This window comes from Onychostoma macrolepis, chromosome 18 (genome assembly GCF_012432095.1).
Source record: "Onychostoma macrolepis isolate SWU-2019 chromosome 18, ASM1243209v1, whole genome shotgun sequence".
Classification (NCBI taxonomy): Eukaryota; Metazoa; Chordata; class Actinopteri; order Cypriniformes; family Cyprinidae; genus Onychostoma; species Onychostoma macrolepis.
In genome coordinates this window covers 27521101-27593189 of record NC_081172.1, presented here as the reverse complement: position 1 = coordinate 27593189, position 72089 = coordinate 27521101, and the positions used below count along the sequence as shown (strand labels likewise).

General features: G+C 37.3%; 2 protein-coding genes across 3 annotated transcripts; one reads left to right on the top strand and one right to left on the bottom strand.

Moving 5' to 3' along the window:
• Positions 1-56123: 56123 nt before the first annotated feature.
• On the top strand, positions 56124-58735 carry ttc36 (tetratricopeptide repeat domain 36). The gene is made up of 3 exons (XM_058751892.1): positions 56124-56277; positions 56449-56637; positions 57607-58735. The coding sequence occupies exons 1-3, from the start codon at positions 56172-56174 to the stop codon at positions 57873-57875; spliced, it is 564 nt and encodes a 187-aa protein (XP_058607875.1). The 5' UTR covers positions 56124-56171; the 3' UTR covers positions 57876-58735.
• A 154-nt stretch (positions 58736-58889) lies between these two features.
• Positions 58890-62692, bottom strand: LOC131524559 (F-box only protein 40). Of its 2 annotated transcripts, none has more exons than XM_058751750.1 (4): positions 62557-62657; positions 62176-62213; positions 60189-62036; positions 58890-59169 (listed from the first exon to the last, which is right to left on the bottom strand). In XM_058751750.1, exons 2-4 carry the CDS (start codon positions 62176-62178, stop codon positions 58969-58971), a joined length of 2052 nt encoding a protein of 683 aa, XP_058607733.1. In that variant the 5' UTR covers positions 62179-62213; positions 62557-62657; the 3' UTR covers positions 58890-58968. The 2 variants fall into 2 exon arrangements, with proteins under 2 accessions (XP_058607733.1, XP_058607732.1); XM_058751749.1 differs by having other exon boundaries at positions 58891-59169; positions 62176-62212; positions 62642-62692.
• Between the last annotated feature and the right edge of the window lie 9397 nt (positions 62693-72089).

Genomic DNA, 72089 nt, shown 5'->3' with positions numbered 1-72089 from the left:
GCAGACAGTCTACTAATACTCTAATGACTGCTAGTTGACTTGTAGTTGCAAAGCTACTTACTGTTAGTAGAATGTCTATATTGGACTATTGAAATAAAGTGTTACCAAAAGTCTTAAAAGAATTAATAATAAAATAGTACAATTACATACTGTATGAATTTTAACAGATACTGTAGGTGGCATTGTTGCCAAACTACTCAAGCACCTTTACTGCAAGTGAGGTGCAAATTTCTTTTCAATAGACCAAAGTAATATAAAAATAGAGCCTCTCTTCCTTCTTGTCAATGCAACTTGTTCCTATCGCCCTGCAGCGAAAACCAGCGACAGCCGGCATGGGGGGTGTGCATGCTAACAAGGACGCTAAAGACTGCAGCCTGTAGTGTCAATTACCAATGCGCCTCTTGGGGTCAGAAAGGTGAGGTTTACTGAACAGCCCTTACCAGCTGGCCTCTTTTGCACTTATTTTCATAAATCTCATTCCCATCTAGGGCTGTCACGATATCAGATTTTTCACTACACGATTATCGTGGCCACAAAAATTCACGATAATGATATATCGTGATTTTCTTCATGGTTCATCAAATAAAACATTTATTTCTGCATTTTACTCATCTACAGGGAACGTCATAAGTTCTATTACTCCTATGAGTCTTGCTTGTGGACTTTCTGTGCAAGGGCGCCCTCCAGCATAAATTATTTGTGAGCGTTAAGCGCTCCATAAAGGCGCTGGCACTGGATTATTATGTGCCATATTGTCCTACATGTACTATTCATTTTTAAATATCGCCAATACGAATATATTGCGACACCCCTATTTAACACGATAACAATATTTCATTTTAAATATCACAATTATCATCAATACTGATATATCGTGACATCCCAACTCCCATCCGGGTCACGGCACTAGTGCAACTGGTTCCGCTCAGCCCACTGTAAAATCCTAGCTTTAGAAAGTAGCTCCAGCTATGAGTGGCATGAAGCTGAAATTTTTATGTTACAACAAGCAACAAAAATTACCATGGTCTCTTCAAAACTATCCACTGTGAAAACTGTTTGAAATCCCTGTATGGGTATTTTCACAAACAAATCATGATTAACGAATAATTTTCGTACTAAAATTTATTATAAATTTATGAAAAATGTAAGAGCGATCCACACAACAATTTTCTCTGGCCCAGCTCCGGCCCACACAATCAGCTTTTGCTTGGCCCACATACCGCAATGACTTACGGTCCTAGTGTGTACCAGGTCTGGATTCCAGACAAGGGCCACACATGGGCCATAACTGGCCCTGAATTGGGCCAGTTATGGCCCATGTGTGGCCCTTGTCTGGAATCCAGACCTGGTCCACACTAGAACCGTAATGTGGTAATCGGTATGTGGGCCAAGCAAAAAGCTGATTGTGTGGGCCAGAGCTGGGCCAGAGAAATATTGCTATGTGGGCCGGAGCTGGGCCAGAGAGAAATTGCTATGTGGGATCTGAGGTCCTGTATGACCATACCTGTATGACCATAGCTGGCCCTATTCTGGTCCTATACGCTGGACCAGATGGGTTCCACATGTCAGCCTCAACAAAACCATAACCAAGCCACTTGATACACACCCCTCCCAGATGAATAGTCACAAGAACGACAATATTCTGAACAAATATTTAATCATGTTTAATCAGCAAACCAAGTTGAATGAATCTCACACCTAACATACAGCATTATGGTCAGTTCACACTTTCACAAAAACTATGTATGGCAGTGTGAATTGGCTTTTAGGTGCTTTGGAAAACAAAACAGTAAAATAAATATATATTTGTTTAATGTTCACGCAATTAACACACAATTCTTAAATAAGGTAGTTTCTCTATTTTTGTAATATTCAAGTGTTCATGTCCCTGAATAATATCTGCATGAACCCAAGTCTGAAGAGTACACATAATATCTAGTAGACAGCAATCCTTGTGAGTGAGAAGTCTGGTGTGGAGGCTGGATCTTGAACTGACTTCTGTCCAGGTTATCCGTCTTCACGAACTGCCCTGAAATACAATTCAAACAAACAATGTAGTGTGAGGCTCTTACATTTTGGCCTCGGTGGTGAAGTGTGCAGAAAATTCTGCTGGACTAAAATTTAGTCTTTGGTGAACAGTCTTCAAGAGTGCAAATAATATTTTAAGTTTTAAGTATCTTTCAGGCTCGCGTGAGGTTTCCACAAGCAACAAAGTCTGCTTGAACAAAAACTTCACTACATTTAAAGTTTAGAAAATAATATACATACAGACCGTTACAGTTTGAAGTGAGGTGCGTTCACAGTACTCTGGTTCCATCTTACCGTTATTCATTTTAACTTTTTTATTATCATCTGTGTCTTTTTTTTAAATTATGATTGACCCCTCTGTAGGTTGTTGTGTATCAAGTGTCCTCAGAGCAGAGTTAAACAAGATGGCCTTGTAGGACATTCAGGAATATCTGATATGTATTTGATATATTTTTTTGAATATTTGATAAACTTTTGAATGTTTGAGGTTTTACTTACTAGTCAGATGGTTCATGGCGCTTTGGAGAAGTTCTTCGACAGGAGATCTGCTCCGCTCCAGCTCTGCAGCACAGCCATCAGCATGGAAGAATAATGTCACATAGCCAACAAAATGTAGTATACAATGTCAGGATAACATTGGGATTTTAGTCAAAAATATTTGAAATGGATTTCAAACCCGGGCCATGTTTGGCCCACATGCTGCATGCCAGTGCCAGATGAATGCCAGCTGTGCCAGATGCATGCCAAATCTGGGCCAAATTTGTTTGCTGACTGGGACTCAAAACCACACATCCAAAAAAAAAAAAAAAAAACAATCACTCTAGGTGAGCTGGTTTTAAGGATGGCACACTTTGCATTGCTCAAGGACCTTGCCACATATGTTCTCATCTTTAGAAAGTGACATATTTGTTTGCTGAGTGATAGTTGATATTCTCTTATATTGAGATAGTATGGGCAAATATTATGGAAATAACTAACCTCGGGCAAGCATTCACTCACTTAGAATATTCCAGATTCATTAACTTTAGAATGAGGTTAATAAATTTGGTTTCAACAGTTGGACAACAAGTTGTCTGGTCTAGCTGTGTCACCATTGGTGACCCTTATAAATCACATCACCTGTTTCTCACTCATAAAGTATTTCTGGTCCCTCTATTCTATAGTAGTCCTCACAAGAGAGTATTTCAATTACAGCATCTAAAGCAGTAGTATTCTCTCTCCTGTTGGAGAGCTGTGTGAACACACCATGCAATGCACTGATGAAAATCAATAGGAAGGTAATTCCACATTTGCACAATTGATTATTTGAGCTTTAAACTCCTTTTGACATTTTATGGGTCTTTTCTTTCTTGTAGGGTAGACACAACGATTTTCAATAAAGTCAAATGTTCAGCACACTGAAAGACCTATTTTCTTTTAGAAAAAGAGATGAAGAACTATTAAATTATATAGTAGTGTAGGAGCAGTGGGTGTGTTTTAGTCATAAAATATTGTTTGCCTAGGTACAATGTCAATGTTATGTGACACAACTACTCATTCAATGAACCTGCACAATTCATACTTGGTTGTGTTAAGTTGTTTTGTGTACACAGGAAGCAACAATCACAAATGAGATCCCTTTAATATCGCAACTGTTTCTCAAAGACAGAAGAAAAATTGAAATATGGCACACTGATTAGGCTTCAGAAAATGTTTTCTGGGGGTCCTTGTCCTTCACTAAATCTGGGTCAAATCATGCTGGTCAAAAGTTATTAAAGCAAAACTATGTAACTTTATGTAGCCTACTTCCAAAACAAACGTTCGACTGGGTTCGAGTCCGTCTTTTGCCAAACTCGCTTTTCTTCCTTTTCTCATCACACATCACATCGGAAAAGTGGAAATCAATTGCTTAATGAGTGTTTAATAATAATGTATTGATTAGGTAGCTTTAGTGTTACTACAGTAAATACTACAGTACTACAGTGTTCCTTCTGTTTTCAGTGTCAGTGTTGTTGAGAATGGCAGCGCGGTTTCATCTGTCTTTAAACTAGTTTAAATCATGTGACATCTGTGGTTTGTATAAGAGAGCTCTGCTCCAAACTTGGAACGCTTCTCACAGCGCTGTTTAGTGGTCGCCTGATCACAGGGCCGTAACCACCATAGACATTGAGGGGATAATAAGTAGAAATTGCCAAAGAGAGAGAGAGAGAGATGAAATGTGCATGTGTTAATTATCTGCATCTGTTTGTCTGTCCCCCTACAAACAATGAAACTGTGAATTTAGTCCTACTTCAAAAACACGTTGTTGCTGAGAAATATAGCCTAATGTAGCGATTCAGTATGGAAACTACAATAAAAGTCGCGGGGTACAATAAAAGTTTCTGTGTGCGAGTAATGTGTGTGCGTGCATCAATTATAGCATATTTATATTTATATCGAGACTTGCGAGTAAACGCATTTGTTCTGAACTGGCGCTGTGCTGTCTTTAGGCAGAGCTAATAACGGTTTGTGCAGCGCACTTCACACGAGTAGCACTCTTCTGCTTTCATTGCGCTAAAGAAATAACCGAACATATGAGTTATCAAATTGTTGTCACTGTCACTCACATTTTACTGATACATCTGGCCTAAAATTTAGTGCTGTCACCTTGTGTTGACATTGTGAAACTGTATGATTTGTAAATTATGATTGGTGGGCCACATATAGGCTAATAGCCTACATTTCAATAGACAAGCTGTGGGCCGTTTGAAACAGGGGTGTCCAAAGCGGCCGGACTTTGGACACCCCTGCCATAGATGCTATTTACAGTGAAAATAGTACACTGTACAAAATGACCAGAAAATGCTACAGTAAAAACTTGTTAAATGGTATGTTCCCCTAAAAACTGTAATAGACATTTCAGACAATTTTACGGTGAAATATCGTTTTTGGAAGTGAAAAAGAATGTAAAATTTACAGGGAAAAAAACTTAAATTGACGTTCCCAGAATCCCCTGCGTTGCATTTCAAATTTAGTTTGAATTTGATGTTTTTTCTTTGAAATAACTTTCTTCTTAGTTTTTTATTTTTTATTTTTTTATTATCGGTCATGTTTATTAGGGTTGTATGTTACATCTAATGTTGTTAAATTAATGTTTACTGTATATTTCAGTTTAATGAGTCTCACCATGATGGTGTTTAGTGTTTATGTGAATGACACTGTGCACCATCTATATACAGTATGTTATTATTTAAAAGCTGCTTGTGATGTGCTTTGTTACATCATGTGACTTTCTCATCACCACCTGCATTTGGTCGTTATCAGTGTATTTCAAAGGTATAAAACAGATTTCAGTACTTCAATAGGTTGGTAAATTAACATTATATCAGTTAATGAAATCACGGTATCTAACTGTAAATTTAAGTTAAAATCGTAATACCTACAATGTTGCTACCATATTTTTTACTGTATAATTCTGGCAACCACAGCTGTCAGTTTTTTACCGTAAATTTTACAGAATTATTTTTTTTTTACAGTGTACTGTTTACACTAAGTGACAACAGCAGCGTTTTATATATGTGCGATTTACACTAAGTGAAAATGGAAATTCTATTTACGTTATGTAAAAGCAGCAGATCTTTGCAATAAAATAAATAAATAGTAGCTAATTAGATGGTAATATAAATATTGGCAGATAGGCCTACTATTTGCACCTCAGTATTGTTGTACATTAACAGGATGCAATAATAACATTGATTTCTACCAATTGATTTCCACTTTTCCGATGTGATGTCTGATAAGAAAAGGAAGAAAAGTGAGTTTGGCAAAAGACGGACTCGAACCCAGTCGATCGTATCATACGCTAATCCCCAGTGCATTACCAACCCACTGCAGATGCTGAATATCATTGTCCAACGAGATGAAATGAACATTCTTATTCTCAACTTTTTTCTCGAAATTTAAGGACTTATTTTTCTCGTAATTTAATGCATTTATTCTCAACATTTTATCTCAACTTTTTTTTCTCGCAATTTAACAATTTATTTTTTCTCTCGAAATATAACAACTTTATTCTCGAAATTTAATGAGTTTAGTCTCAAAATTTTATCTTGACTTTTTTCTTGAAATTTAATGACTTTAACCTTGAGATGGTTTTATTTTTTTATGATTGCTTGACCCTAATCCTCTTCCGTACATTGACTAATAATTTCATAGATTATTTCAGATTTGTACACACAGGAGAACTTCTCATGGAAACATTTCCGATTTACAACACATGCATATGCACACAAATTTGTTCTCAAGTAAACTTACAAGTCAAATTAAATCAAATACTATGTGGGTGGCTACTCTCAAAATGCACTGCACAGCTGAATAATATAATGATTAGAACACAACACATACCTTATCTGTTTACTTCCGTGATATTTCTCCAGTCCAGATGGCATATTTTTTGTGCTTTCTGAAACATCTGGGGTTTGTCATATAGTCATATACTGTCTTTTTTTTTTGTTTTGTTTTGTTTTTTCAACATCCAAGTGAATCTTCATTCAAGTCTGATGTTTAATAAACATGAGAAGTAAGATTTTGGTCCAATGTGCTTTCAGTGTGGACGGGGCTATTTTTTTAAGCTAAACACTTTGTTTTGTCCCAGTTTAGTACACAGAGACAAATATGTGTCAGACATTTGAGCTGATTATCTGTAAGAAAAAACAAACAAACAAACAAAACAAAAAAAACACTTTAGATTACAACCCGCAAAGAACTATGTAAGTATAATTAATTCATGGTGTATGTTTCTGTAATTATAGTGTACCTATAAGGAACGTACGTGTAGGTATAAGGGGACAATGTGTTTGGTAATAAGGGGGTAACAACCAGATATGCAACCTGCAAAGAACTGAACTGAAGTTACAGCATAACTTTTTTTGTAATTATAGTGTACCTATTCAGTACCTCCGTGAAAGTATAGAGGAATACTATGCGACGTTTGGGGAATAAAGGGATAACAACCTGTAAAATTACAAATCATTTATACTGTAAGTATTTTGACCTATTCTAATATTACATGGCATGTATGGCCTAAACAACAAACTTATGTTTGGGAGTGATTTAGAAAAACGATATACTTTTTATAATTTTATTTTGGTATTTTATTATAGGCCTGGGAATTTTTTAACCATAGGGTACATATTCTATTATTAAAGGATACATGATGTAGATTACTAAACAACACAACGGGACATCTAATGAAATGCATTAATGAGTTTCTGCTATGATTTATAATTCATGAGTCCTTATGAAAGCTTATCGGTCGATCTCAGCTGAGTCACACCAGAAACTTCCCAACACCACTATCACCAAACTTTGCATGATATACCATCAAGGTTCAATGCAGCTTAAAACAATCGTACCTCTTTCCAGCTGTTCGCAGAAAAAAATTACATGATAAAACATTTGTATTTCATTGGATGTATACTGTTATGTTTTTATAGCAAAAAAAAAAAAAAAAAAACGTAGAGAGTTTAATTTGGCCATCAAACAATTAAATTAAAACTAGTGCAATATTTTTTCTGTGTAATCACTGTGCAAATATACACTTGTTCTGTGTTTAAGTCCAACTTGTTCCTCCCTTGTTCCATGTAGTTACAGGGTAAATACAACATTTGCAGGCTGTAAATTAAAGTGGTGCTTGTTACCTTCTTGTTCCGTGTAGTTACTGTCACGGATCGGTCAGGCCTCACGCCCCACCAATCACAACGATCCACATCACCCGAAAACTAATCACGATCACCTGCACCTCATCACCTCAGCCATCTCACCCAGTATAAAAGCCCTCACTTCAGCCACACATACTGTCCGATCTCGTACTCACAACATAGACTCAATACCCTGAGAGTTATTCTCCAAAGATATCCTTTGAATAATAATACTTACCGTTTGTACCTTACCTCCTGTCTCTGCATCCTCATGTTCTCCTCTCCTCCCAGATCTCCTGTCCTTAGACTCGGTGTACCGCTGTGGATTCCCTCGTCTCGTCACCCCAGCAGCCCTGTGAAAGAGAAAGCAGTTACGATCTATCTCACCCTCTCAGTGACTTTCCAAGGATTCCATACTCACCTCCGGTCATCTGTTCATTTCTCTGTCTGCCTCATCTTGTTGAATAAACTAAAACTGGTTATCACTTACCTCAGCGTCCGGCCTATAGTGTTACAGTTACAGGATAAATACAAAATTTGCGGGCTGTAAATTAAAGTGGTGCTTGTTCCTGCCTTGTTCCATGTAGTAAGTGGCTACAACAAATTGCTCTGAAACAATTGTTTATACAGTAGGTCATACAGACATACATTATATATCCGGTGATATATCAATAAACATGGTGGACTGTTTTATTTAATTGAAATTTACTATAGGCCTACTGCTGTGTTAAATGAACTCAAAATGGGGTCTTAAATTAAAATGACACACAATATGACAACAGTAACAACACAGGCAACAGATAATGAAAGATTACAATTTACTACACCAGTTCAGAAAAAAAGCAAATCAACTCCATACTTATACAGCTTATACAGTTAAACCAAATTATTTCGAAATAAAGCTTGTTTAAGAACAAATTTAAGATTTTGTTGAATTTGTTCATGTTTTTCACTCACTGGTGAAGTTAAACTATTATGGCCAATGGTGTTATGTATTATGGTGTGTGGTGGTGTTTTAAAAGAGGAGGCAGTTATATATATATATATATATATATATATATATATATATATTAGTGTTGTCACGGTACCAAAATTTCAGTATTCGGTACCGATACCAGTGAAAATCCACGGTTCTCGGTACCAATTTCGGTACCACATGCTAACTAAAAAACACAATATTTTTAATAATAAAGTCAAACAAAAATAAAATGTACAAAAATCAATGCCATTCTTTATACTTATTTATATTGTTTCAAGTTTTTCCACAAGTAATAAAAGTATGAAAAACAGTAAACAGTAAAGTTTCACCCAAATTTAATTTGTCTTTTAATTAATGAAATTTAAACATTTTATTTATTTTTTGGTAAATAAAGGGGATTTACTATTAAAATTAAAATATGGAAGAAATATTGTGTGATTATTTCTTTAAAAATAAATAAAAAAAATTTTCAACAGTAGTAATAGTATCACATACATTCTACTAAATAATAGTAATATATTTCTGGCACAATGTCTTTAAGATAAACTTTTATTTTAACGGGTTGCTGTGAATACCTTTAAATTTCTGTGTGTAGCTATATGATATGACACTGGTTTTACTCAAATTAAACGGTAAAATGCTTGTGAAGTGACTCTCAGAGCAGTTCTGTAGATGTTGTTTATGTTTTTATGTCCTCATTGAGACGGCAGATGATGCAATCACCGCAAGCATCACGCGCGCTTCAGTGTGTGTAGTAAAAAAAAACGTGCGTCTCTGCCATTCATTCATTCACACAGAGACTCGCAGAACATGCGGGATTCATATCTGAATCGACTTTTGCGGCTTAATATTTACAGATACTAGTCAGTGTCGCGATTTGATTTAAGTGTAATGACCTACTTTTGATTAATTCATCCAAACTTTGACAAATTCCGTGTTAAACTGTAAATTCCGTTTTTATAACTGGATTCCGAGGTTCCGTCCGCGTTTTCTGCATCGTGGAAATCATAGGGCCGTACGCGTCAAGAAGCAGGTTGACTCGGTACCACCGGTACTTAAAAAAATCTGGTACCGTGACGTTTTCATTTTTTTAGTACCGACTTGGTACCGAAGTACCGGGTCTTTTGACAACACTAATATATATATATATATATATATATATATATATATATCAACACGCACGTCACCATCTGCGACACTGGAGCTGTAATTGGACTGTGGTCTTTTGTATTACTTAATCACAAGTTGCTGGGCAGAGTTAGTGTAAATAACCTCTGCCAACAATAGACACTCCGTTTTAAATTTTTTTATTATTTGTTTTAAACTGTTCAGCTGTTCTTTTTAATAATCAACTTATTTTCGGGTCATCGTCATAAAAGCCCTTCCACAAACATTGTCACAGGCACGAAGAAACATCTTTAATTTCATCATGCTGAATGCTCACTAATGTCACGAATCCGGTTCATGGTCTTCCGTCCACTCACCATCAGAGGTCGCCCTTCCACCACATTGACTCTTGCACTACACTACTATTACAAGTTACCCACGGACTACAATACCCATCATCCATTGCACTGACGACACACACACACTCACAGCTGATTGCTAGGGGTGTGCGATACTGCAAATTTTGGTATCGATCCGATACCGAGTAAATACAGGGCCAGTATCGCTGATACCGATTCCGATACTTGTCATTTAAAAAAAAACAAGTATTTAAATGACCAACAACAATTAAAAAAATTAACAATACTAATGTTGATGTGACTAATATTATATTCGCCTTAAAGCTATGTGGATATTATTTGCCTTTCTAAAAGGACTTTGCAGGCAGAGGAGCCCAGAACATTTAAGCAATGCACAGTTTCATGTTAAGTATGTTCCTCCCATAGAAAAGAGTTATAAAAATAATTAACGTGGCTTAATAAATTAAGAAAGTAATATTAAAAGACAAAACTCAGTATACACCTTATTAATGTTGCAAACTAGATACAGGCCTACAAGTTGGCATATGTTGCAACTCTCAAAGTTTTCACATTATGCAATTTCCTCCCATAGAAAACCATTATAAAGACAAATTTAACGTAAGTGGCTTATTGAATGAAGACAGTGATATGAAAAAGAACTAGGCCTATTAAACTATAGCTTGTTTAGTATTGAAAGGATTTTCATATGTTATGTAGATACTGAACTTTTTTCGTTCTTGAATGTCAGTGTAGTTGTCAGTAGTTGTGTGAATCGTAAATGTTATGTCAGTAGATTGCTATAATTGTCAATAAAGTCCTTTGTTCGGAAGTTCCATGTCTCCACGTTTCCCTGGCTCCAATGACACCTGACAGAAGACCGAACCAACACCGAAAAGATGGAAGTCGCCGCTCCGATCCTCACCCTTACACGCCAGGATCTCCCCTTCTATGAATTCGCGGGGGAGTTCTGCAAATTGGCCGCGGGGGTCGCGTTGGACGACGCGACCATCCTCCACCTGTTCCGGCTCAGGGTCTCTTACCACCGCCCCGTGGACCTCCCAGACACCACAGGATTGTGTTGGATGGAAGGGGTCTACAGGTGTCTGGGAAGTGTCCGGTCCCGAGTCGGAACCAGCCCGCCGCCCACAACTCTCCCTCACACGCCGCCGTCTGCGGCTCTCCCTAGCCCGCCGCCAGAGTATGGCAAGCCCGCCGCCAGAGAATATGGCAAGCCTGCCGGAGAGTCTCAAGTGCCCGCCAGTGCCTGCCCCTCGCAAGTGCCCGCCAGTGCCTGCTCCTTGCAAGAGCCCTCCTGCATCTCCGATGGTCCCGTCCAGCCCTCCTGTGTCTCCGCTGGTCCCGTCCAGCTCCGCGCTTCCAGAGCGCCCCCCAGTGCCAGCACCACGAAGGCGTCCCCCTAGCTCTGCGCTTCCAGAGAGCCCCCAAGAGACCGCGCTTCCAGAGTGCCACGAAGGCGCCTCCCTATCTCCGCGCTGCCAGAGCGCCCCCAAGAGTCCGCGCTGCCAGAGCGCCCCCCAAGATTCCGAGCCTCCAGAGCACCCCCAAGAGCCAGCTCCCCCTGAACGCCAGCCCAAAAATACCTCTAATTAGGTAGTAGGTAGTAGGTCTCCTGCCATAGAGACCGAGGCGGGGGCGGGGGCGGGGGCCGGGGCCGAGGTCTCGGAGGCGGACCCGCCATGGCCCCCCCGAGTTCCCGGATCCGCCCTGGAGGCCGTCCGTCCCTGTACTCTGCCCCTTGAGGCCTCCAGAGCGCCCACCTGAGACTTTGTCTCAGCGTCTTGTGTTTCCCCTCCTCTCGTGTCCTTATTTGGAGTTCCTGTTCCTGTCCTTGTCCTTGTTTGTCGTGTTCATTAGTTAATTAGTCCCCAGCCCAATGTCGTTAATTATCTAGTCTCCCCAGTGTTCTTAAGCCCTGTGTTTCCTTGTCTCGGTATTCGGTCTTGAATGTCAGTGTAGTTGTCAGTAGTTGTGTGAATTGTAAATGTTATGTCAGTAGATTGTTATAATTGTCAATAAAGTCCTTTGTTCGGAAGTTCCACATCTCCACGTTTCCCTGGCTCCAACGACACGTGACACAAACTCAGTATACACCTTACAGTGATACTGCATAAAAAGGACAAATTCGGTATACAGTTATATACAATATGCACTATGTGAAGGATTTCCTTCCTCCCCTTTTCATTTCTTCTGTAGCTCGGAGTTCTATCGTTCCATCTCTCGCTGGGTCACGTGATGTCATGACAACAAAACAGCGCAGCGATGTTTGCATACGAGATGTGAAAAGAGCGGAATATACACACACAGACACATCTACACTTTGTTGAACGTATTAAACAATGTATTAAATGTATAGGAGAAAAAAATAACCTAAAATATCGATCTTATTAGGCTAGTATAGATCCGATACTAATACCAACACTGGTATCAATACTATCGATATTAGGATCGATACGCCCACCCCTACTGATTGCACTGATCTCTCAGCTTACATAAACCATGGACTTTCTCAGTCACATTGCCGTGTATTGATCTGTGTATAGCTCTCTTCAAGCGCTAGCTGCCTTACCGTGCCATTCCGTTTCTTGTTCAGTTCCAGTATTGTCCTGCGTTTATCACTCCCCTAGTGTTAGCTGCGATATGGAACCAGTTTCTTGTTTTCTAGTCTGTGTTCCCTGTATTTACCCCTGTCTCACCGTTCGGACTCTGTTTATACCTCGCCTGGACTATTGCTCTTGTACCTGGATTATCTTTCTGCCTTACCCTGTTGGATATTGTTCGCCGATCGTCGACCCACGCTTGTCCTAGGATTACTCTGTGTCTTGCCCATGCCATACCTGTTTGCCGTTGTTTGACCCTGCCTGTGTTTTGACCACATCACTGTTTAAATAAAGCTTTGCACATGGATCCGCACATCTCACATCTCACAATCACATCCAATTATAACTGATCATATCCAATTATAGCGCGATGGAGGCATTGCCTCCTCTCACGTGATTTTCCCCCATTCATCTCAATGAGCCTCGAGAAAAGTCACCGTACGCTTTGGGGTATCTGTTTTAAGTCTATGGACCGAAGGGAAGCAAGTAGTGATGGGAAGTTCGGATCATTTTACTGACTCGTACCTTTGAGTCTCGTTCAGCAAAATGAACGAATCTTTTTTCAAACCATTTCGTTCATTTTAGTAAAATGTAATTAAAATGTCACATGCTACTTCCCTAACACAGTTACTACGTATGCAAACGTTGATCACACTACAAACAATACAAAACTATAATGGTATAAGAAACAGAAAAGATTAATTCATTGTTTATGAATAGCTTTATGAATAGCTCACCTCACCTCTTATCTGACAAGTCTTTCGGTTTGAGTCGTTCGTTCATCACGTGACAGCCTCATAAGCTAAACCTATGCAGTCAGAGCCGGAAAGAGAATTGATTAGTTCATCTCTTGATTCTTTCGAGTCATTCGTTCTTTTGTCACATGATGTGACAGCATTGGATAGATAAATTAATTAATTTACAACCTTCTTACAAACGGGTGCATAGTTATTATTATTATTATTAATTACTCTTACAGTTACGTGATACGTTTCTGGTCTCAAATTGTAGCTTTTTATTTATTACAGTTTATAAATTTGTGAATTTCTGTCATGATGGTTCTTTCCCATAACACTGAATGTGGTAACACATGTAATAAACTAAAGAGATGGTTATTATTATTATTATTATTATTAAGTCTTTTTCCCTCAGACTGCATAGGTTTAGCTTATGAGGCTGTCACGTGATGAACGAACGACTCAAACTCGAAGACTCAAGAGATGAACTTATCAATTCACTTTCTGGCTCAGACTGCATAGGTTATGCGTATGGGGCTGTCACGTGATGAACGAATGAGTCGCAAAATCTGAAGACTCGAAAAAGGTGAACTAATTCAGTGCAGAACCTATAGGATGTTGTGCATGCGCGACTGAACGAATCATTCCCCGAGGCGACTCGTTCTTCCCGAGTCACATTAAGGATTCGTTCAAAATGAACGAATCGTTCAAAATGACCCATCACTAGAAGCAAGCCTCCGCTGTGACTTTACCTGCGGGTATCGCTGTTGGACAGTGTTACTTTATAAAAACGAGTGACTTTTAATATCATATTTAGTCATGTTTGCGCTGTTTTATTTTTGTACTATTGATTATTTTCTCATCCAATTTTGAGGAGAGGAAACACTACCTCCCTTGCCTCCTCGGAGGAAACGCCCCTGGGCCAAATGTCTCTAGGTTACATATGTAACCCTATTTCGCCGAGGGAATGAGATGCTGCATCGAAACACTTTGGGAACACCTACAGCATGACCATGCTCTGAATCACGTGTGTGATCAGTCCAATGGATGGGCGAGACGTCACATGCGGGGTGACGTAGAGACCAGGGAGCTTAAAAGCACATGCGGTGGATACAGCGGAAGCTTCTGGTAGAATGAAGGAAGCGCTCGCAGGGATGCTGGAAGTATGGCAATGTGACGCAGCATCTCGTTACATATGGCTCTTTTCCACTGCATGGTACGGCACGGTACGGTTCACTTTTGGGGGGTTTTCCACAGTGTACAGTACCTGGTACCCGGTACCTTTTTCAGTACCACCTCGGTTGAGGTTCCAAGCAAACCGTACCGTTACCAAAACATGATGTGTAAACTCTGCTGATCACTGATTTGCCGGAGAAAATCGTCACTGCCTGAGTCATTGAACTTGGGACACGAGACAGACCCACTAGATTTAAATCAGGACAGCCAGCGAAGGATTGAACGTTTTGAATGAGCGCACCTTTTTTTAACAACCAAAAAATGGCTGTTTCGTTGTCTGTTGAGGAAGTACAGACATTCCTTTCGTTGATAGCCGAGGAGCGGATCCAGCGAGAGCTTGATGGAGCGACGCAGAATTAAAGCGTTTTTCAGGAGTCACAGCAGTAGAGGCGGCGCAACTATAACGACATGCGAATAATCCCACCCACTCTAAAGTGGTACTAAACTGCAGTGGAAATGCAAACCGAGCCGTGCCAAGCCGAATTGTACCACGCAGTGTAAAACGCCAATACGTAACCTAGACACGTTCCCCTTCAGGAACTCGAGCTGTGTCGAAACGCTTTGGGAACGAGTATGCCCACGCTGCCAGGCTTTCAAATCCCTGCCTAGTGTGGAAAAGCACTGCTAAGGTGAGAGAAAAGGAGCCAGAAGTGGCGCAAAATGCAGGCATAGAATCTGACAAGTAATAGGAGTGGACATCTCACAGCGTGAAGGCCAACTTCTGGAGGAGTGAGCCTTGACCCCAAGGGAGAGGGGAGATCAGAGGACTCAAGGCTATGGATAGCATCCCGATCCACCACTTAGCATAAGCTTCTCCTGGCTGGAGGCCTAAGCCTCAGCGTATCATGGAGGAAACATGTAACTAGTGGGTCTCTCCTGAAAGACCAACCACCGAGAGGGGCGTGGTAAGCAGCTAGGGCTGCCACGGAAACCCTCCGGTCGAGCTGGCGGTTGCTGCATCAAAAAGTGAAGGTTCACTTCAAGGAGTACAGTTTCCTCGTGGAGGGAGCTCTGGACTGGAGTATGGTCTCAGCAACCTCAGTTGAGACCAGAACTTATGAGCTGTGCCCCCTGAGGGGCCACATCCACAGTTCCAAACTCCAGGTAGGGGGAAGGCCCCGCCTGAGAGAGGAGATCCCTCCTGATGGAATTCTCTGTAGCGAGTGGAGACCTAACAACGCTTGCAGTGACCGAAAGGAGGGCCCATACATGGATCTGGTGCACCAGCCTGTAAAGGGGGCGTGAACACAGACCTCCTGGTGGTTGATGTAAGAAACCACCGCTGTATTGTCGGTGCACCCAACACACGGTGGCCTCTTAGGTGCGGGAGGAGTGTTTCAATGCTAGAAACACAACCAGCATCTCTAGGCAGTAGATGTGCCACATGAGATGGCGGCTGCTCCACAGACCGAAGGCTCATGACCGCACCCAACCGGTGAAGGAGGCATCCGTCGTTAGCATGCATGATGACTAGGAGTCCCCAACACCGCTGTGCCCTGAAGCACCGGAGGTGGCATGGTTGACAGACCGATCTCCTGAGGGCACTGAGGAGAGACGGGCACCGTATGATGAGATGCGCACCACTCTTCCCCGGAGGGGCCTGCCTGGGCCATAGGCGTGAGGACGTTTTAGTCAAAGACTATCCAGCAAAAATGACGGTCTGCAGATCCGCCTTCTGTTTAAAAGCCTTCGGCCTGGGAGCACCACACTGACTCTCAATATACTGGGGGAGTATGGACTCGATATCCCTGCTGACCTTATCAACCTCCTCGGAGGAAGAGAGGTGTGCTCTCACTTGAGAATTTTTATTTTTTTCCCAAGAGCTCACTGCATTTAGAGAGTGAGGGAGGAGAAAGGGTGAAGCATGGCGGAGGGATTGCCCATTGGTGTGAGTAAATAGAGAAATTCACATTCGATTCACTCAGGCAGAAGAGCTCTCCACAGTCAACCATACTGAATGATTTAAGATTCTCTGCAATACCTCCTCAGTAATGGACCAATTTCTGAGATTTCATAATCCCACTCCTTGCACATAAAACTGACAGACAAAGGAAATACATTCTCCATTCCCGTTATTTATATTCTCTTGCAGCTCCACTCTTGCAGAATTTATGTTTGATAATGAGAAATTTATTGCCTGCGAAAGGTCATTGCACATTTTTTTTACTGAGCCAGACTAAGCAAGTAAAAAGTTTTATTTGGATATGTACTGAAATTTAAAATGATTTCATCTAAATTTACTGCATGAATCATATTTGCTATTTTCCTCTATTGATTTACATATGTGAAATACATATTTGGGGATGAAGGTGTTCGTGTTTTATTTTTTTGTTGTAAATAAACTACACAATTGTTTGTAATTTACTGTATTGCAGAATTAGAAAGTTAATATCAGTTAATATAAAGATTTTTAAAAAGTATTCTTTTTAAATTATTTTTTAATTGTATTTCCACTGAAACCTTCATGAAGTCTCATAATGCTGATGAAGGGTCTATTCTGGAAGCCTTAGAAGGACTGGTCTAGGACATACAGTATATAGCCTCAAGATTCAGTCTTTAATTGTGACCCTTGCTGACAAAACGAGTTGGAATGTGCACAGTCTAATTCTGAGCTATATGCAGGCAAAATAATTGAAAAAAGTCAGTTTTGGTGGAATTCCTTTTTCTCTGCTCACTTCTGGATGACTGCTGCTGCTTCTCACCACAAGTTGTAGGTCTGTTGTTGCAAAGCGCTGCATTCTAGCTTTGTGAATATTTATATCGAATTATCGATGACATGACTCAATGACAAAACAATCGCACTGACTGACATTTGCAAAGTGCTTGCTATGGCGAGATTCACACACAAATAATCTGTTAAGTTTTACATGAACGTTTAGTTAATGGTTGGGGAAAATCTGATGTGCAACATTATATTTGATCGATGCATTACAGTATGTCTTAATATAGATCTGTTTCAATGTTAATCAAACATTAAAAGAAAAGACAGAATCACTAGCCGCTCTTGATTTACGGTTTATTTGCATCTCTGTTCTTATTTTTAATAACAAAGATAACATTAAAAAAAAATATCTATATTGAGATTAATAATATAGTAATTATTATTAAGAAAAAAACTGGAGGAAAATATGCAAAGTAGCATGGTGATTTTGCTTTGGAATCTTCAGAAAACTTTAACTCGATTTTTCTCTAAATCAGATCTGCTGAAACAGCTGTAGCTGTAACTGAAAATAAAAATAACTCATTTTTGAAAATTTGCTCATTCCTACTCATTTTGCCAGCACAGGTCACATGACAGTGACATAACTGAGTTGTTCTCTCAACCGTTTTGTTCATAATTCATTCAAGAACAAACAAGTACTCCATGAGTGAGTGAATGAGTGAGTGAGTCAGTCACTCATACATTCATTCAAAAACACAGGTTTATTAAGGAAAGCAACTACTTCTGTGTTTCTCAGAGACAACTGTTCATTCTGCTATGATTTAGTTTGAAAAGCATTTGTGTTGATGGTGCAACAATAGAAACAGTAATTGTAATTCACTCAGCTTCTTGTCTGGAACTGGTATATAAAAGCAGTATCACACTCCTCCAGTTATGAGGCTGCAGGTAATTTGAATCAGATTTTTGTAAGAATATTTTCATGTGATATTTCTTAAATGTTGAATGTTTTAAATGCAACATATTTATTTCACAATATTTACCCATCTGCATGCGTAATGGTTGGTGAAATTAATCATTGCCTTTAGGGGTGATGTGTTTAATTCTCAGCATTGATTCTTCTGTCCATAGTCATTGCACCCTAGAGAACTGCAGTTAATCTCATGACCTGAGGCTTTGCAAGTACAGCTGAACCTCTTGTTTACATTTTTAATAAATCTGTGTAGTTTTGTACTGCAGTATTTTACCCCAAAGCTGAATCAATACATTATTGCAACAATGATTATTATTTTGACAGGTTGTGGTGCCTAAAACAAAATGAACTATGTCTAAATTTAAAATCTAAAACTGGTCTTTATAAATTGCATCTGCAAGCTTGACAGGCTTTATGCTTTTGCATAGCAAACATTTCCAGTAACTGGATTTGGTAACACTTTAGAATAGGGAACACTTATTCACTATTAACTACGAATTTTCCCTCAGTAAATTCCTAATCTGCTGCTTATTAATAGTTAGTAAGGTAGTTGTTAAAGTTTAGGTATTGGGTAGAATTAGGGATGTACAATAAGGTCATGTAGAATAAGGCATTAATATGTGCTTAATTACTACTAAACGGCTAATATTCTAGTAGTATGCATGCTAATAAGCAACTAGTTAAGAAACCCTAAAATAAAGTGTTACCCTGGATTTTTAAAACATATCATGTTATATTTGCATATGTGTTCTTACAGTTCTGTGGTTTAGCTGCACTGGTTTCACTTACAAAAAAAGTATCATGGTAATACTATACTATTCTTTGAAGTTTTTTGGAGCACCATGTAAATATTGTTTTACAGTTCAATTAATATCTTAATCATTCAGTACTGTACCATGGTATTGCCACTAGATTCAAATGAGCAACATGGCATTGATCCCCCGCACACATTTAAAGCTCATTGGTCATAAATCTTGCTCCACATGGGTGTATATTTACAATCAAAATAACATTGATTGCCTATGATTGTGTGATATTGTGCCACATTTTCTAGTTCAGTGTGGGCACACAAATTACTTGCTGGAAACTTGTCGCATTGTTCAGTGTTTGTGTTAAAGGAGGAAGCTAGTCATTAGCTGATGAGCATGTTTCTCTTTTGTCATGCATAATTCAATCAGTGAATTATCATTCGTAATTATTATCACTTTGTTGTTGCTGTTACTATTTGGCATGGCAAACAAATAAGCATTTCTAACCAAATGTTAATGAAAGCGAAACGCAAGCAATGAATGGCCTAGATTCATTAGCAAATCGTTGATCTGTGTCAGTGATATCATGCCCTAACGGGTTGCCAATCAAAATTGTACATCTTTGATAACTGACATCACATGAAAATGTATTGAAACCCATTAATAAAAACCCAAGGTTGATCTTCTGATTGCGCATAAAGGGAGAAATACAAAAAAATAAAAAATAAAAAAATTAATTAAACAATGTTCTTATTATCAGTGTCAGTATTTTTGTATTGAGAAGCAAAATTGCATCAGATAATAAGACTTAGCCCATGGATACAGCTTTATTAGATTTATGTTTAAGCAAGTAAAATAAAAAATACAAAAATAAATAAAAAACAGTTTATCTAGTTTATCGTATTAATAATATTTTACAGGGAAACAAGAAAGATTTCTGCAATGACTTCATATTTCAGTCCTAAACAACAAAAGTTATAATTCCAAACTATAAAATAATGGGACTTTACCATTTCCTGTAGTTTGGACGAGTGCCAGCTGTTTATCCGCTGTGTCAAGACATAACCCAAATGCATAAATGGCACCTGACATGCTGTTTAAGAACTTTTAAAAACGAAGTGTTAGCTGACAGGGAAGTCATTTGCTTTCAGTCTCATAGACTGCCTATTTAATCAGGCCTCAATCCCTTAGAGACATAATAAATGATGCTGCCAAGTTCCATAAATGAAGGATCAATTGCAATTGATTTCATAGTCCAATACATTTATTAAAGTGACACCCATTTATGCATTTACTTACTTGTTTTCTCAATCAGGCCCCAGTTGCAGTTCTCCAGAGATGAGGCCCCAAGTGCTGACTAACCACACACTCCATTAACAAAGTCAGACAAAGAATTTCATTACAATAAAATAATTGTAGCAAACTGACAAGGCAAGGTTGACGCAACGGGGAGAAGGGGGCGGCAGTTCATTTTTCATGTCAGTTTGCCTGAATACTTGGCTGCATGATTTGCTAACTGTGTGATGAGTGTTAGTGTGTGTTCGACAGACAGTTAAGAGATGGAATTTCCTCTAAGAGCTGAATAAATTAGTTCCAGGTTGTCGGCGGCTGTCACATGCACGCTGATCCTCCTCGCAGATGAACCCTGTCACTCACGGATGCTTGGGAAAGCCGCTGGTGATTATTTCATCCTAACGTTGCTCCTGCCTGTCTGGTTAAATCATGGTGGAAGCACACCTCACACGCAGAGACGGACACGATGTGAAAGAGGAGGGGGTCTTGGTGGGGGTGGGGGGGGGGGGAGATGTCAGTAATATCATTATGCTTTATTTCTGTGACGTTTTGCATTATGTCTTACAGCACTGACAGATAATTGGATTGGATCCACTGAAGCCTTGTTTTAGCGTAACACTACCACTACCTCAAGACTTGTTAAAGGAATGTTTGTATTTGAGACTTGCCTTGGACAGCTTTTGTCGATTGCTTTCAGCTATCACAGACAATAATTTGGATTTTCACTTTTTCAGAGTTAGACATTAAAATAATTTATGTAAATTCAAGTAAAAAAAAAAAAAAACCTTACCTGAACTGTAAAGTTTTCTAACTTGTCTTTTTAGGTTAAATAAATAAACATGAAGGTCCACCCCAAACATTAAACATAACCATCATTGGGGCATAAACACTTTGTAAAAAAAAAAAAATCATAGTATGGTTTTATATGAATTAGCTACCAAAATGTAAAATAATTATGAATTATTATGAGATTGTTCTGGTGTTATCTATGTAATTTGGTTGGTGGAGTTAGAGCCGGAAATTTGGACCTCCAAGAAGTACATGACTTGAAATCTATCATCTTTGATGGACTCTCAGTTCCAGGTGCAGGTTTTTTATTGGCCAAATACCTTAACCTTATAGAAATAGTGCACCCAAAATTAAAACCTTGCTGAAAATGTACTTATACTCAGGACATGAAAGATGTAGATGAGTTTGTTTCTTTGTTGGAAGAGATATAAAGAAATGTAGCACTTAAGAGTGTAATAAGATTGAAACAGCTGATAAAAGCAACACAATAATCCAAAAGTAATCCACACGACACCAGTCAATCAGTTAACATCTTGTGAAGTGAAAAGCTGTGAGTTTGTATTAAACAAACCATTAGGACGTGTTTTCTGGCTAAAGTGTGAATCCTTTATCTACAATGCTTTCTCCAGTGAAAAAAATTAAAACCGTCTCATCTGAATCAAGAGTGGAACATGCTCAGATCAACATCTATTTACTACCGAAAACAGGGTTTTGAGGTGAGAGTACAACAGGGGATGGACTTTTTTTCATTTGAGGAAGAGTTATTATGGACATGTATTTTGGTCAGAATTGTTGGTTTGAAGTTAAAATGCTTTAACGATGGATCTGTTTCTTATAAACGCAGGTTTTTATTTTACAAGATGTTGACTGATGGACTGAAATTGTGTGGATTACTTGTAGATGATTTTATCCATCACTGAGCAAGTGATGTAATGCTGCATTTCTTCAAATTTACTCTGATTGAAGAAACAAGCTCATTTACAACAAAGATGACCTGAGGATGAGTAAATTTTCAGGCAATTTTAATTTTAGATTGAACTATTCCTTTATTGTCATGTGTCTAAAAACTCACATTTCAGCTCATTAGGCATGTTAAACATCACAAGGAGCTACGCTCACCAATCAGACTTTAAGCAGTGAATATCAGTCAGAAATTTTGTTCATATGAGCTAAAGCCAATAGTTTGTCAGTGTGACATATTTTATCAAAGTACAACAAGATTCGAGAGCAGCCAGCTGTCGTGGCCAGTGCAGATTCTCTATAGTGGCTGCACAAGCTCTGATGAAAACACAGCTATTTCACAATTGGCCAGACTCACCGACTACAACAATGATGAGCGTTTTATTTTTATTTTGAAACCTTCAATTACACTAATACTCAGAAATCTGTTTTTATAACTTTTGATGCAATCCTGATGTTACAATGTGTCATGTTTGTCAAAACAAAACTGATAAAATATATAGACCCTACTTCGGTATTTATATAAGCTTATCTTGAACTTTCTTCTTGTACACATGGACACTGTGATTTGAAGCACATGACCTATTCAAGAAAACAAGATGTGTTTAAAGAATACTATCACTGGTAAAACATCTACTATAATATAATGTTAGCAGGTAAAAGTCAATGGCAACTTTTTAAAGGGCATCAATGGAGAAAGATGCCTCATGCCCCATAATTATGTACATATAGGATTTACCAGCAGGGGCTAAATAGGCATGCAAACCCAGTTTAAGAGGAACTTTAAAAAGTTAGTTTACCATTTGTAACAGTATCCCAAGCCTGTATGAATCTTCTTTTATCTATGGAACAAACAAGAAGGTATTTTATAGAATGTTTCAATATTGTTATATATATATATATATATATATATATATATATATATATATATATTTTTTATTAATTTTTTTTCCCCTTTACCCAGGGTGCCTTGAGCAGTGCCTTGAGTCCACAGCTGTCCCTCAAAAGCAGTCTAGGATTTTATTGCGCATTACAGTTCCTTATGCCCATCAAACCAAGAATGATGTGATGAGGATTGGGAAAATCGATCCTCATAAAAATTCTGTAAATTCGTCTAGCAAAAGCGTCAACTGTGATATCCTGAGATGCCCTCTGGTGAGATTTTATTGAATCATTTATACTGTATGGTACTGACTAAAAATGGTTGAGAGTGTGGCAAGATTAGTTCTATGTTTCTGACATCATACGAGACGAAAAACGATTATAGCGATTGATGAGGCCAAAGCCAATCAGTGGCAAGCTGGCTCACAGATTAGAATCCATGCATAATGACAGCATGTATGAATATATGAATACAAGATGCACTGTTTTCTTCCTTCAGACCGCACTAAATATATTCCATTACAACATTCACCCTGAATAATAGCCAGTCATTATGGCCTCGAGCACTGCTTTTGTGTGCACTGTGTTTAGAAGAGATCTATTTTTATCGCAATGGAAAAGAATCTTCATCATATGTAATTTGTATTTTTTTATTTATTTTTTTCTGCACATGTAGACTGCTAAGGACAATCAAAGGCAGAAGATTGCTGAAAAACAAAAGTATCTGATGATCAAGTGAAAGCAGGAAAAGAAACGTTTAAAATTACAATATAGTGGAAGGAAATGCTTTTCAAAATCACTGCACCGTTTCTCTCCTTTAGAGCCCATGTAATTAATGAACTCCTCAACGGCGGGAGTTTAATGATGGTAGACGCAGTGTTGCTTGTGTGATTAATTGCTGCCGAGGTGAGGTCACTGCTTTCCACTTTTGGTTTACAACTGCAGCCATTACAAACAACCATATTCACATTTGTGCATGTGGGTGTGCATGCCATGTAACAAAAAAAATAAAAATAAAAATAAAAATGAAGGAAACGAGAGGGATAGAAGCAAAACCTTATTCACTTATTCGCTAACTATCCATAATCGAGTTTAATCAGGCTCTCAAGGTGTCGGTGGAATGCAAATGAAAATAATATTTCACTGTCATTCTGTCAAACTTCTGTCATTCTGTCAATGTTGTTCCCAAACCTACTGTATGCTGTTATTTTGTCTGTGAAGAACAAAACAAGAATGTTTAAATAGTCTTTACACAGCTTGCCCATGCAGTTATTGTCATGTTGTTTAGTGTCTTACAATTGAACATACAATGCCAAACCTGCCTACATTTCATTTGAGAGCCATTGCAGAAATGAATTATTGTAAATCATTCCGTTTGAATTTTAAAGATCCAATTCAGGTGTCTTGACTGAAGTAGCAGAGTAATTATGCATGCAGTAGTTTTAATAAAGTATGCCATATTTTTGTACTCTATTGCATCTTCCACAACTAGGGATGTAATGGTATGAAAATGTCTTATCACGATTATAGTGACCAAAATTATCACGATTATCAGTATTATCATGGTATTGTTAAAATGTGCTTGGAGATGTTCATAAAGTACCGACACATAAATCACTTCAAGTTTTATATTTAAAAATCAACAAACAACAAATAAAATGATTTTTTTTTTGCATAATCACTAAAACAATAACATTACCAATGATGTTCGGATTTTAAATGACAACTTGACCGACAACAGTTTAATAGCATGTTCAAATATCTAATTTAAATGTTCAAATAAAGCTTTGAAAAGTTTCATAAAAAGGTAAACATCACATTTCAGCCTTTAAATAAAGAAAAGAGTTAAGTCAAAATTATAATTGATTAATAAATTGTTATATGTATTTTATCTGCTCCATAATTAATTCTAGATAACTTATCTGAATTGTTTAAATGTGTAGAATCCACATAAGCTTGTTTTTCGTCAACCGGTCAAAATTTACAGCAGGGCATGCAAATTCGGTTTGTTTTTTGCCAGACAGAAACTGCACACAGGCTAAATGTAAATATAAGTGTCTGTAAATCCACTCACTGACAGCAGGTGGTGCTGATGGAAAAGCTGAATTACAGCTGTTTCCCGTAAACTCCGTGGACAAAGCAGTATTGCGATTGAGACCACTTCCTTTAGGTATTACATGGAGCGAAGATGAAAACAAAATGTCATCGAATCGTTTCTGAAGACAGTCAGAATCTTCAGAGGTACATTCATATAATTAATTAATTAATATATTAATTTGTTCAATTCCCTTAGCACTCTTTTAAATCGTCCCAGCTTTTCCGTCATGTTTTCACTCAAAACGAAACTACTCTGCTGCTGTGCGCATGTGAGACTGTTACTTAAAACTGTGCTTTATGCTGGACAGTATCTATTTATTGTGAGTTGTTCAAATTGTGTTAATCTAATATGGTTTTAATGTTAATTAAAATATGAAACGGTAACCGTGGGGAATTTTATCATGATTTACCGTCAAATTGTTACATCTGTCCACAACCTACCACTCATATCTGGCCTGTAAGATGGCGAATTGTGGCATGTGAATAGCATTTAGCACTAATTTCTAGCTCTTATTTGCACCATCACCTGATTTACATAAATCTTTTAGTGAATTGGATGCAAAAATGCCACTGACAGCACATGCAAATAGCACTGTTAGAGACCTCATATCTAGTAAATTCCCTCTTTGAGATAAAGCAAAGGGACTGATAGACACAGAAAAGTGAGTGAAGATTCTTGCTGATTCATGTAGTTTGAAGTCAAACTTCTGCCTAAGTAGTACCAAAATTCATTAGTGCTCTGATTGTGTAGTAAATGACGTTTGATGACTGATAACCCTAAATTCAGTCGAGACTTATCTGCATCTGGTGCTCTAATCGCAGCCCATCCAGGAATTTGCTACATGCAGGTAATCCAGGCCATGTCACTGATAACGCTGAAGCTCAGAATCTGTGTAATACAGGTTCTTATCATCATGCAAATTAGGGCGATGGAGAGCAGACTCTTTTTATATGGCGGTGCGGTCTAAACCCAGTGATGGGTTACTGCTCTTGTGTGCAAACACAGAGGGATACATACTTGTGAGTAGGCATGGGCTGGTATGAGATTCTGACGGTGTATAACCTTAGATAAAAATATCACGGTATTGTGATTACAGCTCTAAAGTATGTTATTTTTAAATGTCTGGGTAAAAAACAACAAAAGAATTTTCCACTGAACACAATACATTTTATTTTTAAGAAACATATTAGAACATTTTGGAAAGGTAAACATGTCAGGCTAAATAATTAATATAAATAATTGAATTCTTGTTAATTAAATTATGTGCAGTCACTTAAGTGAGCCTAAACCTGCGGCTCAACAATAATCAGAACATAAATAAATTATTTTCTGTAAAAAAACAATAAAAAAAATAAATAAATAAATCCTTCTAAATGAAAAAAAAAAAAAAATGCATTCACTTAACCTAAACTTACAGCTCAATAATCAAAAACATAAATCAAAACAATTTCTGTAAAAAAAAATTACAAATGCAGTCATTAAACCTGCAGCTCAACAAGGTTTTTGGAGACATGCTCACTTTCTACACATTTGTCTTTCAGTCCAAGTTATGAGCGGTGAGGTACAAAGATGTGTGCACATACACATAAGGAGAGTGCGTGATTGTGTCTCACACACACACACACAGTGGTCTCTCCGTATAATACTCAAACAGTGGCAAAGACACCTGAGCCAGCAGTTTGTTTCTTTTTTAAATGACGTGATCTTGAACAGATGTAAAGAATGGCAGGAGGCTTAAAATTATAGACGTGATACCAGCTAAATTTATTGTATTGCTAAACTTAGTACTTTAGTCTGTTATTCCCCGCTCTGTGAAGTAACGTGAGGGAGGAAACTAGTTAATTAGGTATGTTATCTGTCTCGGTAGCAAGCCAAATAGTATTTATTTCAACACTGAAACAACCGGCGAATGGGTCTCTGTCTTGATTGAGGGTGAAAGAGGGAGAAATGAAGACGACACAGATACAGTATATCGTTTGTGTACGTTCTGGAAGTATTTATTTAGCGATCGGCGCCAAAACATCATCTGTACGGAACATCGTTGTGTACAGAACATGATTGGTCTACATTACCCGAGAAATTCCCATACGGCAGACTTCGCCTTTTTCGACGGGGGAAAAAGTTCAAGGGATTCACCTCAATTTTCCAAACCGCGGTATACCTTGAAACCGGTTATCGTCCCATGCCTACTTGTGAGTGATGTATCTTGATATTAGCAGTGGAGCTGCTATGAATTTGATTTTCAAAGTAGGTTTATAATGCTTATATACTGTATGTTTTCATCTCAAGTTATGTGACCTCATGCAAGGTTAGCATGACTCAGTTAATCCCTGGTAGATGCACATTATATGTATATGTATCCACACCATCTTAACACCAGTTGCACAACTGCCTTTAAGATGAATTGGAATGTTGATGGTTAACTTTCTCCAGGTATACATTCAGTAGACTTTATTGGGCATGCCTACAGACCACCCACAGTCTGTTCACTGATTATCTGATGCATTTTGCACACAGTGCTGGAAAGCATTTCCAAGTTCCAATTAAAGTGCCAAAGTCAGGGTACATAAGAAAAAGTGTTCAAAAGGTGGCTAATAGCTTATAAGGAAGAATGACTGGATCCATGTGGCTTCAAAACTTACAAATGAGGACAATAGAAGCAATCAAAACCAACAAAAGAGCAACAATATGCCAGCGCTATGACAAGTCTCGTTAGTGTAACGCAGTACATGTAGCAAGGTTTTGTTGTTGTTGTTTTTAAAGAAAACAAGTAGATAGAATAGAAAAAAAAAAAAGCTAGTGTTAGTTTTTTTAGAGAAAAACTAGGAGTTAGAGAATAAATATGCAATTGATATATATATATATATATATATTTTTATAAAAAAAGAAGACAGATAGATAGATATAATATATTATAGAGAGTGCTAGAGTTAGAGGGTCAAATAAAGATGGAAGAGATGTGTTTTTAGCTGTTTCTTGAAGATGGCTAAGGACTCCGCTGCTGGGATTGAGTTGGGCAGGTCATTCCACCAGGAGGGAACAGTTAATGAAAAGGTCTGTGAAAGTGATTTTGTGCCTCTTTGGGATGGTACAATAATGTGTTGTTCACTTGCAAAACACAAGCTTCTAGAGGGCACATAGGTCTGAAATACTGAATTAAGGTAAAGGGGTGCAGAGCCAGTGGTGGTTTTGTAGGCAAACATTAATGCCTTTAATTTTAATGCGAGCAGCTATTGGTAGCCAGTGCTAACTGATGAACAGACGTGTGACGTGTTGTAAGGTCTGTTTTGGGTTCTATTTCATGTTCTTGGTTTCATGTATTTTATTTTGAAGTTTAGTCACGGTTCCTGGTTGTTTCATGCTTCCCTTTCCCTCATGTCTTCATGCTATTGGTTCCCTTGTACATTGTGTCATGTTCTCATTGGTTGCTTTAGTCATGTGTCTTGTCTCTCATTGGTTTGTTCATGTCATGTGACGCTCTTTGTTTGTTATAAGTAGCCATGTCGTTGCCTTTGTTCCTTGTAGTGTATTAATGTTGTAACCTGCTGTTGGTGAGTCTAGCCCGTTCATGCCATGTCAAGTCTGTTTCAAGTCAAGTCTGTCTTTGTTTGCATCTTGTTTGCATCTTGGATTTCACATTTGTAAATAAACTGCACTTGTGTTCTTCACAACGCTCGCCTTCAGTGGACTCATTACACGTGTGTTCTTTTTGGCTCATTAAAGATGAATCTTGCAGCAGCATTTTGGATTAATTGTAGGTTTTGATGGAACTGGCTGGAAGACCTGCTAAGAGAGCATTGCAATAATTCAGTCTGGACAGAACAAGAGGTTGTGTTGCATGTTCCGAAAGAAAGGGCCTGATCTTCTTAATGTCGAATAAAGCAAATCTGCAGGGACGGGCAGTTTTAGCAATGTGGTCTGAGAAAGTCAGCCGATCATCAATCACAACTCCAAGGTATCTGGCTGTTTTTGAAGGAGTTATGGTTGATAAGCCTAACTGAAAGGTGAAACTGTGATGCAGTGATGGATTTGTTGAAACCACAAGCAGTTCTGTCTTAGCCAGTTGAAGGTGATGGTCCTTCATCCAGCAAGAAATGTCTGTTAGACATGCTGAGATGTGAGCAGCTATCGTCGGATCATCAGGATGGAATGAGAGGTAGAGTTGAGTGCCATCAGCATAGCAGCGATATGAAAAGCTATGTTTCTGAATGACAGAACCTAGTAATGCCATGTAGACAGAGAAGAGAAGACGTTGCGACCTGGATACCTCACCTCTGCAAAATACCTTGAAGGACCTAAACGAGAGGTAAGACTCAAACCACTGGAGTGCGGTTCCTGAGATGCCCTTTCCCAATAGGGTTGACAGGAGGATCTGGTGGTTGACCGTATCAAAAGCAGCGGACAGATCCAGCAAGATAAGTAATGAAAACTTGGAAGCAGCTCTTGCAAGTCTTAGGGCTTCAACAACTGAGAGCAAGGCAGTTTCGGTCAAGTGTTCACTTCTGAAGCCAGATTGGTTGCTGTCCAGAAGGTTGTTCTGTGTGAGAAAGGCAGAGACTTGATTGAACACAACTCGTTGAAGTGTTTTTGAAAGGTAGAAGGGAAACCGGTCTGTATTTCCCTAAAAGGGTTGGGTTAAGAGTGGGTTTCTTAAGAAGTGGGGTTATACGAGCCTGTTTAAATGCTGAGGGAAAAACTCCAGTGTGAAGGGATGTGTTAACAATGTGAGTGAGTGAAGGACCAACTGCAGGAGAAATGGCGATTGAATGATTGAAATTAACATTGGGTTATCGTCATTCTAAACCCCACTTTTAATCCCAGGTAGAGGAACATTTCACGCTTGCAATTTAAAAGTTTTTTTTTTTACCCATGGTTGTGAAGTACTGCATAGCGGTGCTAAGCTTGTACAGTGCGAAACGATGCGGTGTTACAGCTAGATACTTAGCAACAGACCAATCACCCAATCATGTTCCTCAGCGTTAGTTTTGGCAGGTCATGTCAGTCAAGCTTGCAAGAGCTGACTCTCAGCTGATCCATATCTACCTGAAGGAATATGATGCCTATCACACCATCTTTATATAAGGTCAATTCAGTCTATTATTCAGCAGCTTTATCAATTTTCTCAGGAGCTAATTACCCTCCTCAATCCCCAGTTCTTCATTCCATCCACAGTCAGGACTTGACCTTCTGATATTCCTAGTTGAATCAGACTCCCTTATCTTGAATTATGTTGTTATATTAAATTGTAATTAAGAATATTAATGATATTTGCTACATTTATGTTGGTTCTGTCTACCGGCAGGGGGTTGTCACTGCTCCATGCAATCTTATCCATGCAAGAATTCATGGATGGACACAGAGTTTTTTTTTTTGTTTGTTTGTTTTTTTGCATGGAACAGAACCATATAGCTAATCCAAACTGTATACTAATTGTCAATCATTTTTGACAATAGAAGTCTTGACAGATACACTGTGTGTTGTATAAACAGGAGTTTCAGCTATTGAAGGGAAAAATATCAAATGGTGACAGAAAATGTGCAATTTGGACTAAGGAAGAGACTGTTTCATTCCTTTATAGTCCACAAAGTCCATTCAGGGAAGAAAATTAAAATGTGGATGCACAATGATAGACCCTTTGTTAACAGGTCACATGCTTTGTTTGTCCAATCAATGACACTTACATCGTAAAATAAGAACATTAACCAGGGGTTTAGGCATGTACACTGTGAAATGTCATCTTATGAATACCCAGGATTAGTTGTTAACCCATGTAAAGTATGACCAGTGTGAATTATGTATCAAGATTGCTTTCACCCAAGGTTAGAATGACCTAGGGTTAACTATTTCAAGTGTGAAAAGCCCTAGATTGACCCAAACTTGAACATCTTGTAAAAAAAAAAAAAAAAAAAACTATGGTTGCTGACTTTACCATTGTCAGATGTTCTCTGCCTGTCTAAGTGGGAGGTTCTTGGCCAGAGTAAACTGAGAAATAAATCAGACTTTATGCAGATTGTCAAAATGGCAGCTATGCAAGACTGTATGACTCATGAACTGGACATTCTGGGTTGCTCCGTATGGACTATCTCTGAAATGACTGTACTGTAAGGCAGTTCAGATAAAAATGCTAAAATTATAAAAATGTATTGAATATTAGATCATTGCTCGCCATTGCATGTTTTTGTAATAGAGACGAGAGTGATTTTCCAGATTTGTGCCAAGAAGAAACAGAAAAAAAAGCCTCCAGAGAAAATTCAGATTCCCGTGGGAAGCAGTGGTGCTTGGATGACAGCACAGGTGTGATAGACTACACTTTATCATGCTCACCATATAATAATTTTAGAAAGACTTTCCTTTCAAATGTCTGCTTTCACTAATCACTGGAAAGCCATTGATGCATTTCAAAACATACTATTTAATACTCACTAATGTGTGAGTTGATGTAATTATAGGGTTTTGTTGTTGGTGTAAGTGGTGTGCTTTGAGCTGTCCCAACAATTAAAATGCCACGATCATCTAGCTCTCAGCGTTGATGATGCAGTGAAGGTGTGTAGACTCTAGTGAGTCAAGCAGCTAGATTTCGTTGATGATGCTCTGAAAATACAGATTGGGGGGTTTAAAAAATGATGAATCACGTGATCAACGAGAATGGTGGAAAAAGGGTGTTTTTGGATTTGAGCTGGATATATTTGTGTGGTGTTGTGTTTTGGTTGCTGCATGAATTTCCCGTCACTGGAGGTCCAGTCAGTGTTGCTACAGGTGATGTGTTTATTGAGATTAGTATGCTTTACTTATAGTCTTAGCCTCAGATCGCTCACAGTAAATTCACTGATTGTCTGATACATACAAAAATGCCAAGAGCAAACTAAAATCATAAAATGATGCCAAAATGATAGCATGAGAAATCCCAAGATCAAACATTCTTATACATTTAGTCAGAGATCTGGCTATATGTGGTATGCTACACATATTTTAGGTACATTTTGTATATGACTTTCATGTACATGAACTTTTGCCTTAGAAGTACAGTGTTTCCAGTGTCTTATCCTTGTGCTTGGGCACCCTCATTTGGTGCTTGTGTACAACTGCACTAATGCCCACTGAGGACTGGATTTAAACAAGAATGCACATGTGTCTGCTTCAACCTGTATTTTAACCACAGTCTTCTACTGTCTGTTGTTCATGTGAAATGAGGGGCATTTGAAGTGCAACGCATCTTTGCACGTATTTGCCTGCATTTACTCTTTAATGATCCTTTGAATAACCCCACTCTGTTTATCGGTACACAAAGGTGGCGGGGCATAAACATCAGAGATCTTTGAGACTGTTTGTCTTGGTTTGATTGCTTGGTTCAGATTCTACCATCCTCCCCACCAAACTCTTTTCAAACTGTACCAGGGTGATAAATAAACTATTTTTGCCCTCTAGCCAGTTTTTGATTTAAATATAACTCATAATGTATGTGGAATTGAATACATGAAGGCTAAATAACATAACTAAACTCAAACCAAAAAGTGAAAAGTGAAAACAATTGCAGTTTTTCTTAAGAAAACCTGTCAAATAATGCATTAAACTAAACAGGAAACCCTGTCGGTTGACCCATTACTATGATATTAAAGGTTAAAATTCAAAATTAAAGTATTATCTTAAGACCAAACTATTAAGTTTATTTTGAGTCATATAATTTTGTTTCTACTATACTCATGTTTTTAAAATGTTGTTTTTAATTATGTTATAATTATGTTTTTATGTTGAAATATAAACATTTAAATGGTGGTTGTGATAACTTGTTTTCATGATTGACTAAAGCATACAACAGTTAAGTATGGAATTAAGTAAAAATATAATGAATATGTTATATGTGATATAAAAATATGTGCATATTTAACAATATGCTAGTCTCTAGAGTTTCTTTCTTTCTTTCTAGCTGAATAACATGCTATGGACATTGTATGGATTTCCTGAGGTAAATGTAACGTGCAAGCTATGTTATTGATGTCTTTCCATGGTTAAAACACTGATTGTGTTCTGCTATCTGCCATGCCACATTAAAAGTATCATGATATAACAAAGCACAAAGCTTATTGCAATTATTGGATGGAAGACATACTATAAATATTGTTTAGTGAAGTTTTTTTCACTCTTCGGCTGAAAACAACATAAGCTGAAAACAGCATTGAGTTTTGAGAATCGATGACAATTCGTTAAAATGAAGATTGATTAAAATATATTTATCAATATTCTCAATACAATATTCTAAAGTACACTGTAAGTACTGTAACCAGTAAATGTTTTTAATTAAAACAAAACTTTACATGACAGATTTTACATGTTTCCATATTGCTTGTGTACTGCCAGATATGCAAAGGTAATTTATTTGGAGACAAGCAGCTATAAGAAATGCATTATACATTAGTAAGTGTGACTAGGAGCGTGCAAAGATTTAAATTATGTGTCAACAATAGCGATTCCCTTCCATGATTTAGGACAGATTGCATTCATACCAACTGCAAACCACGTAGACCACGTTTTGAAACCGACTGTAATTTACTGGTGTGCATTCGGGTTTGGAAAACTACTTTTACACCAGCCAAACAAACTGAACTCTGACAACGAATGAACTCAGTGCCCTAAAGACAAAGTTTAGCATACATTTCCTTTAACTGGGCTGCAAAAGAGGAATTTCGATATGTTTAGCATTTGTATCCAACCCTTTCTGCATACATTTTTAGCTCACACTGGGATTCAGGCTCATGCGACATATCGTTCATTTAGTCCTGTCACAGACGCTAGCAAGAGACACTGCAGTGCACTCTTGCATTGCATTGACTGGCTGAGAGACATAATCTATCTCTCTTGCACATCTCTAGACGATTAGAGATCCTTCATCACTGAAAAGAACTTTACATTTTCCGAATGAGTTCCCCCGCCTGGACAAATGATCTAGGTGCATGACATCAACTGTTAAATAAGCTCTGGGACCAAGCTATTCATTCTACTTCATGACTTCAATGTAATGTGTGTCCCACCATGAAAATCCTATTTTCCACCCTGGGCAGGTAAACGACAGGCTGGGCTAGTCAGTATGCAAGTTTAATATGGAGATTTTAGGACTGTCTGATAGACTTCTTCAAAGGCATCCATGTATAAAAGCACGTCTTGTTTTGTGTTTTTGTTGTCTTTTGAAGTGAGCAAATTTGGAAGGATAAAATAGAGGCCTTTTCTGAAAGAAACGGAAATCCATATGTCGCTTTCAGAATGTCTCAACAGGATCTATATGGAAAAAGCTCTTAAGCGTTTCAAAGTTTTGCATTTTATCCTAAATGTGTGAAATTACACATTTCGCCGAATATTCTTTTTAAATGTTTCTCCGAGATGATTAATTGTTTGCTATTTTTATTTTTATTTTTTCTGTTTTTTTGTGATCCTGTTAGTTATGAGTAGCCAGACTTGCTAATAAGAAGATGGTGCCCACATACTTTTAGTCTAATATTAAACATATCTCAGTAAGCTGTATTTGTAAAGTTATTGTTTAGTCAGACAATCATTTGTTGTAGAGCAATAGACAATAGTTGGCAGAAAGCTGTCGATACCTGATAACTCAAGAATATTAATACGAATGGATAATTCAGGATACGTGAAATATTGAAGGTCTCAAATTATGTTATCTCTTTATAGACAGGGACAATGTGAGGACTTGTGATGAGTGTTGAAAAAGTTTCTTTTTATCTCTATAATTACAGATAAGGTGAGAGCTCTAATCCTAATGCAATTTGCACTTCTAACAAAAGTTGCCAAACTGGTTTAAGAAAAATGAATTTGACACATTTTCCAGATATCACTGTAGTTTTCTGAGTTTAAAAGTGAGTGTTGTACCTCTTGTCATCTCATGAATTGCAATTAACTTGGAAAGTGGAGAGACTGACTCTCCTATTATGGGGTTCAAGTTTTGTATTGCTTTATTATAATGTTATTACATTGTTATATTGTTGTGATACATTTTAACTTTCTAACCCAAAAGGAATTATTGATTTATTCTGACTGAGAAAAGCTCGTATTTTGACATTTGCATATCATTTTGCTGTAAGATGACATGGAGACAAATATATTTAGTTTTTAGAGGGCATTCAAACCATTTTCATTGGCAGTGATGAAGCTTTTTAAATGCCCCTGTAATAAATTCCACTTTTCCTGAGTTCACATTCAACACACTGTCCTCCAGTTCAACTGGATGATCTATTGCTGCTCGAGGTCATTTGCATAAATGAATTATTTGAACATATAAAATAAGCCTGAATACTAAAGTGCATTATTTCACCTAAAGCAAATATAATAGTGACAAATGGGGTATCTCCAGGTATTATTATCAGCCTTTGAATTAGCTGCTTCCTTATTTAACATCAGTTGAGCAAGCCAGGCAGCCAATCATTTTCCCAGTTAACATGTCAATTACAGAACCTGCCAATGTGTTCAAAGTTGATGTCTGGTTTAGCTCCTTCTTATATTAAAAGCACAGAAACTGAAGCCTTGCAAGCCACTATAAGGTACACTAGGTGCTGCTGTATAGTGACGAATTAGGAGCATCATTGACACAAAGAGCATGGGAATTTAATCATCACAAATTTATATATCAGGGGCTACATTTGACATTATGACGAATAAGTTGAGGCATGTTTTTAAATTCGAAGAGTCACAGTTTTATTTACATTGCACTTTTTAGACATTTTAAGCACCTAACTTGACCCCTACCCCTAAACCTAACCATTTATCTGATATGAGATGAGAACAGGATGAAGAATGGGATTTGGAAATGATAATTTGTAAAATACATCAGTAGCATCCATTTTTTATGCTTTTACTTGTCTTAAAAAGTTGGTTGCTAACAAGTGGCTAAATGTGACTACAGAAGATTGTCTGGCACATTAAAGTCATTACAGTTAACAGAAAATGAACATTTATGAACAAGTCACGCCACAAAAGGTATACTATTTATGTCCACAACATATTATGAATTGCAAGAAAAATGCAGTAAATACATTAAAATGAACTTTTATTACTATTATTATTATTATTATTATTGTTATTATTAGGGTACAACGAGGCTAAAGGCCCACCTTAAGAAAAAATCTGCTATTCACTGTGCCTAAAATGTAATATTGCAGAAAAAATATATACGTTGTATTGAACATTAATGGAGCAACATATTTTGTGTGAAAATAAATCATTCAAGTTGTTTAAAAATCTTATAAATGTATGAGGTGGCAAGAGGGGCTTTTTACCCCACAAGGTAAAAGGCACACGGTAAACTTCAGCTAAAATAATGTTTTGTTTAATAATGTCTGTTACTTGTTCAAAACAATAACTTTAGCAAAGTTTGTACTGTTTTCTGCTTAATTTGAAAAAAATAAAATAAATAATAATAATAATAATAATTTTTGTTCAATAAATATACTGTCATTAAAATATGTTAATTTAAAAATATATATTTTAAAATACAGAAACAAAGTCATTTTAATAAGTAAAGATTCTGAAAGTATTGAAGGAGATCCAATAGTAATTGAATATATATCAACAAATAATATTTTATTATATGACATGATTAATATCATGTTTTTAAATATGATGGTTTCATTCTAAACATGGTGATTATCTCTAATATGGACACCCAACATATTTACCATCTGAATCTAACCATGTCATGTCAACAAATGGAAAAGTCAGCCATCTATTAATTATCATGTTTATTACTGTGCACCTTTAGCCCCAACAGCAGAGGCACTTTTTAACCCAAATACCATACTTTTATATATTATTTTGTTAATTAAAGCAACAGTTTTTAAATATCTTTTATTTATTTATTTATTTATTTATTTTTGTAATTATCTTAAACAAAACTGAAAATCATAAAGAAGGCCTTTGTCTCAAAATATATGCATTGATTTTAGCGATTCTCATTTGCTATTTAAATCTACAATATTTAAAAAAAATATATATATATATATATTAGATCAAGAAAGCACAGAATCAACTTTGTACTGCTGCACGTAATTGCGTCAAAGATCAGACAAATATACAGGTGCATGTTGAAAAGTGAATGTTTTGCAAAGTGCTACGCCATGTTTTTGTGCCATCTAGTGGTTTAGATGAAAATAATATCAATGACATCTTTTACCCCAGTGCGCCTTTATTCCCTTTGTACCCTATTATTTAAAAACATTGATATTGATATTAAACAACTAACCTACAAATTGTATTTAATATATTTCTAATATTAATAATAATAATAATAATAAGAACAACAACAACGACAATAATAATAATACCGCTTAATAATACCAAAACTTTGCCATGAAAGTCTTTGTACTGGTCTATAGTGAATGGGAAATCATATATATATATATATATATATATATATATATATATATATATATACATACAGGCATTTTAATCTGTGAATTTTATCATTCATATTTGTTGTTTTATTGTTCTATCATGCTTGGCAAAATTCAAAAAGCATCAAATATCCACCCAGTCACACACACACACACACACACACACACACACCAACAACAACAACGCGTACAGAGTTTATAGTTAGGACATATGTTATCTTCTATAAAAGTCATATTGTTGACTATTGATTAATGACATGGCCTTGATGGGGTGGAGGTGAGAACCAGACATTTTAGTTTTAAATCTTCCACCCATCATGAGTTTAAAATTTCCCTACATAGTAATATTTATGACTTTTCCTGCTTGTAAATATGACAGGGCAAGATAATTTGGACTGAATCAAATCCAAGCTATTTACAGTGGGTACAGAAAGTATTCAGACCCCCTTAAATGTTTCACTCTTTGTTATATTGCAGCCATTTGCTAAAATCATTTAAGTTCATTTTTTTTCCTCAATGTACACAGCACCCCATATTGACAGAAAAACACAGAATTGTTGACATTTTTGCAGATTTATTAAAAAAGAACTGAAATATCACATGGTCTTAAGTATTCAGACCCTTTGCTCAGTATTTAGTAGAAGCACCCTTTTGATCTAATACAGCCATGAGTCTTTTTGGGAAAGATGCAACAAGTTTTTCACACCTGGATTTGGGGATCCTCTGCCATTCCTTCTTGCAGATCCTCTCCAGTTCTGTCAGGTTGGATGGTAAACGTTGGTGGACAGCCATTTTTAGGTCTCTCCAGAGATGCTCAATTGGGTTTAAGTCAGGGCTCTGGCTGGGCCATTCAAGAACAGTCACGGAGTTGTTGTGAAGCCACTCCTTCGTTATTTTAGCTGTGTGCTTAGGGTCATTGTCTTGTTGGAAGGTAAACCTTTGGCCCAATCTAAGGTCCTGAGCACTCTGGAGAAGGTTTTCGTCCAGGATATCCCTGTACTTGGCCGCATTCATCTTTCCCTCGATTGCAACCAGTCGTCCTGTCCCTGCAGCTGAAAAACACCCCCACAACATGATCCTGCCACCACCATGCTTCACTGTTGGGACTGTATTGGACAGGTGATGAGCAGTGCCTGGTTTTCTCCACACATACCGCTTAGAATTAAGGCCAAAAAGTTCTATCTTGATCTCATCAGACCAGAGAATCTTATTTCTCACCATCTTGGAGTCCTCCATGCGGGCTTTCATGTGTCTTGCACTGAGGAGAGGCTTCCGTCGGGCCACTCTGCCATAAAGCCCCGACTGGTGGAGGGCTGCAGTGATGGTTGACTTTCTACAACTTTCTCCCATCTCCCGACTGCATCTCTGGAGCTCAGCCACAGTGATCTGTGGGTTCTTCTTTACCTCTCTCACCAAGGCTCTTCTCCCCTGATAGCTCAGTTTGGCCATACGGCCAGCTCTAGGAAGGGTTCTGGTCGTCCCAAACGTCTTCCATTTAAGGATTATGGAGGCCACTGTGCTCTCAGGAACCTTAAGTGCAGCAGAAATTTTTGTTGTAACCTTGGCCAGATCTGTTTTTAATAAATCTGCAAAAATGTCAACAATTCTGTGTTAAAGAAAAATTAACTTAAATGATTTTAGTAAATGGCTGCAATATAACAAAGAGTGAACAATTTAAGGGGGTCTGAATACTTTCCGTACCCACTGTACATGATGACTTATTAGCAGCAATCTTCACTCTTCAACAATATGGATAAAAGGGTGCCACATTTATTTTCCCCTTTATTTATTTATGCTGACAGCCAGCATTCACCCTTAGGCAGAAGAGAGTGAGCAATCATGTTACCTCAAAGTGAGAAAAATCTCATTCCATCTCTAATAAAATAATCTTTAGGGTACTATTCTTTTACAGTGCTTGTGTACGCTTAAAACTCTGACCTCAAAATGACCAGCAGCCTCTGGCGAGATTGAGGGACACCGGTGAGCACACACAGTTGCTTTCAGTTGGTACTCTATAATATTGAACTGGCCATGACAGCTCACTGAAGGATCAAGGGTGTTTTTATTCTGTGTAGGGATTAAAAATAAATAAAATAAAAAATAATACTCAGATTATCTGACCATGCTAATGGACAAACATTTATAATCACTATCCATCTCTTAGACAGCACTGAGACTGTGATTGCCACTTGAACCATATAGCAAGAGGAAATTCACACAGCTGGCAGCTGGAGCTTGTGGCCATGAGTGAGATATGAGATCAGGGTTCACGCTTTTAATGAGTGATCGTTGAGTTGCTTGAAATGTGCTGTTGTGTGCTATGAAAATTAAAGAAACATAACTTCAAGAAAGACTTCACGCAAAATTAAAATTATTTAACCTTAAACTTGTATGCTTTTCTTTCTTCCGTCAAACACAAAAGGAGATATATATATATATATTAGTGCTGTCAAACGGTTAATCGCATACAAAATAAAAGTTTTTATTTACATAATATATGTGTGTGTACTGTGTATATTAATTATGTATATAAAAAGACACACACATACAGCATATATTTTGAAAATATTTACATTCATGTATATTATATCATATATAAATCTATTTAATATATAAATGTAACATATTGCTCTGAACCGGCCTAATCTTATTTGTGAGGGTCCACGTTCCTCACTCAGTCAGTTTTTAGACTATGCTGTGTTGGCTCTTCATTTACTGTGGGTGTCACGGAGGAGGAAAATAACGGCATGTCTGTGCCTGTAATGGCGGCTGCTGAACTCAGTAAGTCGCAAGCTCTGGGACATTCAGGTGTACTGATCGCTACTCCAGTGATTCAACCCTTTTGTGAAATGACGAGCAGCTGGTATCCCCAAACCCACTCACTCTAGCCCTTCTGCTCCTGAACTAATTCTCCTGTCTGAAGCCCTTCCCATGATGGGGATCGCTTTGTGTTGCATTTTGCTGCGCTTCGGGAGGTTCTGCAGCGTGAGCCACCACTTCTGGAGAAGCTGCAGCGAGTACCATCGCTTCGGAGAACACAGCAGCGAGCGTCACTACCCCAAGAGGTTCTGCAGCATCAGCCACCACCTCTGGAGACATCACAGTGGACCTCGTCACCTCGGGCAGTTCTGTGGTGGTGTACACAGCCCAAACACAACACAAAGCGATCCCCATCATGGGAAGGGCTTCAGACAGGGGAATTAGTTCAGGAACAGAAGGGCTAGAGTGAGTGGGTTTGGGGATACCAGCTGCTCGTGCAGACACCAGCGGTACATACTTCACACTGGAAACCAGACTGGGATATCGAGGGACTGACCTTGAATATATGGGTGCAACAGACAGGGAGTGATAGGACTCTGGATGAACAGAGACTCTAGTTGACGATACTCTTGAATATCAACTGTGATTTGACTTGATTCATGACGATCAGCTGTTACTTGACTTGACCCAGAAATAACAGCTGTGATTTGACTTGACTCATGAATGGCAGCAATGACATGACTGGGTGTTGTTGTGGCCACCATCTTGGGAGCACGCTCCGGTGCAACCATCATTTCACAAGCGGGTTGAATCACTGGAGTAGCGATCAGTACACTTGAATGTCCCAGAGCTTGCGACTTACTGAGTTCAGCAGCCGCCATTACAGGCACAGACATGGTGTTATTTTCCTCCTCCGTGACACCCACAGTAAATGAAGAGCCAACACACAACAGAGCATAGTCTAAAAACTAACTGAGTGAGGAACGTGGACCCTCACAAATAAGCTTAGACTTTAGTGGCTGATTAATGCGGTCACAAAAAAAATAAATAAAAAAATATTAGATCAAGACACCATCAAGAAAATCTGAATAATTAGCAACGTCTAGATATTCTTGAATAAAGTCCTCGAATGATCGCGTACCCTGCTTGAGGGCTAATAATAGTCTTGCAGTGTACATACCTGGCCAGTATTGTTCATGAAAGCTGCTAGATCCTTGGGTGCGTATTCAGTAACAGAGTGACAGAAACGTGAGGCGTGCGGATCCATGTGCAAACTTTTTATTGACAGACGTGGTCAACAAACACAGGCAGGGTCGAAACACTAGCAAACAGGTATGGCACGGGCAAAACACAAGACTATTCCTAGGGCTGGCATAGATCATCGATCGGTGAACAGAATCCAGAGGGATTGACAAGAAGAGTAATCCAGAAACACGAGCAATATTCCAGACGAGGTACAGACAGAGTCCGAGCGGCGAGACAAGGGTTAATCCAAGGTACACTGGCAGGAATCAGGAAACAAGAAACAAGGCAAAACGAAAAGACTAGACTAAACTAGAACAAGACTCCGTAAGGCAACTATCACTAGGAGAGTGATACACGCAGAACAATACAGGAGACTAAACACAAAACAAACACGGAAAGGCTTGGTAAGTAGCTAACACTAGGAGAGTGCTAAACGCTAGACAATACTCAGCGATCTGAACAGAATCTGAGTGGGTGTTATGTAGTGTGTGCAATGGCTCTCAGGTGAGCGTGTGATTGTTGACAGCTGTGTGATCAGTGCATTCAGCTGTGTATGTGCAATCAGTGCAATGGATGATGGGAACTGCAGTCCGGAGTGACATGTAACAGTCTGTGTGGTGTAAGAGTCAATATGAAGGAAGGGCGACCTCTGATGGTGAATGGACGAATTTGCTCTTAATATATATATTGAGCAAATTTAATCCCTGTGATGGCAACAGTGATGGGAATAACGGCGTTATAAATAAACGGCGTTACTAACGGCGTTCTTTTTTTCAGTAACGAGTAATCAAACAAATTACTGTTTCCCCCATTACAACGCAGTTACCGTTACGGTTACTGACAATAAAATGTGGCGTTACTATATTATATTATTAGAATTTAATTTTTCAGTTCATCGGAATGGATGTGCAGTGTAGCTGTATTTTATGTACCATAAACTCTAGTGTGAAGGCGCACGACTCGCCGTCGCTTTCTCTCACATACACGCACGCAAAGAAAGATGCAGAGCAATAGAGTCTTTCATAACATGCAGAATTGACGCGCTACATGTAACAATATTCTTTGTTGTATTTTCCTGTCAAAATAATGGAGTTCCTTTGGAATTCTTCAGCTTTTAAGAACTGCCGGTTTCTCTGGTAGTGGGCGGAACTAATGCGCAAACGACAATTTCATTGGCTGGTGCTCTCCTATTATCGTCCCTGTTTTGATTTCAGCAAATCAATTTGAGTGAACACAAACAACGTGATTAATATTCATGAACCCAGCAGCTCATTAATCCTTAGTGCGTTTTATATTGATGACAAATATGCATTCATACTTGGTTATTCTAATTACTAAAGTTCTATCATCATATAATATTAAATTATCATAATATTATACTATAATGCTTGACTGACTGATACTAAGTGTCAGTAGATAAATAGTGTAGATTAATGTACAATGTTTTATAATAATAATAATTTATTATTTTTAGTGTCCATTTCATTAATTTGACATATTTAATATTGAGGGCATCCAAAGTCATTTGACATTTGAACATGTTTTTAAAGTAACGCAATAGTTACTTTCCCTGGTAATTAGTTACTTTTATAATGATGTAACTCAGTTACTAACTCAGTTACTATTTGTGAGAAGTAACTAGTAACTATAACTAATTACTTTTTTTAAAGTAACGTGCCCAACACTGGATGGCAAAGATGGATTTTCAGCATCATTACTTCAGTCCTCAGTGTTCCTTTAATCAAACCAGATTCTCTGACTCAAAACAGGTACTTGCCCTGATAAAACCTGCTGGCGTTATTAAATCTGAACCTCCAAATTACACCATTTATGTTCAGTGATTTATCAGTAATAGTTTGGATGCTTCAAGCATTTGATTTAGTAAATTTATTTTCATCTGCTGAACCTTTTGTGGTTTAAAAAAAAAAAAGTTTAAAAAGAGACTGAAAAATCCAATTTGCACTTTTATCTCGAAGGCTTGTCATGTTGAAATGAGAGAGCAGAAATATGTGTGTTCTTGACTGTTTTCCTCAGATAGTTCCACTGTAATTCTGCAGTTTTGTAAGTGAATCATAAAATTGTTCATGCTGTGTAATGACACATCACTCGCCATGCAACCACATTACTAAAAAATAAATACATTTATCTGAAAACATCTCTCAAGTCACATTTTCTTATAAAGTGTTTCTGTATATGTTAAGTGTAGTGACAAGACGGTATTCGTTTGCTATCTGTCTTCATCTTTTCTTAAGTTTAATGCAATGACTTAATTAATGTCACTCTGAATCGCTGCAGAAATGTCATTACTCAGAAGACTATAGCAAGAGCTTTTAGGACTTCCGTCAAACAGAGTGCTGTCTGTGCATTGGAAAATCATGGCAGCTCAACCTACGCATTGGCCCTGTTCCAGTGAGCTGCCTAGCTAGGCAGCGTTCATCATGTGAAGGTTCTTCCAAACAGTAAACAGAAAATGATGCTGGCTTGTTTCAGTGGTCTGAGAGCAGACTGAATGAATTTTGACATTTATGACTGCTCCAAATGATCTCAGACCCCTTTAAAACAATCAGAACTGGGAACATCGTGTGAGGAGTGATTCAAAATATTATATTACAGTTTATACAACAGTTCTTACTGGTCGTCAAATCTGATTGGCTGAGAGGAATTTGACATTCAACACAGGCTGTCCAATGTTCAAAACTTTGCATATTGCGTTCATATCTTTAGAGAAGCCTTGCATTTGCAGAAGCGTTGGTTCAAAAAACTAATTTATTATGAAATATCATAGGAACATTACTTTAGATCACCCACACACAAGATGCCCATAGTTTCACTGTTTAGTTGTTAGTACAATCATTAAATATAGTTGTTCAAAACACATGATGCAGCTTTCATTATGGTTCTATATATTTATACTTCATTGTAATAGACTAGAGAGAAAAGTACAGACACTGGAATCATTAAACAAAATTTGAAAATTATTGATGAAATAATCAACACAACAGGTTTTTCAAAAAACTTTAAATAAGAAAAGAAAAATACATTAGGCCTACAGTAAAATGTCAACTGGAATGTTCCTCACTGCACTTCTATGTTTTTATCAACCCTGTCTTGTGGATTTGGCCACAGCTTCTCATCCACATCATAATGGATGTTTTCATTAGTTAAACATTTTAGGGGAAAAAAAATCTTCTGGTATGGCAAATACAGGCCTGACATTGGTCTCCTGTGATGTCATTGCAGGCATCATCTATGGACTGGATAAGAGTGACTTGCTTGTGATGAGCGTATTGTGAACCCTCCACCTCCGTGTGGAGAAAATTCTTCATTCCCTAAAGTGCCCTCCTCAGTGCCACGGCCCATCATACTACAGGCTTTCTGTCCTCCTCCCTTTCAGGAGCTTGACCAGGAGAAGCTTAACTGTATGTGTCCAGTCGCATACGTCCACAGAGCTGCCATGTGGAGGAAGTCTGACCAGTTGTTAGTGTGCTATGGTCCTTCCAAGAGAAGTCTGCCTGCCACTAAGCAGACCCTCAGTCGGTGGATTGTTGATGCCATTTCTATGTCATATGAGTCCTCTGGTCTCCCCTCGCCCTTGGGGGTCAAGGCTCACTCCACCCGAAGTGTGGTGGCCTCCAAGGCCTTCCTGCCAGGTGTGGCTATGCAGGATATATGTAACTCTGTGGGTTGGTCTACGCTGCTCACATTCAGTCAGGTTTTACGGCCTCGACGTTCGTACCACTCCTGGTTCCTCCATCCTTCTGCCGTAGTTGTGCTGAGTTCAAACACACTACGCAGGGACTCGGAAGTCTGACGGCGTGGTCATTCTCATTCCCAAAGCGAGTTCCTGAAGGGGAACACCTCAAGGTTACGTATGTAACCCTAGTTCCCCGAAGGAACAAGATGCTGCGTCTCATGCCATACTTCCAGCATTCCTGCGAGCGCTTCCCTCATTCTACCAGAAACTGCCGCTGTCTCTACCGCACATGCTTTTATAGCTTCCTGATCACACCCATCCATTGGACTGATTACACACATGATTCAGAGCATGGTCTTGCTGAAGGCGTTCCCAAAGCGTCTCGACACAGCGTCTCGTTCCTTAAGGGAACTAGGGTTACATACATAACCTTGAGGCGTTTTCTTTAGGCAAGAATGTACTTCTTTATACTTCAAATATGTGGTTTGTTAATAAAGATAACGTCTATTTGAAAATTTGCTTTTATTTTGATAAAATGTGAGATGTGAGCTTAAGGGCATCAGCGGGTGTACATCACTCATGAACCCACTGAGAACAGCCTTACCACCTGCTTTATGGCCTTACCCTGAAATAAGGCCGTAAAGCACATACCGAATATTTACTCACAAGACTTTTGAGAACTGGATGTGTTAGACTAGGGTTTTTGCTACAAAATGATGTGGAAATTATCCTGTTCACTCGTTCGCAGAAAACAATATATTGATTTAACTTTTGTAAGACATGATTTGTGTTAGAAAGGTGTATGTGAGGGAGTGACAATGGCCATGAATATTTAGTGATTCACACCTGAGAGACAAAGGGCCTTCCATAATGGGCCATCAATATGAATGTGACTGAGTCACGTAAGAAAGAGTGTGAGGAGAGTAAAATAATGTGGGTTTTTGATTATTTTGTGTACTTTATTTACAACAGCGTATAATAAAAATATACAGTGCACAGTGAAGGTCAAGGACACATGATTGAACATACTGATCTGAACACTGAGACCTGAACAGTAACACACCTTTGTGCCAAACATTCTACAAACAACAGATGCAGGTCATCTTAGGCTACTAATCAGAATGATTTCCTAAACTGGATCTAGCTGTGTGACGCATCGCGTTGTGTTCTTCTTCTGAGGTAAATCCTGCATTATTCCTCTCAGCGCCTCTTCTTCCAGAAACAAAAATTATCCGGAATGTACTCTTTACGTTTGTTTGTTAACTGGGGTGATGTAGGCGTTTACATGTTTGCACAGCTCACATGGATGTTTAGAATCTGAAAAGCGTGATCAGCTCGTGACCGTGATCGCATTAGATATAATGAGTTTAGACGGGAAAAACTGGACATCGTGTTGATTTCATACAGATTACTTTATCAGAGAATATTTGTTTTGGACGTGACTTCATTTAAAAGTAGATATTTCAAGAGTTCTATACATTTATTTCTCATGTCTTTGAGGCAAGTATTCGCTGAGATTCAGGTTTTATTTACATGTCTGTGAAGAGAAGAAGGGTCTGGCTGCAGACATGCACTTGCATTTTCGGACTTGCACTTCCGCAAGTGACGTCACTTGCAGTCTTTTTTACTTTTTATTTTATTTAATTTATTAATTATTTTTTTAGTATTCCTGGGCCCATTTAGTAATGTCAATGGCAGAATCATGCCGATGAGTGATGCAGTGTCGTCTGAGGGCCCGAAGACCAAGGGCATCAAACAAAGGTCTTCAGCCTTGTCCCTTACGCACAGAGATTTCTCCAGTTTCTCTGAATTTTTTGATCATGTTATGCACTGTAGATGATGAGATTTGCAAAGCCTTTGCAATTTTATATTGAGGAACGTTGTTTTTAAATAATTTATAAAGTCAGACATGCAATCTACCCATCATTCTTTGTGCACTTAAAATAATAGTTCACCCAAAAATTAAACTTTTGTCATCATTTACTCACCCTCACAACGTTCCAAACTTGTATGAGTTTCTTTCTGATGTTGAACACAAAAGAAGATATTTTGAAGAATTTTGAAGGACCAAACAGTTGTTGGTCCACACTGACTTCCATAGTAGGGAAAGAAATACTATAGAAAGTCAATGTGGACCATCAATTGTTTGATTACCAGCATTCTTTAAAATATCTTATTTTATGTTCAACAAAAGAAAGGAACTCTTACAGGTTTGGAACGGCATGAGTAAATGATGACAAAATTAGCTTTTTTGAGTTAACTACTTTTTTAACTTACTTTTAAAATGTTCTCCTTATATAGCATCAGCTGTTATGATTTTGTTCTAAGTGTAACCTTATTTTTAAGTGTCTAGTGTTTGGAACAGAGCCAATGTTTTCTGTTTATCAGCTCAACCCCTGTACACATGTGTGTTGGTGTGTATATATTTCTCGCCATGTCTTCGTTGAGCGGATTATGCCGCTCTAATCCCGCTCAGAATGCCCTTGCACAGCCAAGTGACGGCCACCCCTCTGCACCGCACTAGTATCTACAACTCTGCCGCCCAGGTATCCACACTTCCAAACCTCTGTTCAACTCCATGGGGCAGGCATGGATTAGCTAGTCAAGGCTTTGATGTCAGATTCTCACACAGAGTCAATAGACAGCATGAGCCCCTCAGGATTAAAATGATACCCACACCATGACGTTACTTAAGTAACAGAAAATAACAAAGAACAGAGGCTCTCTGAACTAAGAAAACGTGAGGGAATTGAAGAGAAACCTGTTAACGTATGAAGTGTGATCTTTTTTTAATGTGAGAGATTCACACTGTACATAAGGGGTGATGCATGAATGATTAATGGAAAGCATGATGAAACACTGGGGTAGGACTTTTCTCAAAGGTTTAATGCATTGTAAATTTTCTTCATGTATTAAAATGCATTCATAAAGCCTTATATTACAGTCATCAGTTGTATGAGCTTATAGATTACAATTTTTAAAAGGGTAAACCGAGTGCACTTGTAACACTGTGGATATTTTACTTCTTATAAAACTTCAAACTGCCATCATCCACATGCACATTAACATGCTCTCTGTGTGTGGAAAACATACACTGCTGCAAAGATATTCAAGGGTTTTCATTATATTACTCCTCTTTTGTTGTGAATAGATTCATTAAGTAATATATTGTTAATTACAAACCGAATTCTGGAAATGTTGGGAGGTTTTTTTTTTTTTTAATTATTTGAATGAAATGAAAACTAAAAGACTTTCAAATCACATGAGCCAATATTTTATTCACAATAGAACATAACAAATGTTTAAATTTTACACTTTTTTCCACTGAATGAGCTCATTTCAAATTTGATCCCTGCTACAGGTCTCATAAAATTTGGGACAGGGGCAACAAAGGGCTGAAAAAGCAAGACATTTTGAAAGGATTCAGCTGGGAGAATATCTAGCAACTAATTAAGTTAACTGACATCAGGCCTGTAACATGATTAGCTATAAAAAGGATGTCTTAAACCCGGCTCACACTATGCGATTTTGGCCGCGATTTGGCCGTCTGAGATGGTCAGAGAATTTTGAAAATCCTAAAAAATTCCTATAATCCTTGGCTAAAATCTGTAGTCTTTGATCGTTAGTTTGACATGTTCACCGACAGCCGATTAACGGCTGTTGCAATCAAATTTTACCTCCGACGAAATTCTGGCAGTGTCAGAATATTTGGCGCACAGTCCTGCAGTGTGACTACTCCTACGACGAACGTCAGACTGTTTTCTTTTTTTCAAGACAAGCCATGATCAGAATTAATGCTAGAGATTTCTTGTAACTGTTAATATACTTTTGATGATAGCCAACGTTTCAGCCTCGCGTGCAATGCAGCTCACGGTCACTTAACGTGTGTGGGTTGATAATGTAAAAGTTTTCTTGCACGCACCCGTTTTTAATGTCTTGGCTGTCGTACAGTCTGACATTAATAACAACTGAGATCCCACAGTGTGACATGATCATCATGTTCGTACAATCTGACAAATACAATCCTAAAGGACTTAAAAATCGCAAAAAATCGCACAGTGTGCGCCCGGCTTTAGAGAGGCAGAGTCTCTCAGAAGTAAAGATGAGCAGAAGCTCTCCAATCTGTGAAAGAGTGCGTAAAAAGATTGTGGAATTCTTTAAAAACAACATTCCTCAACGTCAAATTGAAAAGGCTTTGCAAATCTCATCATCGACAGTGCATAACATCATCAAAAGATTCAGAGAAACTGGAGAAATCTCCATAAGGGACAAGGCCGAAGACCTTTGTTGGATGCCCGTGGTCTTCGGGCCCTCAGACGACACTGCATCACTCATCGGCATGATTCTGTCATTGACATTACTAAATGGGCCCAGGAATACTTCCAGAAACCACTGTCGGTAAACACAATCCGCCATGCCATCTGCAGATGCCAACTAAAGCTCTATCATGCAAAAAGGAAGCCATATGTGAACATGGCCCAGAAGCGCCTTAGTGTCCTGTGGGCTGAGGCTCATTTAAAATGGATTGTTTCAAAGCGGAAAAGTGTTCTATGGTCAGACAAGTCCAAATTTGTTAAGTGTACGACTATCCCTTGCATATTGTAATAACCTGATACATATACATAGAGTACATTGATAGTAAAAATAATTTAATAAAAAAAAACATAAAATGTGTCACTAAGATTGTCACTATTGAAATGTTTCCCTTAAAAATAACTATTTTCTAATTTATTTTATTAAACAGAAATGTAATTTATAGTGTTGATGGCAAAGCTGAATTTTCAGCATCATTACTCCAGTCTTCAGTGTCACATGATCTTTCAGAAATAATTATATGCTGATTTGCTGTTCAATAACCTTTTTTTTTATAATCATTATATTTGTTTTTACATTTTGTGATTTTTTTTTCAAGATTATTTAATTAATAGCAAGTTTAAAAGAACATAATTTATTTTAAACAGAAATATTTACTATTATTTTTTGATAAATTTAATGCATTTTGCTGAATAAAAGTATATATTTCTTTAAAAAGAAATGACTGACCCCCATATATTCGATGCTTCAAATAAAGTGCTTCCACAGTAGCTCTCCAAACACGTCAGACAGAGACAGCTGTGCTCCCACCCCACTTTCCATATGACAATTTAGACTCTCAGCATGTGTGAATCCATACTGGTTTTAATGAGATATGTGTTTTCCTCACTCCCCAGTTAAAAATAAATGGGAAATATTCAGTTTGAATGAATGCCAAAGCTAGCTCCTGTCTCTAAGGTCAACTTTCCTTTATTCCTTCTTAATTTCCCTCTTGTCCTGCAGCCATGTTCAATCTCTTCTGGCTTGGTTTTATTGTCTGTGAACGCACAGATGTCAGCTGGTATTGACATAATCGGGAAAAGTGGCGCTGATGCAGTGACATTTGCAGTAATAGCATCTTGCTAATGTTCACATTCACACTGTACCACATGGGACAAAGGACAAAACAGAACAAATATACACACAAACCATGAATTCGACACACAAACACGAGGATTCTCTTGAATGCTAAGGTGTGAGGTGTTGAGATGGCTGTGGTTTTGTGGCAGTAGTCCATTGTTTGTTATCAACTACTGTCATAAACTGCACATGGCTGCAGTTAGTCACCATTTTATTAGGTACACCTGTTCGACTACTCATTAATGCAAATACAGTATCTAATCGGCCAATCACATGGCAGCAACTCAATGCATTTAGGCATGTAGACATGGTCAAGATGATCTGCTGAATGTCAAAACAAACATCAGAATGGGGAAGAAAGGTGTTTTAAGTGGCTTTATACATGACATGGTTGTTGGTTCCAGATGGGCTGGTTGGATTATTTCAGAAACTGCTGATCTACTGGGATTTTCACACACAACCATCTAGGTTTTTACAAAGAATGGTCCAAAAAAGAGACAATGTCCAGTGAGCAGCAGTTATGTGGGTGAAAATGCCTTGTTGATGCCAGAGGTCAAAGGAGAATGGCCAAACTGGTTCAAGCTTATTAAAACAGTAACTCAGTAACTCAAATAACCACTCGTTATGACCAAGGTAATGTATGCAGAAGAGCATCTCTAAACACACAACACTTCAAACCTTAAAGCAAAGAGGTTGCCGTAGCAGAAGACCTCACCGGGTGCCAACTAAAAACAAGAAACTGAAGCTACAATTCATACAGGCTCACCAAAATTGGACAATAGGAGATTGGAAAAAGGATGCCTGATCAGATGAGTCTTGATTTCTCCTGTGGCATTTGGATGGTAGGGTCAGTATTTGGCATTAACAACATCAAAGCATGGATTCATCCTACCTGAATCAGTGGTTCAGGCTGCTGGTGGTGTAATGGTGTGGGAGATATGTTCTTGGCACACTTAGCACCAATTGAACATCGTTTAAAAGCCACAACCTGAGTATCGTTGTTGACTATGTCCATCCCTTCATCACCACAGTGTACTCATCTTGTGATGGCTACTTCCAGCAGGATAAAATCTCACAAAAGCTCAAATCATCTCAATCTGGTTTCTTGAACATGAAAATGAGTTCACTCACATGGCCTCACAGTCACCAGATCTCAAACCAACAGAGCACCTTTGGGATGTGGGTGAAATGGGGAGATTCACATAATTCGCAGTTGACAAATCTGCATCAAATGCATGCTGCTATCATGTAAATGTGGACCAAAATCTCAGAGGAATCTCTTTCTGAAATCTCTTTCTGAAGGCTAGGGGGTCCAAGCCTAGCAAGGTGCACTTGATAAAGTGGCCGATGAGGGAATAATTGTATTGCATAAAGTAAAAAATGTATATATTTGAAACTTTTTGCATTCTGATGTGAGGTAGAGAAACAGCTGGGTGCACTAATCCGGAGCTCCCTCATGTGGCTCTGATCAGTAATAAAGTTACAGTATTACACTGGTTTTGAGTTTGCATCCTCATTTTATATTCAATTTTAATACCATCTATTTGAGTCATGGATGTTTCCAGTTACATTTCTCCTGGTATACACTGTGAATCTCACTCTCGTTCATGTAATTACTTTCAGCCATAATACGATTGAATCCTGCCACCATCTGCGTTGCATGTTTGGTCCTGCTAATATTAGGTTAATGTATAAATTAATCGTCATTGTCCTTGGCAGGAGCTTGTTTGTGTTTTCAGTTTGTCACGCTGGACTGAGAAACGCAGGAGATTAAAAATGGGCATCTTTAGTTATTTTATATGTAGCTTATGCATATAGTAAGGGGGAATGGAGCTATTTATCACACTTTTTAATCCAGTGGACATTTCATAGGCATATATCTTGAAAGTCTCTGACATCAAAAAGCGATTGAATATCTCCACCATTACTGTGATGAAAAAAAGAGATTGCGTTTATTCCACACACAGCATGTGACATCATTTGGGGTATTACATATGGAATAATTTATCATATTGGGAACCTGCCATTATACTCTTACATGCTTTTCAGCTAAATTTAAACAGCAAACCAATTATAGCATTCAAAAATGTAGAAGCTAACATTATATAAACAAATTACCCCAACTTGATATATATTCTTGTTTTGAGAACATATCCTTGAGAAAATAACTACCTTTGAAAAAAAAAAAAAATGGAAATATTACACTTGACTTGTTTAGACACTTAATTTCAGGTTAATTGCAAATAAATTAAAATGCAGAAAATGTTGAAATGTATGTTCAATGTGTTTTTTATTTAATGCAATTAGCTTTACAGTGCCAATTCAGTACATTTAAAATATGTTTACTTTAAATGTAATATTTAATAGCACAATTCAATTATAATAAAATACTTTACATATGATTTAGTTTGTTAGTCAACACATCAAAATTAGTTTGTTGATTTATGAAATGTACTTTAAAATAAAACTTTTTTTAAATGTGTAAGTGTATTAAGAAACAGTCATGAAAGTGTACTCTCTTAAATGTCCTTTCATTTCATGTATTACAATATATTATCTGTAAGTACATTTTTTTTAAATATACTGTTAAGATTTAAAGTACACTGCAAATGCATGTTCAATACAATTAAGTGCACTTCAGTTTTACAAGTTCAACGTTTCAGCTACATTCTACCATCATTATATAGTTGCTTAAATATACTGTATGTCAACCTGCTTCTTGTCTTAACTTTGATAATAAAAATGTTATGACACTGAAACATGTTATTGTCAGTCCTCTGTCGTGTCTGTCATGTGTTCCCGCCTCTTGTTTCCATATTTGGTCATGTTCCTGTCCTTGTTAAGTGTGATTATTAGTTAAGTCTTGTCCAGCTGTGTTTTAGTTATTATCAGTGATTGTCATGTGTATTTAGTTCCTGCCTGTTTAGTTAGTTTTCGTCTGGTCTACTCGTTATTCCCCGGTGTTCCTGTCTGTGTCAACCTTGCCTTGTCTTGCCCTGTCCTGATGTCCTCATTAAAGACTATTATTTTGAAGTTTATCCTCGTCTGCATGTTTCTCGTTCCTCCCTGCTGTGTGCACCGTGACAGCTATAGGAAGACAGAATTAATTTTAATTAATTAATTTTCAGAAATGATCCAAGTCCATGACAGTTTGGAATATATAATTAAAGTTGTCTGCGATTTTATTTTTTGATGTTGCATAAAGAAAATGCAACATAAAGTTCTATAATATATATGATATTTATATCCATCTGCTCATTTAAAAGGAAATATATGCTTGTCATATTATTTTATTGAACCTACAAGCACCCCACGGTTGAAAAGTGTCACGCTGTAACAGTCGCTGCTTCTAATAGAGAGAAGCTGGTCTACTTTGAATAAGAGATTGAATCGACCAGGCTTTGCTATGTAAATGCATGCTAATTTATTCGTGAGTGATGTGCAGATGTTGGGCAGATCAGTTGTAGAGGGGCAAGGGGACATGATTTCTGTTCCATGTTCATTTGTCATCATCTGTGTTTTTTCACAAGGTGGTCAGGGTGTGATCTGATCCGACGACCCCCGTGCCATGCTTCTCAAACAGAAAAGGGGTATAAACTCAGGGAACATGTACATGCTGAGCTCAAATGTTTCATTGAACTACACTTGAGAAATCACATAGTGTGGCCCTCCGGGTAAGTACTAAATTCGGTTGGTGTTAATCGCTGACTTATGACTGTACAGCTGTATGGAGAGTATAAATACAGAAGAGGTCATGATGATTTAATGTTTGTAACACAAATGCACCCGGATTCAAATGGCTGTTTTGCTGAGCATTGCATTTTGTGCTTGACATTACCTCAGCTATTTCATATTAGTTATTTGTAGGATGCAGCAAATGGCTCGGAGACTCTGGCCTTTTGCAAAATGCATTTACATAAGCAGAATAATTTATTAAAAAATAAAATAAAATGAAATAAAAAATCTGATGACTAAACTGAAGCATGCTTTGTATAACTCTGCAATGTGTTCATGAGCAGGAGGTATGTCAGGATAGAAGGTAGGGACTGTTAGACAATTTTGTTTAAAACACTGTTCTTGTGTGTGTGTGTGTGTGTGTGTGTGTGTGTGTGTGTGTGTGTGTGTGTGTGTATATAATTATTATTTAATTATTATTATTATTATTTTTTAAATAACCTTAAACTCAGTGTAACTGTGGAAAACCATCTCATAATGGTGCTCAGACTAAAAATGTAATGGTGTCTGGTGCCCTCATGTGGCTCTGGCAGTAAACACATCCATTTCCAGCCAACTACTTCATGTGAAGACAATATATTGCCTACATAGCCAGTGGGAAATGCTTAAAGAGATAGTTCATCAAAAAAATGAAAGTTCTGTCGTTTAATCACCCTCGTGTTGTTCCAAGCCTGTAAGAGTTTCTTTCTTCTGTTGAACACAAAAGAAGAGAGTTTGAAGAATGTCAGTAACGAAACAGTAGACAGTAACAATTTATTTATTTATTTTTATTTTTTTAGGGTTAGGGTTAGGGTTTGTTGTTTTGTTGTTGTAGGGAAGTCAATGGCTAACGTCAACTGTTTGGCTACCAACATTTTTCAAATTATCTTCTATAAAATGTCTGTGGATAAGTTCACATAAACTAAGGTCCCAATATTTTATTAATTGACCATGAAACCATGTAATCCATTCATTTTCCAAACCACTTTTCCTCTGGGTTGCAAGGATGCTGGAACCTATCCCAGCGTCTTGGATCGCAGCCAGGGGAAACACTCTGGACAGATGGCCTTCTGGCCTAGAAAGAGACCTAATACATGTAAGATATTTGGTTAGATTTGTCAAATTATATAATTATGTGGGATAATGTCAACTTTCACAGAACCAACATTGTTGGGGAATGGTTTGCTAAGCATGAAAGGATAACACTAGAGTTCCTTCAACCATACTCCATTTCCTGAATCAGATATTTCAGCATGGAGATGGACCAGATAACTATGTTGGATGCTATGAATGTTGCTTGTGAGGACAATCTCTGGAAAATCTCTGGTAAGACCAACAAGAATGAAAGGATGTCACCTAGAAATGTCAGTGTTATGTACAGTGAGGAGGTACAAATTAATGTTTTTGTAAATAACTAGAGCAGATTAATTTTGTGGCAAACTCATTTCACACAAACTGCACGTGACTAGCCAATTTTTATTTTTTTATTTATTTTTATTTTTTTGGACTTCCACAGTTATTTTCCTAATTTTTAAAACTTGATATATAGGCTTGTACTTCATCCAAGTCTGAAGGTGCTGTACACAATGACTTCGACAGAGCAGCATGCATGTCATGCTTTCAGATCCTCGACAACCCACAAGCTGACTTAATCAAACACAGACCATCTCAAAGTCCTGCTTCCACCCCCTTATCTGATTGGCTGATGTGGAGCGCTGGAAAGAGTTATGCAGAGAACGCCTCTTCCCATAAAAATGTAGGCAACTTTAAAAAAAGCATCATTTTGGATCTTAGACCACTGTCGAGAGGAAAATGGCATCAGCACATGACAGAGCAGTTTTACAGGCCATCTTTAACCCTACCAGCCCTTTTGGAGATATCCCTGGATTAAATCAAGAAGATGAGCTGACAGACGATGGTAAAATGAAGATTGATAAGTGGATTACATATGCAAAGTTTGTGTATCTATTGAGTCACTTAATGTTATATTGCGATAGATAGATAGATAGATAGATTTCTTTCAAATGCTATAAAGATGTATTCTCATTGTGAACACTACTGTGTATTTCTTTCATATCGCTTTCTTTAGACAGTGTTTTTGACCCAGAGCTAGTGAAACAGGTGAAAGATCTGGAACTGCAGGGAGTTTCGGCTGCTGAGTCTGGAGACCTGCCCGCTGCTCTTCAGCATTTTAACCAGGCCATCAGGATCCTGCCTCAGAGGGCTTCAGCCTACAACAACCGAGCCCAGACCAAACGCCTGCAGGGAGACACCAAAGGTGATGCATTTCTTCTTTCTCTCACAGAATCAGCTGAAAGGTTTTAAACTTGTATTTCTGCAGTTCTTTTTTCAGAGTCCATGATGAAAATACATTAACATACCAAAACCTTTTACTGATGTTCTCACGGATTGTGATTGGGGCAGATTATTGCTTAATAAAAGCTTATTTTTGTGCATTTCCTTGCACAATACTACCTTAAAAATATTTTCATAGTGCATGATTTGTAAACCATTATATTTTGTATAATAAAACCAGCTCCTTATGTATGGCTAAACACATACTTAACCATGGTTTTACTACAAAAAAAATAAATTAAATAAATAAATAAAATACTATAGTTAAACTATGGTAACCACAAATTAGCTCCACATTTGCCTTGTTTAAATCCATAACATTTCCTTTGCTCTGTAAACTCCAAATTATTAATATTTATTATTTATTTTTTAAATAACACAGGCTCATTGGGACAAAAAAAAAAAAAAATTGTGACATTTCTGCAAATATTATGCTGCTCCAGTGAGTGGGGCTAAAAACATGTTCAGTTTTATCTGAAACAGATGAACATAAGTCTCGCAAAGTTGTATGATGTTTGTGGTTGTATTAGTTCTGTATCATGTTTGATAATATTGTATTACTAAGCACTACCCTGACAAAACAAAGCTAAATGTGATATAAAATGCATTTTCCGAAGCAACCATGCCATTTTAGCTGGTCTTTAGATAAGTCTTTAAACTTGTTCATTGTGACTCACGTATCACAGGACTCAAGCAAATATACTACATTTGTACTCTTATAAAAATTAATGGTTTTATTATAGTAAAACTGTAGTAACCATGTTTTGTTTGTTTGTTTCATAACCGTTTGAATAACTATAGTCTTACTACAAATACCATGGTTAAATTATGGTTAGTGAAACAAAACCATGTTTAATTTTTGGGTTATCTAACTGAACTTTATATATTGCAGGTGCAGTGGACGATCTGGAGCGTGCCATTTCTTTCAGCAGCGGCATTGGGCGATCAGCCTGCCAGGCTCTGGTCCAGCGTGGGCTCCTTCTTAGGTTGACGGGTCGTGATGAGGAGGCTCGGGTGGACTTTGAGAAGGCAGCAGCTCTAGGCAGTGAGTTTGCTCGGCAGCAGACTGTGATCTTGAACCCCTACGCTGCCCTATGCAACCGCATGCTGTCAGAGGTCATCAATAAACTACGTAACCCAGAAATGTCAGACATGCCATAGAGATGGAAAATATGGATGGGAAGTATATACATTGTGTTGTAACAAAGGCATACATTTATTAGCTTTGTACTTCCCTGGTTTTCATAAGTGAATAAAGTCAAATCTTTTTCAGGTGATTGTCACTTTGGGGGACATGTGGAGAATTAATGAATATATGCATATTCATATATATATATATATATATATATATATATTAATAGATAGATAGATAGATAGATAGATAGATAGATAGATAGATAGATAGATAGATAAATAAACTTTTTGAGGGAACTTTATGACTTTATGATGGAAATAAACTTTTATAATAGAAGAGTGAGAAATATTTAAGATACAGGTCACTGATTAAATAAGTAAATGTGTGACATTGATTATGTGATTGTTTGTACAGATTCTAAAATCATGCTAAAGAAAAACTGAAGATTTTATACACTTGAGTGTTGCTGTCATTAATCCAAGGACAAAAAGACATTGTTTTGTTTTATAAACGTATAAATCAAATTGTTATGCCGACAGTATAATTTGTCACGAACCAGGTATTAAATGCAAAATAGAAGCATTTTCATAAGTGTTCTTTGGCATCTTACTAAATATTATACATATATAATATTAAAGTGATAGTTCACCTGAAAATGAAAATTCTGTCATCATTTAGCCACTGACTTCTATAGTATATATATATATATATATATATATATATATATATATATATATATATATATACACTACTGTAGAAGTCAATGGCTTCTGGCAACTGTTTGGTTAATAACCTTCTTCAAAATATTTTATTCTGTGTTCAGCAGAAGATATAAATGTGTACAGGTTTGGGACAACATAAGTGTGAATAAATTATGACAATACGACCCCTTTAAGTTGATTTTTGAAGTGTGCGTATACAACGGTGTATTTTTCAGCCACTAGACGTCAGCAAAGATCTGTCAAAATTTAGGACAGTTTACCCCCGCAAAAAAAAGAAAATCCATTCAAAGTTGACACTGACTAAAGCATAAATTCGTCTAGAAGATATCTGATGAAATCATTGCTTGCAGCATGCTTTTATTTGATATGTCCACAGCTTGTGCTACAAACGTGTCTCTTATTCTGTGAAGACACTATTGACTAGTGTCTGGAACTCTCCTCTTCTCTCCTGGAGGTCTGTCATGCTGGGTAACGCCACAGGTTCACTTCTGATCTCCTTCTGGTAGAAAGGACAGACCTTCAGGTGTTCTGCCATGGGGGGCATGTCCTCAAAGACCCATTTATCCACTGGAGAGAACAGACTGCTAAACTCCCATGCCTACATGGAGATGAGAAAGGTCTAATATATCATTACGTCATTGCAAAAAAAAAAAAAAAAATCTCAAGTGGTATATACATTTCAGGCAATACAATACATAACATTTTACAATAATAAGAAAAAAGATACTGTACAAAATTAAGAGGAGGTTACTTTAAGTAATATTATTTCTTACTGACATTATGACATTATAAGGGTTAAATATCTATGCGCCTTTAAAATCAATCCAGTGCATTATACATTTACTATCACTATGGAGATCGCTATTCCAGACCACTATTCTTATTGGCTTTGCTCAATGCAGGCTACACCTCCTACTGGTTAAATGCTAAGATTTACTTCCCATACAATGGCCAAAGAAAGAAAGTGACCACCTGTCATCCAATAGCAAATTTTCAACAGTTTGTAGCTGACTGACATGGAGCCAGGGAGGGTAAAGTGACCCATGTATGTCCTCTGCTGCTGACCCACATACCTCAGAGAACAGATAACAGAGCACCATCGTACTTAGGATGTTTATCGTGCCCTCCGACACGGCTAATGCTCCTGAAATAAAATTAGATGGGCTGGAAAGCATTGAAGATTTTTTTGGATGCAACTGTAACTGTGCACATGATTTTTAGACTCATGGGAGTTGACTTCTTTTATGGTGCCTTCCCAGCCAACAAGAACACACTAGAAATATATATATATATATATATATATATATATATATATATATATATATATATACACATATGACAGTAAAACCTCAAAAATGTCCTAGAAATGATCTGGGAACATTCCTAGAATGATAGGAATTGGTTTCCATAGAGGAACATACATTAATGTTTGGGGAACATTTTGTATTTGCTGGGTTTATGGTGTTTTTAGTAACTTAACAGTTTTACTTAGTATGAATTGGCTTAGTATGGGGCAAAAAAATTAAATCAATAAAAAAAAGCAGCTTAAAATATCTTATTTTGTGTTCCACAGGAAAAATAACAGTATACAGGTTTATATTAGAAAAAAACAATTACCTTTTTTCGGGCCCTCCAGGTGAATCCACCATGAGAATATGTCTTTTTTTCCCATTTGAGGGACACCATGCCCTTCTGCTGAAGAACAGTGCTGCACACTTCTCTCATTAGCTGGGATACCTGAGATAGACGACCCAAAGACACACTGTCCAGAAAACTCACTATGTGTTGTAAGATCTCAAAAGGAAGTCTGCTCAGAGAATCTAAATTCCTTGCTCGTTTACGTTCACTGCTAACAGTTTTTACTCCTTTGTAGAGTGACGCTGCCACATTTGGTTGTAAGATGAAAGTGCTAAGATCTGTATCATAGCTTATGGTAGCCCGATATTTAGATGGTCGAAATTGCTTCTGGCTAAAGGTGCAACCAAGGTAAGCCAGCGGGCACCGCTGTAAAAACCAGCCACTAAGACATGACTGGATGTCTCCATGCATGTTCCTAAAGTGCCAGGGGTATTCATCACGCCTGAAGGCATGACAGCACAGGTAAGTAAAGGCTGAGCAGGATTTATTGTGTCTCCTAGTCACACATTCAGTCTGAATCTGTACATGTAAGTTTTGAGGATGGTCCGCGATGACATCGGCCAAAGATACATCATTTTTGAAGGGAGCAGAATGGAAGTCATAGGTCTGGGTGCCAAAGTCGACATACAACCCGTCGGTTCCAACAGTCTCACAAATCTGATGTCCTTTCAGTTCTCTTTCTAGACAGCACAGCAGTGTGGTCTCTACCTCATTCGCCTTTGGGAGCTCTTCAATGGCAATGCCTAAATCAGATGTGTCCACATTTTGGTCTGCCTTCTTAACCATTTGAGATGGATCCTTGAGGTGGCTACGCTTGGCTTTGAAACTGGTCGGCACATTGAAAGAGTGTATTGTTTTAACTTCAATAGGCTCTAAATTTCCATAAACAAAATCTTTGTCTTTAGGTGTGCAAGCAGCCAGCTGGCCGAAGTTGATAAGCATACATCCATTGTGCACCAGATACATATTATACTCTGCCACGTTGACCTCTTTACGTAGTCTATCCAGAACACCATCTTGCCAAGGGGCTAAACCAGTGCTGGCAACCTCTGCATCGTGGGAATTCTGAGGGGTCACTTTTGGGTCTTCTTTGTCCTTAGTCAGACAACATTTATCCTCTAAATTCTTCACAGCTTGCTTGCATCCTTCCTTCTCCTTTGCAAACATTCTCTCCCACATCCCGTAGTTCTCCAAGCAGGCCACATCTTTACTCTTAGCCAGGGCCAACCTTTCTTCTTGGGTTAGTTCTTGTACCTCTTCCCCATTGAGACTATTCTCCAATATCTCTTCTGGGTTTAAGTTCTGATACTCCCAGCACTCTGGATCAACACCTCCTACAGCACCATCCAGTGGAACTTCAGGTTCTTCCATCTTCTCTGTCAACTCAGGGAAGAGTGTCTTCATCTGAATTGAGCTAAACAGAAGCTTCTGGTCCCTAAGGGCCATAGCAAGGTCCAACTGACTCGTGCAGTTCGGATCCTGGAGGGCATTCCTGTAAAAGGTGGTATCAGTCTCATTCACAGGCCATCGGTTCCATTCCAGTGTACATGTGATGACACTGGCAGGACACACTTCTAGGTGCTGAGCAAGTCTTTGACGAGTCATAGTCATGGGACAGCCATAACCAGAGTTGAGGCAGGGTACAATTTCCTTAGGGCAGAGAAGACGATGCTCGTCCTCTTTACAAAGGTGGAAAGCGGCTCCGCATTTCAGCTGGCAGGAAATGAAGATGCACGATGTGGGGATGTCTACGGGAACCTTGCAGTGCTGGTTATGACATTTTTCACAGTGTGGATGAAGACCAGAGCTGGTAGTCCTATTCTTGCCCTAGAGGTGACAATCCAATACATGTATTTGTTGCCCAAAAGATAACCATTATTGTACTTACATTGTTTGATAGTTGATACATAACACTTGCTTGTTTGAAAGCAAGAAATACATGACAACTTTGAAACTCGAAGCTTACCATGACTGTTGATATTTCTTGAGTTTGAAAATAGATTCTGTAATGAGACAAGGGAATAGACACTGAAAGGAAACAAGTCTCGGAAATGTTCCAGTGTTGCTATTGTCTAGACAATTATTGACTTGTCTTTCTAGAACAGACACAACATAAAACCACATAAGGAGACAATTCTCAGACTACACTGAATAAATGTTTACATATCAGACAATAAAACAAACATAGTTTTGCTTAGATGAGCTTTTTGACCTTAAAAATAGCAGAACTTCTAAGAAAACCGTTTATAATGCACATGCACCTTCAAACACAGACAATCTTTGAATTTCGAACAGTAAACAGGTTTACTCATTATTATGACAAAACACATGCACAATTATTACTCACGAGAGAGACCAGTAACACACACACTTCTAGAAGTCTTTGTTATTGTTAAAGGTCTTGAGCATAAATACAGGTCAGTCTCACTTACCCTTGCCTGCCCTGGCGATGTTAGCATGACTCGTGTTTGTTTAAATGGGTCTCTGTGGATGTAAATATCTTTCCTCTGTTCAGCTGTTATAAATAGACAAACAGGCAAGTCAGACTAAGCCTATGAGAAACAAGGTTACACACACACATCACACACAATTACTATTATTTGTATGCCGTGCTAACTGATTGTCAAGAATGATCAATATCATTGAGCTACCACTTAAAAATGAGGATAATAGCTGTGTATTTAACAAGGAGTTTTGGACTGGTGAGTAAATATGAGTAAATTTATAACAGGAGGCTATTATGTTGATCCATAATAAATGTATTCAAAGAACAAGACAATTAAGTTATTTTACCCACTCTTCCAATAAATATGTTGCTGAATTAAACACACAAAATAATAATCATATTACACATACTATCCACTAGATGTCAGTACAGCACTTTGATGTCGATTGTGGAGCATTACAGGTTTGTATTATTAGCCTAGAGATATTGCTTGTGTTAAGGATTAGTGTTTAAGGACATAAATCCAACAATCTTTTTTTTTTCTTCTTCTTTTCTGATTTTGTTTATTTAACCACCTTGGTTTATGCAAATTTTTGACTTCAGAAATTGGCTTTGTTGACTCTTGTCATTACAATGTCTTTTAAAAATTACATCCCAAAACTAGTTGTCTTCAAAACAAACAATGACCTTATTAGCATCCTTGGAGTATAAAAACAAATTAATCATATGTCAGCTCTCAAGTGAAGTTAGTCAATAAAATGAAAACTGCTGATGCCTCATCAATGAAATTTTCACTTTTATTCAACCTGAAGATGAAAAAGTCCCCATGCATGCGGGTGTTTATGATCTTATAAATTTAGCCCATCAACAACAATCTGCATCCAGTCTCATGCTATTAATGTCAAAAAGTAATTAAAGCCACCTTGCAATGATGTCTTTACTGCTAATACTACTTAATTAGGAAAGGGATTTTATAGGTTCCCCAGGGACATGAAACTTTGTCTAATTTTGCTACATTAATGAAGAAAGTTTTAAGCAGGACAAAATGAGGGAAATTGAAAACGAGTCATTATAGTGAAGCTGTTTTTACAACCAGACAGACTAATAACAGATTAGAACACCAGCTATAGCCACAAGAGGAAGAGGTGACCGCAGGTCAGCGCATCAAATGGAAAAATATCAACTCATTAAGGTCAGGCTACACTGAATGTCAAAGCTCCCTGTCATAGCCCAGTGAAAGATAAGTCTGGTGGAAATTGCAGATTTGAAATAACTTTAATGCTTTGACAATGGTGCACTCAGGAGGTTTAGCTGGTTTGTTTTTTTGTCAGAAAGACTCTGCTGGTAAATGTTGTATCTTCCTGAAAATTAGCTGTGTCGAGAATAAAAATTCATGAAAACAACATATGTATTGTAAGAAATCCATTATATTAAAGTAATTATTGCAAGGCATTCAGGGAACATCCAGGTCTTGTACTTTCAGGACTGATTAACTAGAAATTGCCATTTGAGATTAATGGAAATGTTCCCATTTTCTTCAGGTTTATTAGAACTCTTTGGGTGCACCCATATGGTGTCCTTTCTGATCTTTAAAATCATAATTTTAGTGGTGGATGATCAGGCTTATGTGGAAAACTAAATTTAAAGGCAGGTCTTTCATAACTTCAAAATTAGCATATACAATTTTACAATGAAATCCTACGGATGGCTTCTTTGCTTTCAGTCTGCCAATGAGATGAACTTTTATGTCACCGATATAAAAGACAACCAAATGTCACCTAACTACAAACTGATGAAGATAATTCGGCATCGGCGCTGGTGTTAGAACTGTGTGTGTGTGTGTTTTGGAGTGTGTGTACACTTGTTCTCGTGTGAGTGTGTTTGCTGTTATGGAGCTACGAGATAAGAGGCCTGTTCCTGATAAGAGAACTGAACAGACTTCTGGGAGATGGCACATGTGGTTCACTTTGGCCGACTGATGGAAACATGGTCTATTTAACACACCCCATTTATCCTTGCTCCATATTTCACCTTCGGCTTTATGCCAGTCGCAGCAGTGCACCTTGGTAATCTTTTCTTGTTTGGAATGAATTATAGTGTTTGTGTGTTTTGAAAGGTGTGGAGAGAAGGCTTCATCTGTTTACTCTCTTTGCATCCTACCTTGGTTTGCGGACCCGAACACATTAAATTTAAAAAGAATGACATCACTTCATGAAGACACACCAAAGAGCTCAGAGCCAAATTCACCTGTGCCTCCATACAGTCGGCTTTTCACATGCCTTGTAGCCTTTTCATACAATAATAGCAGACATGGATGCATCAGTCATTTTCAAATTTCAAACCTATTTGATTTTTTTATATTCTGTGAAACACAGAAACAGATATTTTTTGTAGGATGTTAACATTGTTCTTCTCCACACAGCGGAAGCGTACTGTTGTCAGAAAGTATAAATGAACACTATAAAAGTCAGGAAATGATGTGTAATGTGTGATTTTTTAAAAAAATATCTACCATATCTAACACCTAAACCTAATCTGTGTTTTTTTCGCAGTGAGGGAGTGACTGTATTACCTCTGATGACAAACTGTGAGCACTAGCCATGTCTGTTATTAAAGCACTTCCTATACTCAAGATTCAAAAAGTGCCTTGACGTTTCTTGCATTAGATGTCAAAGCCTGAATAATTGATATTAGCCTGAAGTCTCTTGTGATATACAATTACAGACGTTAAATTTTCTCCCCAGTAAAACTAATGTTCGGAGAGGAATGGCCCTGTGTACCACACAGCAAGAAACTAAATGCAGTAAGCCTTTGGCGACATTGCTGGAAAATTATGTAACTTTGCTTCTTGCATGTTTTGCGGCGACTTCTAGGTGAAATGTCCAGTGAAAGTCTCTAAAAGCGTGTTCAGGTTGATCCTAAGCAGATGAAAGTAAATTTGGAAATATTTCATTGCATTGTTTGATGTTTGTATTGCGGCAAATCAGAAATTAAACATCCATGTGATTAACGGCGCTAGAAAGTAAATTATCTATCTCTTTCTAAATAACATACCATCCACCCTAAACCTAACCATTAGTGTTTAGGAAAGCAAACGTGACATAAAACGCATTTACTGAAGCCAACATGTCACTTTAGCTGGCTTTTATCCTGACTCGCATTTCTGAGGATTTACAACATGAAAAGTTTACAACACGTCAGTAAAACCATAACCTACAGGAGCTGGTTATGTGATGCAAATGTCAAAATGTATTAGCCTGCAAATCATGCACTTTTGTACAAGTGTTTTGAGGTCATAACACTGTCACAGTTTTGTTCATGGAAAATGAAAAAGGTTCCAAAAACAGTTCAAATAATAATAAAAAAAGATACTTATTTAAACCAAACAAGACAAACTCAGGCAGGCCACAGATAATAAGAAGGCAACATAACAGCATGTACCACACAAACAATACTGGACCATGAACTGAAACAACTGAAGGGCTTGAATACACAGGAATGATTAACTCAAAGACAAACAGGTGTGAACAAATTAATCAGTAACCATGGTAACTATGGACCGTTAAAAATAAGTCCATGGAAATGAAACTAACAGAACATAACTGTAACAAACACAGTATTGTGCAAGAAACTGCATCCACATAAGTTTTTATTATTTGTTTAGTCATAATTAGTGTGAAGAGAAATAAAAGTTGGTGCTTTACAGCCACTAGTGTTCATTTCAGCTGGAAACTACTGTGCGTTGTGTGTGGGCCTACAGATATTTTATTTTTGAAGTTTTGTAAAAATGGTGCATATATATATGAGGCTGTGTTGTAATTTGCAAACATACTGAATAATGTTCTCACTTTTTGTGGTAATTTATACTTATATGCCCTTAATTCACAGACATCCCATATTACAGTTACAGTGTTATGATATCAAACCTAATTATGTTTGAACGAAGCAAATATGTGGGTGACTGTATCTGTATATTATGTCTGCAGATAAAGAAAGCTACTCCTACAGACTCAGCTTTGCTTCGCCTCTTTTTTGATCTCTTAGTAACAAAACTTATTTCACTGGAAATAGATGTACTGTATAGTCTTCTACTGTGTAGTCAACTCTTTTATTTAAGATAAATACATTTGTTTCAAGCATTCTGTTACAACCTATGGCTCCTAAAAGGCCGCAACAAAGAAAGGGACACACGCGGATATATAAAATAACTCAAGATTTATTTACAAAATAGAAAAACAAACTAATACTAATGTTACCGTCAGTAAAATCAGGTGTATGCATGATATGTAATGTACTGTGGCCCTGGTGCAAAAATATAACAAAGAAAAATAAGAGCAACTGAAGCAAATAAAGTAAACCAAAAGAAGGGGCCCACAACAAGTAGTGGAATGGCTCCTTTTAAAGGACAGGGCGATGGGGAAGCCAGGTGTGCGTGATGAAACCATTTATGGAATCAACCATCTTCCATGGGGGTGGGGAAATACACATAGGATCGTCACACCCCTCTCCTCAAAACAGGGGTTCTTTCAGAAATCCCTGTAAGCAAAGAACAAACAGTTAACAGTACACAAGATATCACTTGTCATATCAATAAATTAACTTGAATACATATGTTCAACAACATTATATATATATATATATATATATATATATATTCAAAGTTATAAAGTGAGCCTATGACTTTGGGAGTCTGTGTTATGATCTATCGAACAAACTCTTTTATTTAAAAAGGTAAATATTTAATGTAACAAATTTAAATAGGATAATGGCATGTAGCTTTCAAGTATTTCACAGATTAAAACAGTAAAAATTGTTTATCAAGTTGTTTGTTAATTAATATTAACGACATAATAGGCAATGACAGGTCGGTCAGACTGAATTTTTACTGAAAAAGCTAATGCACAAATTTTGACAAATAATTTTCCCCCTTGCATGTTTACGTTCATATTTGTACTGTAAAGTCATGGTAGGTTTGTATAGGCTCTCCTTCAAACATTTGAGGAAGCTATCAGGTTCTTTCTATGATTTCAAGTACATTTATGAGTATTGTCTGATTTAAGAAGAAAGGAATATGGCTTACTAAACAAAATAAAACTGATGGTATACACTACTTATCCACTAGTGGGCAGTCATAGAAAATCTCAGCCTTGCAATGCATCTCTCATTTAGAGTTTAAGAATAGTATAGTGTTAACCTTCATCTTTCTAAAGACTTTTCATGTGTCAAATCCTTCTGACAAGAGTGAAGAGCTGTCAGTTTTATGTATGTGGGGATTGTGTCTGGTCTGGAATCTGCAGGGTGTTTTGTGGGTGTATCATGTCTGGTGTCTGCTCCTGGCGGGTAGTTTTTCAGCGGCTAGCACAGAAGGGCACACCAGCATCCAGATGGCTACAGTGAGTAAACTCTTCTGCTCTAACACTTAAACTGGATGAAAGTTGAATTTGACAGGATTTTTATTTTTTTTCTTCCTTCAAAAGCACGTTTTTTTGTTTGTTTTGTTTTTCCCCCCGGCACTCAGACTTACTTTCTGATTGCTTACAAGTGTAGATAGCATTCTTCCTGTGAGTAAATGAAATAAATAAATAAATATTCATGTGAGTATGAATTGTATTTTTTAATGCAATTTTTAAATAAATTAATAAATCCAGACAAATAATGTGTAGACTTGCTCTATTGTATTTAAAAGTTACCAGGTTTCATTGTTGAGGAAGAAACACACAAAAGCACACACATACACAAACTCTTCACACAAACAGTAAAACAAATAATAAATAATAATAATAAATACAAAAAAAAAAAAAAGTGAATAATGGATAATACAGAGGCAATTAAAACTTGAGTTATGCTAAGCATGGTTACAAACAAGAATTCACACATCCAGTGCATACAAACATAAAAACATATTTTAAGAGCTGACAGAGACTCAAATGCATTTCCAAGCTTTCTGTTCTCACAATCACACCAGCTATGAAGTGAACAGAGATTGAGAGAGTGATTTTTTTTTTCTTTTCCACATAAGAACCTCAAAGAGCTGAATATACGGCATCCAGGCTTTTTTAGCCTCTGTGATATGAGATCATCAAAGGTGTTTGTTTCCCAGACATGTTTTGAGGAATTCCATCGGTATTGTGTGATGTTTTTTTTTTTTTAAGCCAGAATAATGGAATATTTTTATATTTGATAGAAGCATTTCATTTGGGCACATTTATATTTTATTTGCCATGATAAAAATAATGCATGGACATACGTGCTGACATGTACACTGCAGTCCATATGCTGTATCTATTACCTGCATTATTGTGAACCTGCATTTATTCTACTGTTAAGCATCTGTACTGTTGTTTCATGACATAAACATTATGTTGTTTGTTACCCAGAAGTGAAATGACAATACACCAACCTTGACATCTGTAATATTTTCTAAGTCAAGAAAAAAGGATATTACAGTATAAAGCCATTAGCTTAGCAGCATGCTAATGTGTTAATCAAGTTTGTTGTGTGCTTCATGTCAGAAATATCAAGTAATTTTAAATCTGTAAGACTTTCATTATTCTTTGAAAAACAAATGAGGATATATTTAATAGAACTGACAGATTTCTGTCCCTCGATTGAAAGTCCATTCCTCCAAAATGTTGAGATCTCAAAAAGTTCATAAACACTTTTAAGTACGTAAGTCTTCTAAAGTGATACGATAACTTTATGTGACGATCAGAATTATTTAGTTTTAACTTTATTCACATATAAACATCGATCAACAGGGAGCAGCTACATCAAAAACAGAAGCTTGGTTGCTTGGCGTGTGAGAACTAACAAGGTTTCCCAAAGAAAATATATTTCTTTATATTAATATATTGAATAATTCAAATGGAATTGTTGCTTTTCATTTGCTTAAAATGTGCTAAAATATAATATATGATAAAATATGGTGCTGTGTGTGTATAAATGTATGTAAACATATATGTACTATATGAACATATACTATGTGTTATACATGAATTGCGATATATCAATATACAGTATAGCAATACATGATCCATGTATCTCTAGATCTAACAGTATATATAGGGTGCGACTGGGCTAAAGGCGCGTACGTGGCGTAGCACTTTCCAAAACATCCCTTTTCAAGATGCACGTGTATATTTGTCTGATCCTTGATGCGGTTGATTCTGTGCTTACGTGATTTATTTTATGTTGTATTTTATATTTTAAATGTTGTAGATTTAAGTAGCAAATGATAATCGCTAAAATTAATGCATATATTTTGAGACAAAGGTCTTCTTTATGATTTTCAGTTTTGTTTAAGATAATTAAAGCAACAGTTCTTAAATAACGAAATAATATGTAAAAGTATGGTATTTGTGGTAAAAAGCGCCTCTGCTGTTGGGGCTAAAGGCGCACAGTAATTAACATGATAATTAATAGATGGCTGACTTTTCCATTTGTTGACATGACATGGTTAGATTCAGATGGTTGATATCATATATTATGTTGGGTGTCCATATTAGAGATAATCACCATGTTTAGAATGAAACCATCATATTTAAAAACATGATATTAATCATATCATATAATAAAATATAATTTGTTGTTACTACTGTAAATATATGTTCAATTATTATTGGATCTCCTTCAATACTTTCAGAATCTTTATTAAAATTATTTTGTTTCTGTATTTAAAAAAATAAAAAATAAAAAATAAAATAATTATATATATATATATATATATATATATATATATTAACATATTTTAATGACAGTATATTTATTGAATAAAAAGTAATTCTTTCATTTTTCAAAATAAGCAGAAAATAGTACAAACTTTGCTAAATTTATTGTTTTGAAAAGTATTAACTTATTAACAAAAAAATATATATATTTTAGCTAAAGTATTTGTATCAGTACCATGTGCCTTATGCCCGTGTGTGTGGGCCTTTTACCCCGTGTGTGGGGTAAAAGGCCCCCTCACCTCATACATTTATAAGATTTTTAAACAAAATAAATAACTTGAATGATTTATTTTCACATAAAATCTGTTGCTCCATTAATGTTCAATACAACGTATACATTTTAGGCGCAGTGAATAGCCCGTTGTACCCTATATATATATATATATATATATATATATATATATATATATTAGTGCTGTCAATCGATTAAAAAATGTAATCGCTTTAATCACAGTTTAATCATGATTAATCACAAATTTAAAATACTAGGATTTACCTGTAAATGTGTTGAAATAAAGAAATGCATGAAAAACTAGTTTAAGGAAACAGAACCTTTCACACTTCCACCAGGTATGAGACACAATCCTTATTATTTTATCATTATTATTATTTTTTTTATTCAACTATTATGACCCTCTAATTATAAATCTATTATTTCATCTATCGTCTTCTTTTTATTTAAAAAACCCACACATTTCACCCTCTATCAATTGCTTATTTATTCTCTAACTGCTAGCTTTTCTTATAAAACTAACACTAGCTTTCTTATTTTTATTCTAAAAAACAAAAAAAAACTTTTTTTGTGTACTGCGTTAGGCTAACCAATACTTGTAATTTAAGTACTTGTAACTTTATTTTAAGGTGTCCTTGTTACACGTTACATGTACTTACTATTATAATAACAATGGATTATGCACAGTTACATGCAAGCAACCCTAAAACAAACACTAATCATATAGTAAGTGCATGTCGTTAATTAATATTATTCAGTACTTAAATGTATAATTACACTGTAACAAGAACACTTTAAAATAAAGTGTAACCAAATAACACTTAAGCCCTATTCGGATGGGACTAGTTTTCTAAACTACGTTTGAATTTCGATTCTTATCACCTGACGTCTGCGATTTTCATGTACCAATTCGGACGGGACTAACATCTCCGTGTTTATTACAGAGGTGGGAGGGTCTGTTTTGATGATGATATTACTGTAGCCAGTCTTTACGTGATCTGGCTCTTGATTTTATTATTGTTATTTTTTCATTTCTTTGCCGGGATGCAAAAATATAAAAAATGCACGTGCCGTGCGGTAAAAGTGTCTACGGTAATTCATGTTGGTCAAAACACACAAGGAAACGCATTGTGAAAAAAATATCGTCGGCAATCACAGACATTCGCTTTCGGATGGGATTAGTTTTCTCAGAGGATCACTGAGTTTGCCAAAAAACAGTAGGTGATTTGCCCCGGTAATTATTACAGAGGTTGTGTGAGAAAAACACAGACGTGGCAGATTCGAACGGGATTAAAATCGCAAAGTACGTCTGTGAAACACACATTTCTCTAACGACCCCCTGTAAAACTAGTCCCGTCCAAATAGGCCTTTAGATACACAAAGTTTTCATCATACTGCTCAATAGGCTTACTCAGCTATGAACCAAAACCAGCATAAATTAGTCTGGGATTCCTAAAATGGATGTTTCAGCATGA

Bases quoted from the DNA above. Each gene is read 5' to 3' on its own strand.
- ttc36 (XM_058751892.1), top strand. From the start codon at position 56,172: ATGGCATCAGCACATGACAGAGCAGTTTTACAGGCCATCTTTAACCCT. The intron at 56,278-56,448 runs GTAAAATGAAGA...CGCTTTCTTTAG, and splicing joins AGATGAGCTGACAGACGATG to ACAGTGTTTTTGACCCAGAG. The intron at 56,638-57,606 runs GTGATGCATTTC...TATATATTGCAG, and splicing joins CCTGCAGGGAGACACCAAAG to GTGCAGTGGACGATCTGGAG.
- LOC131524559 (XM_058751749.1), bottom strand. The intron at 59,170-60,188 runs GTAATTGTTTTT...ATCTCCATGTAG, and splicing joins CCTGGAGGGCCCGAAAAAAG to GCATGGGAGTTTAGCAGTCT.